This window comes from Sphaerodactylus townsendi, linkage group LG06, assembly GCF_021028975.2.
Source record: "Sphaerodactylus townsendi isolate TG3544 linkage group LG06, MPM_Stown_v2.3, whole genome shotgun sequence".
Taxonomy (NCBI): Eukaryota; Metazoa; Chordata; class Lepidosauria; order Squamata; family Sphaerodactylidae; genus Sphaerodactylus; species Sphaerodactylus townsendi.
Window position 1 is genome coordinate 70111383 of NC_059430.1, and position 72089 is coordinate 70183471.

General features: G+C 41.0%; 1 protein-coding gene across 1 annotated transcript; it reads right to left on the reverse strand.

Moving 5' to 3' along the window:
- Positions 1–5916: 5916 nt before the first annotated feature.
- On the reverse strand, positions 5917–38606 carry PPP1R3A (protein phosphatase 1 regulatory subunit 3A). The gene is made up of 4 exons (XM_048501802.1): positions 37807–38606; positions 12813–12871; positions 12557–12693; positions 5917–9959 (listed from the first exon to the last, which is right to left on the reverse strand). Exons 1-4 carry the CDS (start codon positions 38595–38597, stop codon positions 7113–7115), a joined length of 3834 nt encoding a protein of 1277 aa, XP_048357759.1. The 5' UTR covers positions 38598–38606; the 3' UTR covers positions 5917–7112.
- Between the last annotated feature and the right edge of the window lie 33483 nt (positions 38607–72089).

The window sequence follows — 72089 nt, forward strand, 5'->3', positions numbered from 1 at the left end:
TGTGGAAGTGGGTGTGAACTGTCAGTAAATCACAGAATGCAATACAGTTTGACCCACAGTTGTCTCAGTCTTAGAATCAACATCCACAGTGTAATGCTTGATGAAAGTCAATATAGTTGCATACGTTATTAAAGTACACATGTAATTCAAAAGCTGTAGAAATGGCCAGGGCTCTAGTAGAGAGTGCCCTGATGGTAATTGGGCAAGGAGCCTTAGCCTTGTGGTAAGCCAATTTAATTGCAAATGTCACCCAATTATATAATGTGGTGACAGACACAACAGAGCCCTTCCCAGGTCCTCCAAATACACCAACAATGCAGTGTCCATCCTAAAGAAGTTAGTGCTGTCACAGACACAACGGAGCCTCTGAAACATGCCAGCAATGTACTATCTGTCTGAAAGTCAGTGTAAAAGAGAGAGAGAAAGCTCTGTGCATATCCAGGGAGTACATGGCTGTGTCTTCCTAACATTGAAGGTCCTGAAAAAACACTGGGAGGACTACATCTTGTGAGAAGTGAAACTGGGACACCCCACCTTAAGTAAATGTGCAAGGCTATGTTTTAGGACTACTTGTCTGGGTAAACAGTGTGAGTGGAGGGTTACGGCTTAGTCACTGCCTCTGTATGCAGAGCTAAAGGCCACCAAGAAGACCATTCTGTAAGACAAAAAAAAGGGTTTAATTGAAGTATCACCATCAGGCTCTACTGAGACACAGGTGGTTTAACAGGTGGATACAAATTATTGAGCTCCTTAAGGAACCTCTTCGAGAGAGGCAGAGAAAATAGTGAGCGGGTGCTAACCCCATCATGGAAAAGGCAAATATCGCTGCCAAACATACGTTAAGAGGAGAGTTGGCTAGGCCAGTGCTCTTCAGGGACAGTAAATATGAAAATGAAACTAAAACACTCTAGCCCAAGTTGTCCAAAACAACTTCCCAGGCCTAACCTGGGAAGCTCAGATAACAGGTCTATAAGAACACAACCATTCCACATGGCAGGGAAAAAAGATCTGGAGGGAAAGAGTATGCCCCTCCCACCAAATCGCTTGATCCTAGCCCAGGTTTGTGACTAGGGGAGGGGAGCACTCATCTAATGACTAGAAGCTCTTATAATGCTCACTAAAATTGCTTCATGGCAGGCCTGTGCAAGTTCAGTCCCACATTGGATGGTGCAGAGGTCACAAGGATGAACAGTGTGAAGTGCAAAGTCCAAGGAGCCAAAATTTAGACTATTATAAAGCCTAGAGGTGCTTTCAGCATGTGGTTTTCGAAGAACTGTATGGCGTGTTCCTAGCAGTATTCTCTCCTGATGTTTAGCCTGCATGTATGAAACAGCATCTTCCAAGGAATCCAGATCCTCTGAAGATGCCAGCCACAGATGCAGGCGAAACATGAGGAGAGAATGCTGCTAGAACACGGCCATACAGCCCGGAAACCACACAGCACCCCAGTGATTCCGGCTGTGAAAGCCTTCGACAATATATTGTAAGCCTGTTGATTTAAATGGACTAGGAGGTGTATAACTTTGCTTAGGACTGCACTGCATGAGTCTTTCTATGTTTTGGTCCGCCTGAATGACTATCTATTGATTCTCACAAAGTGAATGATGAATAGTTGCTGCCCTCTTCATATCATACCTTTGGCTGGTTAAAATGAATTGAAACTAATATGGCTGAGAGCATGAAGGAAATGCTGAGAAAACTAATAACATTGCACTGAGCATCATGGAGTGCCATCTTTCTTGTACATAAGTTTTTTTTAGGAATCTCATGTTTGGGCATCTCTCCATTTTAGATATTGATTATATGCTATTATTGTAAAATGAAATAGTAATAGTAATACTCATAATACTCCATCCTTGGGGATGGGGTGGTATAAAAATCTAAACAATAAATAAATACATACATACATACATACATACATACATACATACATGCATACATACATACATACATACAAATAAAGGAGTGATTCCTTGGTTTAGTTTAATATTTGGCATATTGACTCTTCTTTTGCAATCAAGATATGAAAATTAATCTCCTTTCCATTCAAAATTGCCAACACTGATGACATGAAAAGAAACATTAGTGGATGTCTGAAAATGTCATTTATAAAACAAATATACATTATGGTAGCTGGGAGACATGAATGTTTCTCAGAGATCTCTTTAATGGAAATGGGCAAAATTTGCATAAAATGGAGCACAGAAATGATAGCTGTTCACTAGTAAAGATAACACTTGGTAAACATGACTGACCAGATTATGTCTGATGACACACTGTCCCAAAAACTTGGCAATGGAAAGAATAAAAAGTTTCAGGTTTCTTTTTTTTTCTGTGTAAACCTTTCTCACTGTACACACCTACTCTGTTTTTCCTTTTGTTCTCCACACAGAGACAGTATGATGCTCTGTTAATTATTTGTGAAACACTGATGCAACTCTAGTTGTCCTACTTGGAATGGGATACATTTTACAATTCAAAAATGACATCATACCATTTTTCTGTCTGCGAATACCATGGCAGCATGCAATGCAAAACAAACAGTAAGATTGCAAAGCCGTTCCTGTACTGCTGTTTAAATCTGAATGCATGCAAGGTCAGACTACCACCTGCACCACATAATTGGCTACCTCTAAGGAATCAATCAGTTCTTGCTTCTTTGGCTTTGCAGCCCATATGCCTGCTCCAAGCTGTGACATACAGCCACAGGTGGACATTTGACCATATCAGCTAGTCTAAAAGGTCACAGAGTCATTTGCTCGTGTTGTATTTCTTGCACTTTAAGCCTTATGATGTTCAACAATTCCAAACGAATGAACTGTTCTGTCTAAACACGACTTTTCCAGGACAACTTGCACATTATCAAATTAGTGTAACTGTGTACTGCTGTTCTCATAGTTTGCCATGTAGTTCAACATGTGATTTAAGCAAAGGTCAGAGCCACAGGACAGAAATGGCAAGGCAGTTATAAGCTATCACATGAGATGGGGGACTAGCCTTTCCTAAATCTGGCCTTTAGCACATACTCATATGATAGTCAATTGTTGCAGTTGCTTCTTGATCCCTCTGGGAAAAGACATGTACTCACCCTTGCTGTCAGCATTTTATACTGCATCTCATTGTTAAGTTGATGGTGCATGCCAATCACAACAGCATCAACATCAGACCACCCATATGCAAGATAAAAGCTGTTTCTGCCTACTCGAGAGGTTTTCCAAAAATACAGAAAATAGGATTTTGTAATTTAATCCCAAAGGGAGGAAATCCAGAACTGAGTGATGTACTGAACATGCACCAGAAAACCAAGAATGTTAGGAATAATAGAAAGTCAGTGAAAGAGAAAACTGGTTTGCTCAGGCCTCTGAGAGCATTCAACAAGTAAACTTTGGATTGGGTGAGGATTGCCAAATCATGTATTACAAACATGCCACACAGTTTCTCATGGTGAATAAACAACTTGATTGTCCAGTGCTTGATGTTGTTTTCAGTGTTCAGTATGCTGAACATATCCTTATACCCCAACTTTGTCTTTGCTTGGGTAAAATGCAGAGGTGGAGTACTCATGGGGACATGTGGGGTCATACCAGCTGGTCACATGGGCCTCTCACACCCCTCCCCTCGAGCCTACGCCACCAGACTGCTCCTTCAGCCGATGGAGTTTCCGCTGGCTAAAAGAGCAGCCTGGTGGGGCCGGGCCAAGGGGTGGCCCACGGCAGGCTCCCGTCGGCTAAGGTAAGTGGGGTGCAAGGAAGGCACGAGGGTGGGGGCAGGGGGTGGCTGGAGCAGGTGTTGCAACCTTTCTCTTTCAGTACTCAAGTAACAGAATGCAGAAAGACTGCTTCAGATCTGATAAATGATCTCATCAAACTTAATTTCACTGAAACATAACCTTTCTCAAATATACCCTTTATTTGCTGTTCACTCTAACTGTATTTTGTTGGCAAATATTCCAGAAGAGAATTTGAGACAAAGACACATAAATATTTATTTATTTACATTTAAAATGTGCTACCCATCCTTTAGGCTCCAGGATGAGCATCATTTGAAATGGTTAAATATGCTTACACAATAATCAAAGATACTATTAAAAAAAATCTCACACTGACCACAAGAAAGACTGGTGTCTTCTGGAAAGAATAAAGAGAACACAGTTATCTGAACTGAGTTATTAATCCAGGTCTGGCAATGGCAGAAAGGCGGGGGAGGGGCATATGGTGGGAGTGAACTGTATTGCAAGCAAGGTGATATCACTTACAGGAACAACTACAAAGTTTTCCATGATTCCTAGAACTACCACCATTGCTTCTGAGTTTTCCCCAGAAATAACATCATTTCTGAGAGATTTTTTTCCTTTACTTGGATGGTAGTGAGCAATGAGAGCTCAACTAGCTGCTTGGCAGCCCTATATCTGAATGTTGTATGTTGAATTTGCATTTGTTTTGTGAGACCATGACATGTAAATATATTTATATCCTTTTCAAAAAAAATAATACATACCTTATAACGAACCTAATTTTTATTTTTGTGGCTATTGAAATGACATATTTTTGTAACTTACGTTCTTTTTTGTAGGGTTTGCCTTTTCTTGCCCCCCCCACAGAATGTTTTAACATACTTGTTTCAATGTCTCACTTTCCTTAACTGTTGGTCCCAAAGCATTTTACTGACTTTAAAAGTCCAACATTCAGATAAATGTCCAAGGATCAAAAATGCTATCCTATTTTTGACTTGCATTTTGGATCCAAGATTAATAGGATCAATATATTGAGTGGTTAAGTACTTCAGCTCCATCCAAATTGGGGGGGGGGGGGCTGAAAGGGCCCTTGGAAAAGGTGGATGGGGTAGACATGCCAGTGGCTCCCAGTGGAGGGGGTAGAAGTGCCAGGGCCACTTATCCCACAGTCCCACAGCCACAAAGCCCAGAAGTCCGGGCTGCAGTGGGGCTGCGTTGACATCCTGCTAGGACACCAGTGGAGGGGGGGCAAGCTGGGACATTCTAGGGGAAAATGGAACTTACTTAAGAGCCAGTTCAGTTTCAATAAATTTGGGTTTTATCGACACAATGATCCTTAGGATATTATATCAGCTGTTTGAAGTCAATAAAACCTGAATCTACTGATCTTCCCCCAAGAAAGAAAGTCATTCTTCCAAGATGGTACAGCTTAAAGTAAGCATTCCTGAAGTCAACCAAAGCAACAGATTTTCCAGTCTGCCTCCTTAACAACTATTCAAGACTAAGGCAGATTCCGCATGGGCCAAAAACAGTGGTGCGAAAATGGTGTAAAATGGTTTAAAATGGTGTAAAAGATTTTATATAGTTTTCACTCAATTTTCACATCACTGTTTCTAACCCATGCAGAATCCGCCTTAGTATCGTTTTCATTAAACAGTGAATTCATGGTGCAAACATTAAACTATCATCAGTGCAATAAGACATATGATTTGTTTGCTGACTAATCCAAGATTTTAGAACATTGCCCTTGTAGGACAGCAAAAGGAAGGCAGGAGGATGAAGAAGATGGAGTCCCATTGCTAGGCTTCTCATATTCCAGGAGATTTCATGAATTATATTTCTGATACAAAATTATCTCTGGCATAATTCTGGTACAAATTATCAGCCAAAGCCTTATGTGTTATCAGGACTTCAGACTGGAGCAGTTGGATGTGTGCTAGTGAAAGGACTTGGAAGAAATTTGCTTTGAAGCTGGTGGGAACAAGAGCTATTGTTTTCAGGAGTCTGTCCAGTTCTGCCAAATTCTATATCAGAATTATACAAACAATAGACTTCCCCTCTGTTCATATCATCTGATCTGAAAAGCCACCATTGATGAATTTGAAGCTAAATATTCAGAATAAATCAAAATTATTAAGACTTTCCCCTCTTTTTTTGGTTTCCAAGTATTCTACACACAGTCAAACCATTTAAATTTTGTTTATTACGATCACATAATGCTCATTGGGATTCTCTATCTTAAGCAATATGGTCAAAACAACATCATTCAGAAAGTCCAATTGGAATAATGCTACATTAAGTGAAATTCTCCCATTAGGTTACACAGCCTTCATTTACAATATATATATATATATACACATAAAACACTAATCTGAAGAAAGTAAGGCTCTAGCTTGTGTCCTTCAGTCTGTAACAGTCCATATCAGCTCTATGGTACGAGTTAAAGCCTGCCTTTTTAAAGCACAAACATCATAATCACCCTAGAGTCTAAATCTGACTCTCTGCAGACATAGTCTTCATATTTCTCATTACAGAGAAGCCCCCGCCATTTAACATATGAAATAAATTTTAGCAAAAAGTGCTGGTTAATAATACTAGTAGATCACTGGATGTACAGCTCACAATCTTTGGGCTCTTGGTGTCTCCCATATATCTCAGTAGTGCATGCACAAGGGAACATCCAAGGAGGTTGTGTCCATAGTCAATATTAATAGTAAAAGCATTTCCAGAGGGCATAATTTGGAGTGGAAGGAAGCTCCTGGTGCATTAATCCAATGCATCAGATCTCAACAAACCAATGTTGGTTCTGATTTCTATTTGTTCACTCGACAAAACAGGAACACCATGGGATGAACTCAAATGGAGGAAGGGTGTGCAAACATAAGGGGTTTGGGAGGGATCTGCTTCTCTTTTTTCCATTGTAAAGACTATGGCAATACAGGAAATCCTGTGCAGAACATGCCTTATTACTGAGTTAGTCATAATGCCATTCCTTCTTTATTTACTTGCTATATAAAACGTTTACCAAAAAAACCCCGCTCTGGTAGGAGGGGGGAAGAAGTTTTACCACAAAACAAATGAATGCAATAAAATCTGAAGAGGCTGAAGCTTCGCAACTCCATCACCAAAGGAACAGCAGCTGTATTTAATTTTAACTTGATGTGCTTCAGAACTCATATTCATATCAGTATTTAATGATCCAAATATAATGGTCCTATGCAGAATAATTACTTATTATGAAGAAGCAAACTTCATGTGTATTCCTTCTAAGCTATGCTTCAGGACGCAGGCAGGAATCTTGCATTGGTTCTAAGAGTGGATGTTGCTGTCTTTTGGGATGAGATTAAATGTTAAGTACTTCACAAAGACAGCAGGACCTTTACTCCTTTTTGACAGATTCCTTACTTCTTCTGCCCTCACAATATAGCCAATACAATGAAAACAGGTACATTGCAAAGCAAACAATTAAATCATAGTGGTACAGAGTTACACAAAACACAAGAAACAAGAGGAAATAAAGTATTTTGTATCCAATTTGCTTTAAAATTAGGCATTCAGCAGCTAGACTACAAGCTTCATTTTGCTGGCCAGGAATTTCAGTATGGTCAAACACTGGCTGGTTGTCACAACCTTCATTATTCAAGTTCAGTACTTTCTCTTCATTTATACCTTCAGATTCAGAATTTGTCTCTTCCTTTTCTTCAGTGGGCTCACTGATTAAAATGGTTGGCCCTAAAAACTTTCCTAACTTGTGCTCTGGTTTATGAACAAATTCACCTACATTCCATGCTCCTTCCTCACCTGAAAGTAACAGTGCTGAACTCTGAGGAAGATCTCCAAGTTCAATCTCTGAAGAAACATTTGAACTAAAGTCAGTTACTACATTTGTTGGACTGAAGACGCATCCTAACCTGGCCGAAACATTGATTGAAGATTCTATGTATGGATGGGGTGCATTGCCTCTTTCAACAGTATTAATTTCCATAGACTCTTCAGAAACTGGAGTGGATGCATTCTCATGAGAGCTGGCCACAGCATTCATATCAGAAAAAGAAATGTTGTGTTCAGTTTTAGTACCTATATCAGGAAATGTTCCCCAAACACTTTCCTCTTCAGCCTGTTCATTGTGCAGGCCTGGCTGAGGATATAGTGAAGTATTAAGAGATGGTTCAGAAGATAATTCTTGCTTTCTGATTGGTTTTCCTTCTGCAGCATAAGTCCATAATATTTCACCAAATGGCAAATCATTTCCACTGTTATTTTCTTCTCTAGCAAGCTTTTTGCTTGCATTGGGTACTGACACAATTTCTTCTTGTGCTGTTTCATGTGTGTGTGCATTATAAATATCTGAAACTGATTCCTTTTCAAATTTGGTGTCATATAATACACCCACTGTATTGCATTGACAAAGAGGATAATGGGAACCATCATTTCTCCCTTCATGTATATCAAACACTGTTTCCTTTTCCTCTGTGGGCCTGTCACTTAATGCAGTCTCTTGAGGTAGCTTAACAATTACTGCTTTTTCACCAGCAGACATTTTTTCTGGAGTACTTTCTGATGTCATTTTAATTACATAAGCTGCTGTACCTGCCTCGGCTTCCCCTGTACTATCATACTCAGCTACAGAAGACCCTTCATAAATCACTGGGTCTTGGCAGGTAAACAATTCATCTGTGGGAGTTACATTCAAACATCTTGTGTTATCTCTAATTCCCCACATGGCTTCACCACCTGTTTGTTCTTTCATTTGCACTCTTTTATTGGCTTCACTTTCCCTTTCTGCAAATTGACTTTCTAAGACACTCCAGCAATTCCCCTGCCCAGCCCTATTGCCCTGATCATCAGTTATAACCCTGTCGGGTTCATTTTGGCAGGGCTCTGCCTCCAAAATACTTATGTTTTCTGGGTCATAGTTTTGACAGTGCTTTCCTTTTTCTACATTCCCCCCAGCATCAAACACATCCTCTTGATTTATTGATGCAGAGTGAATAGAGATTTCTTTATCTGTTGTTGTTACAAAATTGGGGTTACTTGGGCAAAACTGAATTATATTCGTGTCTTTTGATAGTTGGTTGTTCATTCTGTTAAAATCTTTACTTACAATTGAACTTCCTTGTCCTTTTTTTGTTCTAACTGAGCTTTCATTACCGTTTAACCATGAAAACCCTGTTGATTCATAAACTGCCTCAGCATGTACTTCACTGAGCTCACTAGAAGGCTTCACCACTTCTCCTTGGCTTAGCTCATCTGCTAAGCCAAGTTCATAACTATCTGTGGTGGACAACCATGACTGATTTTGTATTTCAGCATGATATTTTGTATCAGCAGGGTTTGTTGTTAAAGGGTACATTTGTTCCTCTTCTGAAAGATGTTCTAAAATGCTCAATTTGATTTCTTTTCCCATATCAATATTATACTCTGTCTTATATTTTTCTTCTACATCATCATCTTTGCTATGTGCATTTTCTAAAGAAGTTATTGCTATGTCAACATCAGCAAGGGTGTTGTCATATGTTCTTCTTAAATGTGGTTGAGTTCTGTTTTCAAAGGTTTCCTTTGTAGGTTCCTTTATGACAATGTTTTTAAAAGATGACTCAGAGGTTTGGGGAGAAGTTTTTTGCACAAGTTGCTCATGAACTGGCTTCATGTTGTCACCCTGTCCCCCCAATACATTTTCCTTTAACTGGATTTGTTCACTCTGATTTAAGGGAATCATTTCTAATCTTCCTTCCCAGACTTCTTGGTGCTGATCATAATTATCCTCACTGATGAACAACCTCTCTATTGTTTTACTTCCTGGGGCGCTAACAGTTTCATCTTTGGGAACATCTGTATGATTCATTACTTGTTTGCTTGCAATAACATCTGTACTGTAGGCAGCCTCTTTTTCCTTTGTTCCAGGCCAAAACTCCTGTGATAAAGGGGTTTCACTTGTAATGGAACTTTCCAAAAACTGTGCACTATTGTTCACTGACTCTACTGTAGATTTTTCAGGGAGTAACTGGCTATACTCATATCCTGTGGAAAACTGAATATTTTTCAATTCTCGCTCTTGTAGAACATGTTCTGTCAAACAACTGATAGGCATGGGTTGCCTAACCAAGCCAGAGCTGACTTTCTCTCCCAAATCTTGTTGATCATTTGGAAATTTTACTGGTTCAGATATGTATGCATTGTTTTCATCCCTGGAAGAACCTCTGGTTCTTGTGAAGTGATGTCTAAGCTGAAACAACAGAATAAAAAAGAATGGTCAGATTTTTTGTGTTTATGTAGAAAGTATTCATTTCTGCCTGTATGTATATCTGTTTATCCAGCCAGCCAGCCATCTGTTTGAAAGTGGTGGTAATTACAAAAAAATGTTTTCAGACAAAAAGTCTTGAGGGAAAATATGTTCTAAATCAATTACAAAACTTACACTGCATGTATTTTAAAAATAAAGGGTTCTAGATAGTTGAGTCTAAAGAGCAAGGAAGAAAATGCAATATTACCTGGATCTCTATTTCACAGTCCCCCACCCCACCCCCACTCTCTTTTTCTCCATTCATGAGCTCAGTAAGCTGCAAACCCTTTTATACAAATGAATTCTAAAGAGAATATATTCTCCACAGGGGAAGCTCAACTAATTCACAGACATGTTTTATTTTAAAGTGAGTGCATTGACACAGTATATCAAAGCTGGAGAACGTTCGGCATTGTCCAGTAAAATAAAGACTCTTTTGCACACTGACAAATATGACGAGGATTATCTCTGCTTCGTCCCTCTCAGGACCCTTTTACCAGTTTCAGACCTGAATGTTTTAAAGTCCCCGAGAAAGGGCAAAACAAGTTAGCAAAGCGAAGGCCAGAAACGAAGAAGTTTCTTTCCTGTCCTCCAAGTCTCACATTATATTATTCAACTGAGTTTGCTTGTCAGGGCATTCTTGCCTTGCTTCCCAATCATCTGACTGATGGTTCCATACCAATCAATTAGAGGATAGTTTCTTGAGCACCCCTTATTACATTTGCACTTGCAGCAGATACCCCCATTACAGTATCTCTTATTAATATGTTTTCTGCAAAGCCTCTGCAAACTATTAATAGTAAAACGTCAGTCAAAGAAAAGGGAAGGAACTAATGTTTCTGCAAATTCTGTTTTAATGACCCTCTGCCAACTGGCGCTCAAATGTATCTGAGCTCCTCAATGATGCCAACTGTCAGGATTTAATAGTGAAATGCCTGGTTTTTTCCCCCTCTCTCTCCCTCCTTGTAACTGACATTTGCATGATCTCAATAATTATATGCAAATCTTACGATTTCCCCTTCTTCTCATATAAGGCTCATGTTACTTGTCAACTGCCGAGCTGTCTTGTGAGCCATTGCCTATGGGTTTCAAAGATTTGGTTGCATTTCCATTTATTATAGACTTCCATTGTTTAATTCATTACACAGCACATAAGGTAAATTAAAATCAGAATGACGCACACATATATTCCTCATTTAGGATGCGGATGATCACTATGATTTTTTAAAAGCTATTCATTGTGTGATACTATTGAGTGTACTGCATTTTTAAATATATATAGCTTTTATCATTCTCTCTTTTTTCAAAAAAAATATGGAGATGTTGATTTTCTGGCAGTGAAGGATTCCATGCTGGGTGACAACTTTGAACTTTCCTAAAGTTAGAGTTAGGGAGGCTTCATGATTATGAGTAAAGCACCTATTCTATTCCCCACATAATCCAAATGGGCTGTGTGGTGCTCTTATTATCTTGTGTTTTAGCTTTCATGTAATCACAAGCAAACACTATTATTCTTCATAATTATTTATCCTATACATACAACTAATACCAGCTTCAAAGCAACTGCTATGTGTCAGTGACTGCCTTTCCTTCCTAAAATGCAAGTTGAAACCAACCTTATTTTGCAAAAGTTGAATAGATTAAATCTACACTGTGGAAATTGCCAGTGGAAATTGCCTGTTTTGCAATTAGCAGTTATTAGTCATGTCCATGTTGCCAAGGAGAGGGGGGGGGGGATTATAAGACTGTACCTACCAGTATTCTCTCTCTCTCGATCCATAATTTGTTGATCGGGGAAGAAAAGGAAAACTCAAAAAAACCAAAGTGTAGAATAGAGAAATAGTAATTACATAGTGTAGCATAGTGAACCTCATAAGCAGCTACTTCACACCAGACACTATCCCACTATGCCAGTAAAGCCCGATCTGGCCCCTTCTGTACATGTAGAATAACACACTTTCAATCCACTTTCAATGCACTTTGTAGCTGGATTTTACTGTGCCAAATAGCAAAATTCACTTGCAAACAATTGTGAAAGTGGACTGAAAGTGCATTAATTTGCATGTGTGGAAGGAACCTATGTGTAGATGCCTTACTGAACAGAAAATGTGCGTATTGAAGATATACAAATCATAGAAAGTGAGGTCTCTGAAATATTCTTCTTCTAGTCACTACAACCTGTGATAAAAAGATGTTATTAATTTAAGACCACTTAAATGTAATGAAATAGAGCATATCAATACACATAGGTGTCAAACTTGCAGCCCTCCAGAAGTTATGGACTACAGTTCCCATCATCCCCTGCTGGCAGGGGGTGGTGGGAACTGTAGTCCATAACTTCTGGAGGGCCGCGAGTTTGACACCCGTGCCTTATGCTGTCACTCAGGTTACAGATGCAATGGTTGCTCTGACATTGTCATATCAACAACAGATTATTTATTATACCTATAAAAAACTTTAGAGTTTGGGGAGTATTTCACTCTTTTTGAGGAACAAATAGACATTGTCCAACAATATACATATAACAGGCTAACACTCACCAGCAATTCTAATTCTTTTTCATTATCTTCGTTATCTTCTTCATTGTCTTCCACATTTTTACCTTTTACATTTTCTTTGCTTTGTTTAATTTCATTGTCATCGACATCCAAACAACGAATTTTGGGGATGTTTGACTCTGAAGGGGTTAACAAAAAATTCACTTGAATAATATCCATAGAGTGCTTTGTTACATACTCTCTCTTTTTTTAATTAACATGTGCAGTAAAGAAGAACTAATTGAGTGGGGTTTTATACCTGAAGCCCTGGAATTATTCCATATGTCTTCATCAGCCGTTGCCAATATTTCTTCTTTACTGTTAAACGAAAAAGGAAACTTGGTGATACTTTCCAAAATCATAGTTGGAAATCCTTTCAGCTAAACCTAATAACATGGAAGTTAATGATGCAAATAACTGATGAGAAATTTTGCATAAATATAACATTAAACATCAGTTTTGTCATGTGGATGAGCATCTTAAAGTGTCACCCTAAGAAGATGCTGACAGTTTTCAAGTGTAACCTAACCTTCTCCATATCCTCAACCAGTAAATACCTTGATTAGGTTTGAAGGCAGAGAACCAAAATATCGGGGCAATCAATTAGCTATCCCATCTCTTGTGTTGTGTATTAGGCCTAGGATATCCTGAGACTATTTGTGTCTTCATCACATGATTTTGATTCACTTGATCCCATCTTGTAGGCACCTTCACATGTACCGGTGGAGCAACTACATTCCCTCTGTTCTCTTATTGGCATTCATGTCCTGAGATTGGAGAGTTAATTGATGAAAGATATTCTATTTCTCAAATGTTTGTTTTCATGGCTTGGGATGGCCCACTACATTTTGAGAACATTAATTTGAAATTACATTGAATTTTTCCTTCCTTTTCAAAGATGCACAAAGTAATATTAGACTATGCAGAGAATGTTTGATATGTTGACTCTAGGAAGCAAAAGACAGCTATCTGAATGAGTCAGATAATGTGTTTGGAAGCTAGCAAAGCTGGCAGTTTACAAACAGCCTATAACTTTTTCTAGGTTGTAACAAGGGTTTTGTGAAACTTGAAAGCTATGCCATTTGAAAGCTATCCCATTTGAGAAAATCCTTTTCAAATGAATTCAAATGGTCTTACACCCTTTAATGTGCATCCTTCCTCATTCTGGGCCTCCTTGTGATGATATATAAATAAATAAATAGTGGGATGGTATTCTTTTAGTACCAAGTGCTTACTTTGCTTGAGATAGTTGGATGTAACCTAAACAGGGGGATTTCATGCATTATTCCTACTGTAAGATTCACTACTAACATCATCACATGACAATGGGAATCAGCAACATACATGACATTGAAAATCAGCAACGTACAGTCTGACTTAGGAGAGGTCCTGACAGAGTCAAGCCCCTCAGCAGTGACTGGTTTTGAAAACATTCCTGTTTAGAGCAGGAACAAGGACTAGAACTAAATGATATTCAGTTCCATTGCATCCCTACTGTTTACCAAATCTATTCTTCTCCCAACTATTGGTACAGTCCAGTGGGAATGGGACTAGTGAAAAGCCCATATCAGTGAACTAGAACTACATTTATTTCAACATTTCATGTGCAGGAAACTTATAAGGATGCTTATATGACACCCTACATAATTGAATGCATTCTAGTTCCTTCCTTGTGTTTGTCCTCTTTCAGAGAAATATGTATATGTCACCATTACAAAAGATTCTGATTATAATTATAATTATTATAATTATAATAAATTATAAATCTTTCCTCTTCCATTTTATTCAAACATCTTTCAGGCTGATATAATACTCCAAAAATATTCAGCAGCAAGGTGCTAAATTTATACTTGGCTACAACAATCTACATATGATCTGTCACCACCTTTTTATTTACAATCTAACTTCCACTTCTTTCCTCAGCCCACTAATATCTTATTTGCAGTGAAATCATCATTTCAACAAAAATCTTCACTGTTTAGAGAGTGTCTGCTTATAGAAAAATAAATACTATTCTAGCCTCAAGCTGGAAAACTGCCATTTTACATTCTTGCTAAACTTTACAATGATTGATGCTTGGGCATTCAAGAGGGGTGCTTCACAGTACAAAGGTTCAGTGAGGTTTTGTTGAAGCAACTTCCATTACTTAGTACAGGGCATTGCCCCAGGTTTTGTGCAGCCTCACCCACCTTTACCTAGCCTGCTGTACCTAGAATTTTACATACTATCTTCTGCTGGATTCATTAGGCCTCATTCAACATCTCATAAGCATAGAGTTTCACAGGATACATCAACTGCCTGTAGATCTCACTTGCATATTTTCTCTAGATGACATGTCATATTACAAGATTAGAGAAAACTTAATGCAAAGTTGTAAGAATGCACAATGCTTATTGGTAAAAGCATGAGTAAATAAATGATAGGTCGGAGATATGGTTACTAAGAATTGGTGGAATCATAATATTGTATTCATGCTTCATGAATTTCATTGATCTTATTGTTATGTTACATAGTGAAAAAGGCTCGTATGGGGAGGCAGGCAGATTGGATAAAGTATTTAAATGCTCATATTTATTTTCAAGGTGCTTCTAGTCTCTAGAAATATGGTGTTAAAATTTCAGAATACAGCTCTATACTGATGCAGTTGTTTGAGCCTGGTCCTGTAGTTCTGGAAAGACCACAGAACAAAAATAAGCAGAAAAGTCTTCCTAAATCATGAAGACACTGACTGTACTGTCTCACCCCTTGTCTGTTAGTGATCCTGTAAATATGGCAGTTTAACACTAAGCAAGAGCTCATGGCTTTACTACAGGATGCAAGTATCAGATCACCAGTTATCTCTTCCCCTGAAGGTCAGGATCCTGTTTTCAGCATTTACTAGCAAACATTGCCTTTAATCTTCACACTATTCATTAAAACCAAGTCAAACGGCTTCCATAGTAAGTGATCTCTATTTAAACGATAATTTAATCAAAGCAGACCTTAAACAATGATCATCTGCTACAGATGCAATATATGATGATAATCTGCAGTCATGCAATACACAGGCTATGTAATGATAGCTCTTATTTTCAGCGTCTGCTGGTGAAAGACTAGTGTATACTTCTAAATTACCTTGAATTTTATATTGGGCATAACTTGTGTTTTATTCTAAAAGCTGTATACATTGGAAATTGATCCAGTAGAAGATAAGGGTGTGGATCAAATCGCTATCCTATCACGTTACTGAGCAAAGATTATTTATTTGGCTGTAAGCAAAGAGATTTATAGAACAAGATTTAGTAACAGAGGTATACAGAAGTTTTCTGACAAACCAGAAGATTACTTGTTACGGAACATCACATTCCAGAGACTGCTCAAAAAATTAAAGCTCACCGTAGAAGAAGAACTAACTTCTTCCACACAGATAGTCTACGCAGCGCATGTGAGAAACCCTCATATGGCCTTAAACTGTGCATGGACCAGATTAGATGAATGATATGGAGCATCTTCAGAAACAGAGTCTTCACTTTTACAAAGACTTAACACTTTTCCCAATCTCACAATGAGAGGTTGAAAGAAATTGTGGGATCTTGCAGATCTACTTCAGAGTTGGAGTCAGCGAAAGAGAACCCAGAGTTGCCAGGACTGGCATGCCTAGATCAACATTTGACTCAGAGAGAGGTCATCAACAAGTTGCCCTTTCCACTGAAAAAGTATTGGGATAAAGAAGTCTTTACTTACAAGAAGAGTCATCAACAGAGGTACTCACATCTTGTAAAATTCATAACAAGGATGGCTAAAGAAAGAAATGATCCTCAAATAGGATTTCCCTTTTTATATCAAAATGACAGAGAAGAGAAGAATCTGCTTAAAGAACCTAAAGGTAAACCACAAGTTATGGTCAAAAAGACAGAAACTAACGTAAACTCAGTTAAACAACCCACCAGGAAGCCATCAGACGTGATATTCCCAGTATACCAGAAGCTGCATGACCGTAATAACTGCAAAGAATTCAGAAAAAGACCTTATGAAGAACGTCTATTCTATGTAAAGGAGCAGAATCTCTGCTTCAAATGCTGTTCCTTCAAAAATCTCAAGGCTAAAGATTGCAGAACAAAGGTAAAGTGTCAAGAATGTTCCAGTGAGAAACATTGTTCAGCATTACACCGTACTGCACCAACACAGTCACCAAAGAAAGAGCCTTAAGAGGCAGAAAAAACTTCTGCAGAACCATCACAACACAAAGGTACTAAAGTTGCTACAGCAACATGCACCGCCCTGTATGATGGAGCAAAGAAGATTCGCATTTGCCATCCAATTTGCCTTGCAGATATTTATCCAGAAGACTCATCAAATCAAGCCAAACATATGTATGTGGCATTAGATTCACAAAGCAACACTTTGTTATACACCCCAGAGTTTTTTGAGATGTTTGAGATACAGTCAGAAGAAATAGAATATGTCATGACCACATGTAATGGAGACCAGGTCATGACAGGAAGGACAGCCTCGGGATTCGTTCTGCAAACCATTGATGGCACAAAGCAGTTTAAATTACCTATACTTATTGAGTGTCAACACATCCCCAAGGATGAGTGACAAATATCTACAAGAAGCATTGCACCGCAACATGAGCCTCTAAAGCCCATAGCAGAGGAGATACCAGACCTTTACCTTTACAGCCCTGGCCCGTGCCTGGTGGAACAGCCTCCTTCCATCTGTCCGGGCCCTGCGGGACCTTGGTGAGTTCTGCAGGGCCTGTAAGACTGAGCTGTTCCGCTGGGCTTTTGGGGGGGGGGGGTCAGCTGCTGAGGGTGCCCCTTGCCTCCTACCCCCTTCCCCTTGTTTTCTGTTTGTTTTTTAATTATGTGGCCCATTTTAGTGGGGGCTTTTTGGGTTCCCCTGGGAGGGTTTGGTTTTAGTTCTTGGATGCTGGTTGTATTGCTGGTTGTATTGCTGTTTATTGGTTTAATAATGAGAAAGGGTTAATAATATATTTGTACTGGTTTTAGCCTTCCCCTGTCCATATATGTGTATTCTGTACACCGCCCTGAGCCCTCCAGAAGAGGGCGGTATATATATCCAAAATAAATAAGTAAATAAAAATACCAGAGCTTAATGTGAATGCCAAGATTCTTCTACTCATTGGTTCAGATTGCCCAGATTTGTTTGCAGTCAAAGAGCAAGTGAAAGGACCACCCTTTGCCCAGAAGTTGGAACTAGGATGGACTATCCTAGGCCCAGTCTGTTTGAATACCTTCACATGCACATACCTTTTGCATGAGCTTCATGCCAAATGGATGTCCCACTCAGATGTCAAACTGTCCAAATCATACCCAGATATGGTACCAGAAAACAGAAAATTCAGTATCTCCAGTGTTCAGAACAACAGCCCATGATATAACCATTTGGAACATGGTAAATTGTATCCTGTAAACCAGGCCTGCCCTGACCTGGATAGCCCAGGCTAACCCCACCTCATCAGATTTCAGAAGTTGAGCAGGGTCAACCCCCATTAGTACTTGGATGGGAGACCACCAACAAAGTCTAGGGTTACTGCACAGAGACAGGCAATGGCAAAGCACTTCTGAACATCTCTTGAAAACCCAATGGCATTGCAATAAGTTGGCTGTGACTTGATGGCACATTCCAACAACACACTAGGCCTCTGTTGCAGAGTTCTTGCTCACCACTATAGTATGTAGGGTTGTCAACCTTCAGGTGGTGACTGAGGATCTCCTGGGATTATAACTAGTCTCCAGGTGACAGAGATCGGTTCACCTGGAGAAAATGTTTGTTTTGGAAGGTGGACTAAATGGCATTGTAACCTACTGAAGTCCCTTCCCAAATCCTGCCTTCCTCAGGCTCCACCCCCACCCCCCACCCCAAATCTCCAGGTATTCCTAATCTGGAGCTAGCAACCCTTGTAGGATGTCGTTGATCACCTGCTGCATCCAAGGCTGTACCATATACTTGTTTACAGACTTAGAGTCAGCATACCAAAGTCACAGAAATCAAAGTTCCTTCATGTTAGAAAGAAAGATGCGGGTTAGCATATAATTTCACCTGACGCATATTTCACCTGGGAAGTGATTTCATTGTATTAAGTGATAACACTTTGGCTTGAAGGATGAAATGATTCAGGATCACATGTAGCTCATGGAGACAACAAAGTTTTCTAAAATTTCCACCACAAAGTCAAGTTATCAGCAAGTCTGTATTGCTTTTGCTACGCAGCTGAGCTTGGCACAGGTTTGTCAGCAGTCTGAGAAGCCTGTTTTAAAAGGCGACAATGTGAGATGTGACCCCTTCCTTTCAATGTTAACAATGGCAAGCAATCCACAATAATTGCCTCTCCAATACACTATGCTAAGCTATGGAACACATAAGATTGATCCCAATAGCAAGGTCTGCAGCCCTCATGGTTGAAGTGATTGTACTATCTCTACAGTTTTTTCTTCCCTCTTCCCAATCCCTCTGTTTGCTCAGTTTCAACTCTCTCTTTTCTTTAATTCGCTGCTTCTCTTTGCAGCCTTTCAGATTTCTTTGTTTTGTTTTTGGTACATGGGATGGAAGTAGGTTCTTATGGGGAAAGCTTCTCATACAAAGTTTCTCTTTCTCCAACCCCATCTGCTAGCCTTTTGCCACACAATGGAGTAGGTTCCCCCAGGTCTCAAAATGGGATGCAAAGGGGGTTGCACCATCTTGTTCCTCACTATTTCCTGGATCTGTGCTCCCCCAGGCCTTGGAGCAAGACTCTGTCATTTTTCCCAAACCTGTTGTGAAGTTGGCTTTATAAGGGTTGGATTTGGCCCCACCTTTTCCCCAGCCTCTCAATATAAACTGTAATAGAAAAGGGAAGGAAAAAAACAATAAAAAACTCAGACACAGATGCCAGGAGTAGGTTGATATGTGCCAGAAACACATGGAGATCAGTAATGAGACAAAGCTCAAATGAAATGCAATGAAGGTGTTGGATTGGATACTCTCTTATAATATTGATTTATTTAAACTGTGGTAGCTCCATCATTAACCCTTGGTCATACAATAGGTAAGACATACAGAACACAATGACATGCAGCACAGTCCTGATGAATGAGTCTCATCATGTTCAATGGAGCTTACTCCCAGGTGTGTATGCATAAGATTGCAGCTTCAGGGACCAATCAGACCTATGGGATAAACCACTGACAAGTCCACTACAGGATTTTCTGTAAATACTGTGAAATGTTTGCATGTTCATGCAAAAAAGGTGGGAGATTAGTCAGTAGAACTAAATGTGGCTCTAAGCAAAGAGATTTATAGAATAAGATGCTTAAGCAACATCATAGTTGTGGCTGAAATTTCAGAATGGGAGATTAAAATTCAGGCTATATTCATTCAACACGTTCATGATCACTACCAATTGTCTTCATACCACTGGAATGGCAAGAATTGAGGACAATCAAAGCTGTTTTCAGATATCAGCTTCTCTAGCTACTGAAATGTCAACACAGGATGCTAACCAACCAGTTCCTCAGTAAGATCTTTCAAGCATAATACTCAGCTGTACCACTATTGATCTTGTCAAGTACCACTACTGATCTTGTCAATAGCTTTCAGAAGTAACACGGTGATTGGTCATTCCCCACCTATTAATTAATGACAGGCCAAACCACTGTGAGTTTAACCACTGCCCACTGAATAGAATAAGAACCATATCTGTGACAGAGCATTGCTACTATGATCTTGGAAAGCTCCTTTTAATTTCTACAGGGCAACAGAACTTCTCAGTGGATTGCACCTTTAGATTGAATAAAATCTATTCTGTTTGGGATGAAGTCCAGATAAATAGTTTAGCATGGCAAGAGGAGGTGGATTCTGTGGAGTATTGTACCATAACACTACACAGCTGCTCCTTTCTGTAACGTCAGAAATTGGTTGTGTAGGGCATCCTCATTGTAAATATTTAAATATTCGTCCCATTGCTACTATCAGGGGAAACATGTGTCCAAATTACTCAAATGGCATTCAACCATCTGGACAGTCTGAAACTTGACCTAAATTCAAAACCAGTTGTCTGAAGTCAAACTTTAACATGAAGTTCATTGGATTAAGTGACAAGATGTATCCATTAATCTCTCTCTTTCACTATCATAGCATATGTTCCAGATTTGTAAAGCCTTTACCTCTCTCTGTATATGGAAGGCAGCAGTAGTAAATGAAAGCTAATTCTCACTATACATTCAATTCACATAAGCAGTCTGCTCTGGGCACATGCTTATCTTCCTTATTCAGAAGCAATAAACCTCTGAATACCAGTGATAAAAAAGCAACATATGGTGAGGCCTTGACTTCTATGCTCTGTTCGTTGGCCCTCTAGAACAAGTTGTTGGCCACTGTGTAAAATACGATGCTGGACTAGATGGACCACTGGTATGATCCAGCAGGACTCATCATGTTCTTCTGTCAAGGAAAAGCTAGATGCCATCAGAACAGAATGTAACAACTTGAACAAAAGCCTTCGACAATACATTGAACAAATGAAGTTGCCATATTCAATTGTCAGAAAATTGGTCTATCAAAGTATCACTATAGCCTATTTGAAATGGCAGTGACTGACCAGGCAACGATTGATCTACTACCTAATCTATTTAACTGGAAAGGTAGAGATTGAAACTGGGAGCTCTACCTCTGAGCTTGTAGTATATGGGAAGTGCCAAAACATGACTTTAAAAATACTGAATATTATATTGTTCACATTAGAAGACAATTTACATGAGGAAAATAAGTGACAAGCTGTATCTTGTAATTTGGGAATAAGCCTTGAAAATCACTCAAGTGAATAGAGCTTCATCAGAGAGAAAGAAAAGGAAACATACATTACAAACCGACATCCATTTTGCACCAGATTAACTGTTATGACTTCTGCCGAAGAATCCTGGGAACTGAGATTTGATCACTATGCAAAGACTTCTCTATTAGAAAACCATAGAACATTCCACATCAGCCGCTGGTTAGAAAAAATATCTCTCAAAGGCATTTTTTCCCACCCAAACACAGGATTTGCATTCACCAATACTACTGCTGCTGCTGGGCATGAAAATGTGAATCACTCCCTGGACTGATAAGCCCCACCCGCAATACAATACTATCAACCACATTTTTGCATAACAAGTTCCACCCAAACACTTGCTGATTGTTCTCCACCCTGGGACATGGACAATATATACCCCAAACATTTCTTTCTCTCTGGACACAGTGTGCAACAGACTTCCCTCTGTGATACACCTCTGAAGATGCCAGCCACAGATGCAGGTGAAATGTTAGGAACAAGATCCACCAGTCAGTGCTATCAGTCACAGACCAGGAAAGAGATTTGGGCGTATTAGTTGATAGTTCCATGGGAATGTCAACTCAATGCATGGCAGCTGTGAAAAAGGCAAACTCTATGCTGGGGATAATTAGGAAAGGAATTGATAAAAAAAACTGCAAAGATTGTCATGCCCTTATATAAAGCAGTAGTGCGACCGCACTTGGAGTACTGTGTTCAGTTCTGGTCGCCACATCTGAAAAAGGATATCGAAGAGAGAGAAAAAGTGCAGAGAAGGGCAACGAGGATGATTGAGGGATTGGAGCACCTTCCCTATGAGGAGAGGCTGCAGCGTTTGGGACTCTTTAGTTTGGAGAGGAGACGGCTGAGGGGGGATATGATTGAAGTCTATAAAATTATGTATGGGATAGAAAATGTTGACAGAGAGAAATTTTTCTCTCTTTCTCACAATACTTGAACCAGGGGGCATTCATTGAAAATGCTGGGGGGAAGAATTAGGACTAATAAAAGGAAACACTTCTTCACACAACGTGTGATTGGTGTTTGGAATATGCTGCCACAGGAGGTGGTGATGGCCACTAACCTGGATAGCTTTAAAAGGGGCTTGGACAGATTTATGAAGAAGTCGATTGATGGCTACCAATCTTGATCCTCTTTGATCTGAGATTGCAAATGTCTTAATAGACCAGGTGTTCAGGAGCACAGCTGCAGGAGGCCATTGCTTTCACATCCTGCATGTGAGCTTCCAAAGGCACCTGGTGGGCCACTGCAAGTAGCAGAGAGCTGGACTAGATGGACTCTGGTCTGATCCAGCTGGCTGTTCTTAAGTTCTTATGTTCTTATGACTACAGCCACACAGCCCGGAAAACTCACCAGAACCAGTTGAATCTGGCCATGAAAGCCTTCGACAATACATTATTTTTCCTGCCCAACTTAAATGAATTACGGAATATAATAAATAATACTGAAATAGGCAGTTGATCATAAGAACAGATAGCCCTATTTGCTGGACTGGAAATTGTGTGTTCCATACTAATGGATAGTTCTGTACCACAGGTCCTTTTCTATTTTCCTTGCTACCCTCTTCTGATGTTGTATTGCATATATGACTGTGTCCCTTTCTCATATGCTATATGTATGTCTTAATGTACAACTTCATTTGTAAATTCCAGTCACACTTGTCACATCCAGAGATGAATCCTTAGAAACATCTACATGTTCTGTTATGGTTTTTACACGTGCCACTTAAGCCTTGAAAATATTCTGCACAACAATTTCCTGACTTGAAACTAAGGCAATGGGAAGCCTGAAATATTTCCTCTGTATGTGTGTGTGTGTGTGAATATGAAGCTGCTTTGCATTGTCATACCACCTTGCCCAGTCCTATCTGCTATGATTAGCAGCTGTCCAACAAAGACATCCCAGACATTCTACATGAGATATTGTACTAAACATTAAACTGGACACTTTCTGCATGCTTAGCAAGTACACTGCTGAGTTTTAATGTGAGTTTCAACATCATGTAAGTAAGTTTCAACAGCATTCAAGGCACTAATGCAACTCTTGGCTCTGGAACTTTTAGCAAAACAGAATCATACACATACAGAAAGGGAAGATAACCTTAAGTGAAGATGAAACTAGTGAAGATCACTCAGCAGCCAGCCCTTGAATATGTAAATACACAAGAACATTTGCATTACTTAACCTGACTTATCTTCCAGAGATCCATTATTGGTTGCAGGTACTATGCCTCCTGTCCCATACCTCTATCAGCCATATACCTACAATTTCCCCCTACCTACTGCAACCAGAAGGAATCAAATTTTGCCACACAGCAGGCAAGCAAGAACAATGTATGAAAGGAGTCGCCTACCTTTTTATACATAGACTCAAGTTATTCTGATTGCAAGTTCTCCTCTGGGGTTTACCCCACAGAGAAGAGTAACTTTCCTCAGACTCTTACAGGTTACTGTGTCTCAAATTAGGGGTCAGGCATACTCTCAGTGCTGGTCTATGACCCCTCCTTTATTGTGTGTGTGTGTGTGGGGGGGGTAGTTCCAAAGTCATCCAGTATTCATTCCTCTTGAGGCTGATAATGTTACCCAAGAATTAGGACACAAACAGAAAATTGTTGAGGTTTCAAAATTACATCAGTCTAGAAAATTTAGCCTAAAAAGTTTGTTATAGATCAAATACCAAATTAACAAATGCAAAAAATCTTCACAAGGATACCAAAAGATAACTATAATTCTACTTAAGTCTAAGATTTAAAGTATTATGTGTGTAAACCACCATCAAGTTGCATCCAACTAAGGGCAACCACACCAAGGAGCTTTCAAAGCAAGTAAAAAGCAAAAGTGGTTTGCCACTGCTTTCCTCTGCAGAGTCTTCCTTGGTGGTATCTCATCCAAGTTAAGTATTGACCCTGCTTACTTTCTAAGATCTGATGAAATCAAGCTATACCATGCTACCTTATCTTCCCAAAATTTAGAATATTACTAATTCATAAGTATATGCAGATCTGGACTAAAGTCACAGGGGTCAGTAATTATTTATATGGGTGATTTGAACCTCTGAATCTGTCTTATGGTGCATTAGAACATTAGTCAATTTAAGCAGAGTCGCACCATTCTCAGCTCAGTGACTTAACCCAAGCTCCTTCAGCTAGAGATATCAGAGACAGAACCCATAGATGTTAAACATGAGTTCTACCATCAAGTCATGACCTCCTAATGCTCATTGGGACCTCCCCCCCCAAGAAAATTCTTTATTTGTTCAAACTTTGGGAGGTGTAATTTTACTTTGGTAGGCTCAAGAAACACGGATCAAGAAACACAGGTGTAGGACACTATATAACCTGTTTTGGGGGAAGTTTGCACAGGTCCTGCTCCCAAAATGAGTCTGCCCCATTTTATTTCTCCCAACCCAGCTTTTTTGAAAATCGCTAAGGAAGTGATCCTTTTGAAAAATGTCAGGTTGGAGCCGCTCACGAGCAAACGCCCAGGCAAGGGGTGCTTTATTTCCCTCCCATTCCATCCTTCACGTTGAGGGAGAAGCCGTTCGCAATTGCCCCTTTTCCTTTTTTAACTTTTGCAGCTTGCAGCTGCATAGCTGCACAGGTGCAGCTGGTCATATTGTGGGACATTGGTATGGCGGTGGGGGTTCATTTCAGATTGCTTGCATAGCTATGTGTTGCATGACAATAAAAAAAGAGAAGCATCTCTGTGAAAAGATGCAACAGCAACCCGGACTGTTTCCGTGGCCTCCAACTGTTCCTGCACAGAACGCAAGTTAATGGGAAAACAGGAAAGCGGAGTCCTTTTTCATGACTGCAATCTGTTATACATTTGCTGTGCGGAAGGGGCCTAAACTTACTGAGTGACCTTGGACCAGTCACAGTTCTTTCAGAACTCTTGCAGCCCACACAGAGGCATGCAATGACAAACCACCTCTAAACATCTCTTGCCTTGAAAAACCCCATGAGGTCATCATAAGTCAACTGTGACTTGATAGTGCACGCATGTGCATATACCCACACAACAGCCCACTGACTTGAATGGATCTAGAAGGCAATGTTAATCAATAGGACCCTGTTAATCAATCGGACCCTTAATCTGAGTCCTGCCCATCAAGAAATTAGCTCTGATGCTGGCTACACCAAATCTGAATGTTAATTAGGAAAAGTAAATAGGAAAGGAGAGGAAGTACCTGTTTGCTAGACAGTAATAGATTGCCACTTTATTCATTGATTGACAAATCAGGCTGATGAGATTTCTTAGGACTTTAAGAGACCATGGGTGCCTTGAAGCATAAAGATATCAGTACTATGATGAGCTTATATATATATATTTGTTTAAATTTTTGTTATTGGTTTCCATTTTCTACCTTTCACAGTTGGTTTTATAAATGCATTTATATTATTGACAACTATTCTACTTTTAATATACAATTTATATTGTATGCATACACAGAAAGGACAATTTAAACATATATACTTAATATGTCAGGGTTATTTAGTAATGTAAGAATAACACAGAAAATGTGTAAATTTTACTGAAAATATTTGGAGTAAAAATTGGAAAATTTCACAAAAATAAAGATTTATAGGTTTTACTGATGCAAGGAAGAGGCTCACACCATCAAAATGGGACTTTTGGACTGATCTAACAAGGCTAGGAAGACTATAGAGAACAGATGATGATTCCACCTAGTCATCCATAACTGGCATTACAAACAATTTTCAAGAGAGCCTGAAGGAAATGTTAAATTGAGAACACTCTCTAGGCTGAATAAAACTTCTGAAAAATTACTAATTTCACTTCATATCTAGTTATACCATTGGAGCTCAGAGCATAACCCATATGATTCTCAGCTGTTATACTCTTACAGGGCTACACCCTTTTGATTCCATAGAAGCCAATGAGTTTGGAAAGACGTAACTCTGTGTAGGACTGCATTGTGAGGTCAGGCAATTATTCACCGAGTTCAGCTAAAGTTAGTCATGACTAAATTATATTGAAAGCAAAGAGATTTCAGTTTATTGTGAAGCAAATTCAATCCATTATGACAAGTTTTCAATGGACTACATCAAGAGTTAACTTGGTGGAAGCCCAGAAAGCAAACTACAGCAGATCTTTTCAGAATGTATCTAATTTCCTTCCAAACTGAATTCTGTTCTTTCATTGGGTAACTTGATGTAATAAAAAAAGAGTCTTGTGAAGATAAAAGGTGTTATGCTATTGCTCATCGTTGCTGGTTTTGCTCAAGAATCTCCATTTCAAGTTCACTTTCCCCCTATGTAAATTGAACATTTGCTTCCACACCATGTTCTGTTCCCTCATGTCAAGAATATTTCTCAACATTCATCTGCATAAATTACATATAAATGATGTGTATATAACTTACGAATAGCATAAAAGAGATGTAAAAATGAAATGAAATGGCATTGTGATGGTGTAAAAAATAAATGCACTGACAACACTAGCAATGAGAATGGTGAGATAAAACTGCACACACAAAACCACAAAGGAGAGGAAAACGGCCAATTCGTACACTCTTTGCGAAAACCCAGGAGGCATCAGCTTTGTGTCTGCAGGAAGCATCCATTTGGAAACAATTGACTGGTATTTTGTGGAAGCCCCTCCAAAAAACATTTTGTCATTGGCCATTTAGTTCTATCTAATGGCAGTCATTTCTCTGTGAATCCCACTACCAGTTTGGGCAGCCCAATCCTTTGCTGGGGGCGGGGGGGTAGATGCACAGCAGCCAGGCATGGCTTAACTCACTGCCGAGGTTTGCAACACGGCACCCAACAAGAAACAAGCTACCTCCTCTCAGCAAAGAAAATCCTTTATGCAGCCCACTGGGCTGCACCACCTTTTTTGCTGGCAAAAATCCACACCAATCAAAGGGGATGTTCCCAGGCAAAAGGGCTCAGGAAGCTTGCTAAAGTCAGCTCCACCACTGGGAATACCTCCATTGGCATCGGCACAGGCTCCCATGCCAGAGAAGTGCTGGCACCACTTATGTTGGTGTTAGGTGGCATTTATGCCGGTGCTGGGATCATACCACATCCAGTGCCCTTTCATCCCCCATCCCACCCCCTCAGGATTGCACTGCTAATGTTCCCAACATACATACTTGTTCAACAAGGTTGGATCTCTGGCTTATAGTTTCTGACATCAGCACAGAAACTAGTGCATGTTAGATCATTTTTATCAAAAGGCAAACTACAAAGACCCTAATACATCCCTTTCCACATAGTTTTTTGTGTAGTTCAAGAAGTACCATATAAACTTGCATATAAGCTGAATTTTTCAGCCTTTTTTAGGCTGAAAAATGCCCCCCTCGGCTTATACGCAGGTCACCCCCTCCCCCCTCACACAGAGCCAAAGGGCTTACCTATGAGGGCCGAGGCCTCGTCCCCCTCACTAACTCATGCTTTCTTTCTTGCAGGCTCAAAGTTTAAGGCGTTGTTTCAGTGAAGCTGCCAGGAAGCTGCCTCTCGAGGCAGCCTGTCTATGGTTTTCTTTAAGAAAACCATAGACAGGCTGTCTGGAGAGGCAGCTTCCCTGCAGACTTAGAGCTTAGAAAGCTGGAGCTTTCCTGAAACAACACTTTGAGCCTGCAAGAAAGAAAGCGTGAGTGAGGGGGAGGAGGCATTCTCGGCTTCCCTTTCTCCTGCTTTCAGCCACTTTCCCTCTCCCCAGACCCCTGCGTGCCACCTTGCCCCTCCTTAAAAAGCCTCCCAAAGGCTTCTGGGGCGCTCCTTTCCTCCAGCTGTGGCTCCTTTGCCGGCTCAGCACCCTGCCTCCTGATGGATCTTTCCCACCCTTGGCTTATACGCGAGTCAATAAAATTTCCCAGTTTTTTGAGGTAGAATTGGGTGCCTCGGCTTATATGTGGGTCAGCTTATACGCGAGTATATACAGTACTTTCTTTCACCCCCATCCTTTGGCAGGTGAGTTGTCTGCTGTGGAGCAGTGATGCTCACAAATGTACACATGGAAAAGATGCAGGGGCCTTCCCAGTAGAAATAATGTTATGTTTGTTACTGTGTACAGTAATGATAGATTTCTGCACTATGCAAATAGAAAAAAAACTGTGTGGCACAATGAAAAATCTTGCTTAAAATTAAGCCGTTCTGAGCCCTTCGGGGATAGGGCGGGGTACAAATATAATTGAAATGAAATGAAAATAACACTGTTTCTAAACCATATCCATAAAGGTCTGAAGAGATTTTTAGTGGACAGTGGGCCTTTATGTTTTGAATATATTTATGGAATCAGAGTACACACAGTGGAAGTTATCATTTATAAGATCCAAATTTACTCACTAGGGGAAGCAAAGCTAAGCAGTACTCAGCAGTAAGTCCCATTTTATTCAATGTGACTTACTCCCAGTGAAATGTTTTTAGAATTGTGATCTATGTATTCTTGATTAAGTCAACAATTTTATTTGCCAATTTAATATGAAGAAAAAGAAGTTTTTATACCCCGCTTTTCTCTGCCTTAAAGAAGTCTGAAAGTGACTTGCAATTCCCTTTCCTTTCCCCTCCTCACAACAGACACCTTGTGAGGTAGGTGGGGCTGAGAGAGTTCAAAAAGAACTGTGAGTAGTCCAAGTTACCCAGTGAGCTTCATGTGTAGGAGGAGGGAAATCAAACTGAAGTTTTTTGTGATGTTATTTACTTCCATGTCATGAAAAGCTTCAGCTGCCCATTTCCAAATACTGAGCCTCTCTTTAAAAGATGGGGCATTTTCTCCCGACCTATTGATAATCCTAGGGGGAACAAGGGTGAAAATTTTAGGCCCCTTCTGCACATGCAGAATAATGCACTTTCAATCCATTTTCACAATTGTTTGCCAGTGGATTTTGCTATTTCACACAGTAAAATCCAGCTGCAAAGTGCATTGAAAGTAGATTGAAAGTGCATTATTCTGCATGTGCGGAAGGGATCTTAGAATTGCACTGTTTATCACATGGGAAAAGATGTTGCTAAATAAATGTTTGTGTGGTTAAACATAGTGCAGATTTCTTCAAATGTTTTATCATCTTAAATTCTCAATTACTTTCATCTGAGCTCACCAACATCCAGCTGGAGTTGGGATCTCCAAACTGATCTCCAGAGCACAGGAAATGACAGCTTCAGAGGGTGGACTCTAAATAATCACATCCTAAATAATCACATCCCACCAAGCTCCCTTCCATCTCCAAACTCCATTCTCCTCGGGTACTACTTTTACATTGGTTTGATATTTCTAGGAACATTGTGAGCTTTTCTTATTCAATGACAATGAGAAACCTTAAACACACAAACTACATTAAGGAACCATGTCCTGCTGAACCATATGGTCTGCCAAAATCCCAGTACCAGGTGGGGCCTAGAGATCTCATGAAATTACAACTGATGTCCAGACTACCAGGGTTAGTTCCTCTGCAGGAAATGGCTGCTTTGGAGGTAAATTCTTTATGGAATTATACCTTGCTGAGATCCCTGCCTCTCAATCCCACCCCTGACCTCCACCCCCAAAATCTCCAGTAATTTCCCAATCAGGAGTTGGAAATCCTACTACAAGCAAGGTTTGACTTTTGCTTCCTCACCTGGGCATGGAATGGAGGAAATGATGCATTACACTGAGTGACCCAGCCCACCTAGGTTGGACATATTGGCAAGCCAGATCCACCCTTATATAAGTACTTACACATTATCATATTTTTTTAAATTGTATTATTTTCTAAAATATTTACAATTTTAGACCTAGCTGATTACATATTTAATAGACTAAAAACAGGCTGTTATCTTTCTACAGCTTCCCACCTTTGATGGAAATGCTGTGATGTCAACAAGACAGTCATGAGTAGCTGGTAGCAATTGATCAATAGTACTGCGCGCGCACACAGAGTGAAAAGTCTGCTTGCATAAGATTTTTAAAAAGACATTAAATTGATGGATAGCAGGTGTGCAAACAGGGAAAAGATGGCTTGTTGACCACAAAATGGATAGGTGAATATTGCCTTGATTAGTCAAATCTATGGCTGCAGACCTAAAGATAATTTTCTGGGAATAATGTGGGACTTATTTCTGAGCAGGTCTGCTTATGATTGCTCTCCAATAAGTTATTGTTCTATTTTAGCCCTACAGAAGAAAAAAGACAACAAAAACAAAAATATGAATTTTAAATCCTTTTTTGTTGGTAAAACTATGCAAACATTCAAGATTTCTCAGCTTCCACAGGGTGCTGGGAATCTCAGAAGCAGTAGACTTTTAGCAGTGGCTTTTTCATGGCGGGACTTCTACAAAGAATAGAAGAGATGATATGATATGATATGATATAACTGCACAAGGAGTGCTGCTGTCTCAGTTGTCAAATGCAAGGTCCGCCCTCACAGAAGCAAGAAACAGCTGCTCTGCTGGTAAAGACCACCATCCACATCATCACTTCCTAAGAATAGAAGAAGGCTTTAGTCAAATCCACAGGCTAACTGAAGAGTGCTCCTGCCTTTCAGGGACTGCATCAGCAAATTTGAACTACGCAAACAGCATCTTTTTTCACCATGCTTGCCTTTTATCGAGACATCATTCTTTGCTGGAGAACAATAATGAATCAGTGAAAGCAATGAACTTCCCCAGAGAGCAGAGAGGCAGCCATGTGCTTTATCAGCATCATGAATTGCCTCTGATCCATGAGAATCTGCTAAAAAATCGGAAGGTTTAGCCACAGTTTGCTTAAATCTTATTTATTGATTTACTTCTTTATTTACTGATTTTTTAATTATTTATTTACTGATTTATATCTTAGATTTATTATCCCACTAACTCTGACACAGGAAGCTCAGAGCAGCTTCCAACATCTTTTCAACAAAAACTATACATAATCCATCATGGCACCTTAAAAACCCAACCAAGGGCAAAACTATTTAAAACTTTAATCATTACCCCATGTCACACAACCAAACCAGAAAACAGAAGGGGAGGGAAGGGAAGGGAGGCCAGCCACTGTGAACTGACTTCTCATACATTGTACCCCTCCCACTAAGGGATCTTTCCTGACAAAGTAGAACAGAGAAAACCTCCCCCATTCAACATACAATTAAAGACACATTTCTGGCTCTAATGTGGTTCAGCATCTGTCTTGCATGCAGAAATTCAATTCAATTCCTGGCATGTCCACTAAGAATCAGATAGTAAGTGATATGGTAGACTTCTCCCTGAGACGTTAGAGACCTGCTGTCAGTCACAGCAGACACTGCTGTCTTGATAAACCAATAGTTTGACTCAGTGTAAGATAGCTTCATGGTTTCAAATAAATCTGCTTCAACTGGCATAGAATGGTGCAAGCTTTCATGGTTCAGAAAACTCTTTTGATGAATAATCCTAGTAAGCATGAGATCTTAGATATTCTCAGGTTAGAAGACATTCAAATAGAAGAATGAAGACAGGCTAGCATTATACAACATGTGAAAAACCTCAGGCTGATCAAAGTTAATTTTGACTTTAAGCAGTAAGTAGTTTTTACTACAGGAATTCCCTTCTGTTTAGTATATATCTAACAATGCTAAAAGTGTTCAGTGTTTCCCAGGAAACTGTTCTGAACAGATTTCCAGTTAACCCAAGCTCATAGTTTTGCAGTGAAAATGTATCAAGTCATGGGAAGCTACTGTATATTGTGGATTCAATGTGGTGAGTCACAGTTTGTGCAGGTCACACTGATGCAAGTATGCTTGCAAAACTGATAGATCAGGATCCCTTTAATGATGTTGCCAAACCACGGCATATGCAGAAAGGTAGTTTTAGAAATATATTTACATTTTTAATATCGGGGTCTGTCCAGACAAACAGTCTATGTTTTTTCAGAAACATTTTTTCTAAAAATGGGGACTTCATTTTAAGCAGCCTAAACAAAGATCTGCTTTATATTTCATAGTATGGTATAGGTTCAGATACATCCTAAACCTGGCAATTGATGGGTGTGAAACTTAACTTTAGCAACTCTAAATCAAGTTTAACCCCCCCCCCCGAATAGTATTAATACCTACATACCAGAATCTCCAGTGACATTTACACTGATTCACAAGTACCATCTCCAAGTATAAAAACTTAAAATACATAGACAATTCATTCAGTTTTGTCTCTTAATGCAGCCAAAAGTTATTTATTTCATGAATGTTCTGCACTAATAATGTTACCATAATGAAACACAGTAAGAGCCAGTGTGGTTAAGAGTGGTGGACTTTTATCTGGAGAACCAGGTTTGATTCCCCACTCCTCCACATGTGGCAGACTCTAATCTGGTGAACCAGGTTTGTTTTTCCCCGCTCTTCCACAAGAAGCCTGCTGGATGACCTTGGGCTAGTCACAGTTCTCTCAAAACTTTCTTAGTCCCACATACCTCACAAGGTGTCTGATGTGGGGAGAGGAAGGAAAGGTGATTGTAATATGCTTTGAGACTCCTTAAAGGTAGAGAAAGGGGTGTAAAAACCAACACTTAATTTAATTTCCTAAATGTATTTACAGATTTTTCTGTGTTGCAAGTATCCTTAAGAGCAAGCACAGAGCCCAATCCAGAGACATATAGATATATTAACTTACTTTCTTTCTTTCTTTCTTTCTTTCTTTCTTTCTTTCTTTCTTTCTTTCTTTATTTATTTATTTATTTATTTATTTATTTATTTATTTATTTAATTGTTCCACTTATATACCGCCCTCCCCCGGAGGGCTCAGGGCGGTTTACAACAATAACAATAAACAAGTGGATAGATAAAATACCATACAAAGTTAAAATACAGCGCTCAATTACCATAACCAATTGAAATGCAGATGGCGTCCAACTATTAAAACTCCTCTAAGAGGGGAACAGCGGGCCTTAGTTGTTTCCGGGCACGTATATCAGCAGCTGGTCTCCCCAAAGGCCCGGCGGAATAGCTCAGTCTTGCAGGCCCTGCGGAACTCATTAAGGTCCCGCAGGGCCCGGACAGCTGGAGGGAGAGCATTCCACCAGGCAGGGGCCAGGGCCATAAAAGCCCTGGCCCTAGTGGAGGCCAGCCGCATCATGGAGGGGGTGGGGATCACCAGCAGATTGGGCTCTGCTGAGCGCAGAGACTGACATGGGACATATGGGGCCAGACAGTCTTGTAGGTACAAGGGTCCCAGATCGCATAAGACCTTAAAGGTTAACACCAATATCTTGAAGATGAATTGGAACTCAACAGGGAGCCAGCGCAAGTGATGCAGCATGGGCATGATGTGATCTCTGATGGCACCTCCCGTGAGCAGACGAGCCGCCGCATGCTGGATCAATTTCAATTTCCGGATCAGCCGCAAGGGAAGGCCCGCATAGAGTGAGTTGCAATAGTTTAATCTGGAGGTGACCGTTGCATGGATCACAGTGGCCAGATCTGCCTGGGAGAGGAAGGGGGCCAGTCGCCGGGCCTGACGGAGATGGAAAAACGCAACCCGGGTTACGTGGGCCACCTGGGTCTCCATTGAAAGAGACAAATCCAGGTGGACCCCCAGGCTGCGAACTGAGGGGGTCGGTGCCAATGAGACCCCCTCCCACACCAGCGGCTGAAAATCCCCCACCCCCCACGGCCTAGCCAAAGGATCTCCGTCTTTGTTGGATTCAGTTTTAGCCTGCTCTGCTTCAACCAACCAGCAACCTTCTTTAAACAATGCTGTAGAGCTGCAGGGGCGGTGACCGCTCCCCCCTTCATCGACAGAATGAGCTGGGTGTCATCGACATATTGATGACATACCAGCCCAAAGCTCCGTACCAGCTGAGCAAGGGGTTGCATATAAATGTTAAATAACAGTGGGGACAACAGCACTCCCTGAGGCACACCACAGTAAAGTGGGCACCTCCGGGAGGCTTGGTCCCCGCACCACACTTGCTGACTCCGGTCCCGGAGGAACAAGGCAATCCATTGGAGGACAGTGCCCCACACCCCAGAAGCGGCCAGGCAGTGGGTCAAAAGGTCATGGTCGACCACATCAAACACTGCGGTAAGATCCAATAATACCAGCAGTGCCGATCTGCCTCGGTTGAGCTGCATACGGAATGTATCTGTGACGGCGACGAGGACAGTCTCCGTCCCATGCCCAGCACGGAAGCCGGACTGGAAGCCGATGCATCCTCCAGAAAACCCTGAAGCTACTCCAACACCACTCTCTCAATTACCTTCCCCAGAAATGAAAGATTCGAAACGGGGCGGTAATTGGCCGGATCACTAGGATCTAACAACGGTCTTTTTAAGAGTGGGCAGACCACTGCCTCCTTCAACCCACCTGGAAAAACTCCTTGCTCAAGGGAGCTATTGATGATATTCAACAGGTGGGGTCGCCGAGCCTCCCTCTCGGCCGCGCTTTAATGAGCCAGAGCCAGGAGCCGCGGATCAGAAAGGACAGGTTGTAGGTCTAGCAGCAGCCAGGACTCTGTAGGCAAGCGGCTTCAGAGAGCAGGGAAAACTGGGCCCAGACAAGGGACCCAGAAGACAACAAAGGGAGCCTCCAGTTACGCCAGGTGTCTCCAAAGTGGCAGGAGGTCCTGTAGGCGGCCTGAGCGACTTTATCTGCAAAATAGCTCATAAATGCCTCACAGCTAATAGCCAATTGATCATTTTTGAACCCTCAGATAATGAGGTAAGAGACCGAATAATACGAAACAGTTGGCTGGGCGAGAGCTAGCAGATGTGAGAGAGGAGAAGAATATTCTCTTCACCTCCTTCATCGCCATCTCATAGGCCTTCATAAACATCCTATAAGATATTCGCACAGCCTTGTCACGAGACTTTCTCCACACTCGCTCTAGCCGTCTAAGCTCCTGTTTCAAACAGCGTAGCTCCTTGGTATACCACGGAGCCAGCCGAGATCGGGGTCAGGGAGCAACAACCTCGATGGCGTTGGAAAGGCGGGCATTCCACTCCGCTACCAGTCCATCGAGGGTGCCAGTGGGTTCAGAGTCCCGCAGAGCATTCAGGAATCCAGCAGGATCCATAAGTCTCCATGGGCGAGCATAAATCCACTCATCGCCTAGACGGGGGTGTTGTGGCATGCTCATCCGAACCTTCAGGGCATAGTGGTCAGACCATGGCACTCTATCAATAGAGGATATGACCACATCAACACCTGACCCAAAGATCAAGTCCAGTGTGTGACCAGCCTCGTGAATGGGGCCAGAATTTACCAAGGAGAGGCCCAGCGTCGCCATGGATGACACCAGGTCCGCGGCTACCATACATGAGGCGTCATCGACATGGACGTTGAAGTCCCCCAAAACAATAAGTCTGGGGAACCACAGCGTCCAGTTTGCCACCACCTCCAGCAGCTGCGGCAGGCTGTCCCCTGGGATGCTAGGCGACCGGTACACCAGGAGGATAGCCAACCTCTCCAATGCCAACCACTTAGGTCGACTCGGCTTGCCACTAACTAACCTTAACCTATCTAAACCCACTAACACTTTAACAATAAGCAAGCCACTACAATTTCACAAGCCACCCACTAACTAATCTCAACTATAGCTACTACTAAATACCCTACCGTTAAGTCTACTTATAGTCAGGTTAATTAACCGCAACAGGAGGGAGGAAAGCAGTGAGCTCCACAGTGGGATGTAGCAAAGCCTCCCGGTATTTTCAGCAACGCTTCTGTTATGCAGGGGCCTTCCAAAATATTAAGAAAGCGCGCCCCAGGCTTCAGCCAGTAGCGCCATTGCAGCGGGGGAGGAAGGAGTGAAAAGCCTCCCCTGCTGGCCGGCTGGCCGATACAGTCACGTGGTCGGGTACCGGCACGTGACTGGGGCCAGGCAGCCTTTAAGAGGCTGCGTCGGCAGGGACCGTCCTCCTTCGAGGCCGGCAGCATCAAAGGGGTGACGTTTGCGATGCGCTCTCCTTTGCCGGCCTCGTTAGGAGCCTCTGTTTGGGCATGGTTTTGCGCCTTTAATTAGGCTGCAGGGAAGCTGGAACCAGGATCGCAGAATCAGGCGATCGTTCCAGCTGCCAGGCGGGCATTCCATCCGGCGCTTGGGGGATCGTCGGGCCGCTCGTCCAGGACAGAGCGCCTTGTAACCTCCCTTAATCTCATTGCCAGGGAGGATTTGGCCGGCGGCTCGCCAGGATTTGGGCGATCACCCCAGCCGGCAGTTGGGCGCTCGTTTGAGGGTTCATTTGGGCGGTTGCTTGGGACCTCCCTTCGGTTGCTTCAAGCAGGGCCAGTGGTGAATAAGGGGAACATCGGACTGGGGGCTTCTGCCGCCGGCTATCCTCTCCAGGTCTTGGGAACACTGATCCGTCCATAAAAGGGAACCGTTAGGTCCCACCGCTTGCACAGTCTTCAGACTACTAGCCAGCTGGAGTTCAACGGGAACATCAGCTCCCAGGGACCCCCTAATTAACGTTGTTATACGCAGTCTTATAAGTCTCTCCCACCATTTCCAAGTGGTAAAATTGGTGTCACAGAACTTGCTGGCCGGCCATTCTTATAAGTAATATGGCTAGTCCATCATTTTTCTCTCCTGTCTCAGGGTCAAATGAGATGAATTTATGGAAGGACCTGTTAATATACTTTCCCAGTATTTGAAAAACTGGAAATGTTTCTGTAGAAATTTAAACTGGAGTTTTTGATTTGGTGGGTGGAAACCTAACCTTTCTTCAACCAAATGCTTTCACCAATCAAAGCCATCCCATGCTATTATTAAAAGGCTGGATACAAGCTCCTCCTCTTAGTTTATCTGCAATCTGGAAGACGGAGGTGGTGGGATCAGGGGTCACTGTCCACAGGCAAAACTTGCCTTACCATGGGCACAATGTGCATTGTGGCCCTGGACAACTGTTATTTCCATTCCTTTTAATGCTGGGAAGAATTTGTGGATTTTCCAGCATTGCATCTAGTTTGACTTTCAAAGTAACATTCAGGCAAGTTAATTGCTTCCCAGGACTTTTTTTGTGACAAATATAAATTATTTTAAAGAGTTATGTGACATTTTGAAAATTACATAATGCTTTTGATCTATCTTATTTGAACTTCATAACAATTTGGGATTATAGTAAACTTCTACAATGGAACAATATCTTATTGATATCAAACACATCCTATTTTTTAAACAGCCCTTAATTAGCTGATTCACCTGATTGGCTGCCATGTCATGTTGATAACATTCAGCTTGGTAATATTCTACCCCAGACTAATTACGTTTCCTCAAACTGAATTTCTCTGAAAATATACTGTAATTATAATGTGTACATTTTATTTAAACCAGTTGTACAAACTGGCAAGTCCTACTAATGACAATAGCACAGGTGAGAGCACAGTAGGCAGAATAGAACAACTGTAACCAATATTGAAATTTATTTAAACATATCTGCTTCTGCAGTGAAGTAGTTACAAATTTCTCTTAAGGACTAAATAAAGGAGCTTTAAAATCATTGAAAAACTAAGCAAAGACAAGAAAAGATGCAGCCTCACCTGTTCAATGTGGACTTTAAGCAGCTTTTGATTTGTTTATCTGTATCTTCCTGGGGTTTAGTATCCTCCACCGGTGCAGTTTCTTTTTTATGACAGATCAAAATGTAATTATGGTGGTTGTAGTTTGCCCAAAATATTCCTACAGATGTCTCATAACGTATACAAAAATCAATTTTAGCCCCATCCCTTTGATAAGGAGGAACCAATGAAATCTTGAACAAGAACTGGTCAGTTTCACCATCACAAGAATTAGGCACATATTCTGCTAAAATGTCATAATAAGTTAGCCAGTTGTCCAAAGACATCCTAACGTAGACCAGCTTTTCAAAGGAGATGTTTAGAACACGAATAATGCCCTTCATACATGTTATTCCTGGTTGAAACTCTATGGACTCTAGCCATACTTTCTGTGCACGCACTTTTTGCAAAAGCTCTTCTTGTGTGGTGGGTAGTGTAAACAGTGGAGTTAAATAGAATTCCTCCACAGGCACAACTTCATCTTCTAAATCGTCATTTGGTAATGTAGTTGGGACTTCCCAGGTATCAAACTCCTTAACAGATACAAGGTCAAAACCAAATGCATCAGCAAATGAAACTTTTCTTGCAATAGTAGATGGAGCTTCTGGGTCTGTTTCTTCAGAAGAATCTGAATTCCGTCTTCTGGGGCTGGGTGAGAAACGAGCCTCAAGTGTACTTTTAACATCTTCATCTTCGGAGAGAGAATCATTTAAAGGAGGAACTTCTAATAAGTTCTCCTTGCTAATAAGACCAGGTTCTTCAAAAGACTCCATTGGGTTCTCTGATATAAACCAAAAGAGACTCGTCTGACTAGTGGCAGCTGATATTTGAGACCCTGTGACTTGAAACAAGGATTAATATTACAGTTGACATGGCAAAAAGGACTATGGTCTATTAATAGAAGCAATGGCTTGTTAAATATGTTAGTCTGTTTTCCAAAGGACTCCAATCTGATAGCATTACTGTGAAAATATCCAGAATGGAACTAATATAAAACTCTGAACCTTGGTAATCATTAGGGAGAATGATACTGTAGACATTCATTATATGACAAGCCTGCATTTGGTAAATAGAAAACACATTACAGATGTAGAACCATAGATTCTTACGCAGGGTTATTATCTTGCTAGTGATTTATATACTGCATAGGCTTGAGCATATGAAAAAAAATTCAGTAAAATTTGGGTTTATTTGGCTTTAAAATTATCGAAACCCCCAAATATCTGATGTGGAAAACCTGAAAATATTCTTATCCTTTTTTATTAAGCCATCTTTGACAGGAAGAATTGATGAAATCACAACCTGTGCTCTCAGATCCTTCTCCTTTTTTACTCAGAGCCTCATAGTCTCTTTTAATATGATCTGGGCTGTCCCAGGCAGTATCTTTTGTTTCTTCAAGGATAAGCAAGAAGAACTAATAATCTGTGAGCTTGATGAGACTTCCTAGCCTTTCTGACAGATCCTGCATGTGTGCCTCAGGTAGACAACATATTTCCTGGGATGACAAGTCCACTCCACTGGGCATGTGTAAACATACGAAAGCTCCTTCACATGAAACAATACTTTGCATGACTTCTGTTTGCCCCATGTGCCACCTAACCAAACACATATATACCATAATATAACTATTAATATTAAACACAAAATTATAACCAGTCTAATCATCAGATTATATCTGAGCATGTGAGGCTGTTTCTCTCCTCCATTAATGAATCTTAACCAGTCCTTTTGTACCTGAGCTGAGGAGAATGGCTTTGTAGCTGAAATGAGGAGAATGAGATACAGCAGTTAGGCAAGAAAGTGAGATTGCCAAGGTGCCTGTAGGAGAGCAAGCCGGCTGTGGTAGAGTTGACAACCTCCAGGTGGAGATTGGAGAGCTCCCCAAATTACAATTGTTCTCCAAATAACAGAGATCAGTTCCCCTGGATAAAACAGCTGCTTTGGAGGGTGGATTGTATAGAATTAAACAGAATAGAGGTACCTCTCCTCCTCAAACCCCACTCCTCCAAGGTTCTACCATCACATCTCCAGGAATTTCCCTAAGGCAGAGTTGATAACCCTGTGATACAGGGAAGTGATAAAATTATGACCTACCCACTGTGGATAACTTGCCCTTTTTCTAGTTTCTACTGTGGTGATTGGTTTATTTTCTCTCCTCCACAAACAGCTTGTCTCCGTCTAGTAGCTGCCTGGGTGATAGGATAAGAGGCCAGAGGCTGTTTGGAAGGGAGGGGAATTGTTAGAGACATTTGGCTTTTCATTTCCATTTCTAGAATAACCGAGTCTCACAGATTACTGCTCCTCTAGTCACTCTGGCAGCAGTTTTTTCAAGATTTGAATCACCAGCCAACCATGCCATATAAGCCAATGGCCTTACCCTCTTTTCTGGAACGTAAAGCAAGTACCTTATGGGGCACAGTGTTCTGAAGAGCCACAGGGGGTATATTGAAGAGCCACATGTGGCTTCCAAATTACTATCACTGGCATTAGGTTTGAGCAAATTAAAAATTTGGTAAAATTTGTGTTCAAGTTTTTCTGACTTTAAAATTATTTTTAAAAACCCTGAAAAAAACAAATGTCTGATTCAGGAAACCTGAGAATATTCAGATTCCACCACCACCACCCCCTCAAAAATTGGATCCTTTTAACCCCTGGCAGTTTTTGCACTGCACAATTATATCGGGTTACAATCAGTATCTTACAAGCTGGGTATATTTTATCCCGGTTTCTCCCTTCACATAGCTGCCCATTTCTGTGAAGGAATCAAGTGAAGATTGAGAGGAAATAATCCAGGGTTGGGTTTTTTTGCATGAGCCCAGGTCTTTTGTATTTACACTGCAAGTGTATCCACACATGCGCAAACATCCCCGGTGTCCCGCATTTTGATTGGCTGTTGTTTTTAGGTAGCAGCTTAAATGAACACGGCAAGCGTCAGCAAAAAACAATGGGGCACAGCATCACATCGCATTCCCACTCACATTCTCATATTTTTGTGGAAAATGAGAGATTCCCTCTTCCCCCATGATATGCCCACTAATATTTGGGCAATTCATAATCCACCAGCAAGGTAGCCACTCGTCACTTCCGTGGTGCAGCTCGATCCCAGTTTGACGGGATGTCCTGCCCTGGCTCAGACCAGATTATTGGGTAGCACCCAAAGGAATAACAAGTCGCACCCTGAACTGCTGTTTGCCGTGATGGCCCAAACTGCAGCCCGCGGACAGCCCAAGCTCCAGCCAAGACTTTCTGAGGAGCGGTCTCGGATAACAAAGGGGCCACCGACTCAGCCTCAGCATCGGTGGACCTCAAGGTCCTTTCCAACTCTTCAGTATCATAATCCAACAAAGAACATTCAGTGTGAGTCATCTCTGATGGTGGGAGCTGCCACATGGTCAGGGGGCACCCAGACAGTCCTTGATAAAAGGTGGTGAGCACAGGCAACAATTTTGCAACTTCATCAGGCGATGGCCACATGAAGTAAGAGATGAAAAGTGAGAGCAGTCTTAATGTCAAGGTCCCCTTGACCAGACAATAAAACACTTGTAGAGTACAAAGGTTTCTTTATTGCAGGCATAAGTCAGATCAAGTACAGTATCAAAGACTGCTCTGCAGTCTTTTGTATAATTTGTATAATTTGTATAAACCAGTCAATTGTATAATTTTTAGAGAAGGGAAAGAGCAAACAAAAACAAGCAGTTTTTTCCCCTTAAGGTAATTTTTACATATCAGGTCAAAAAACTAGGTCTGTATGCAGGCTTAGCCTGGACCTCTCCCATTTGTTGCCCTGGAAACCAACCCACATTATATGCAGAGCATACTGTCAGGGCAGGAAGAAGACTACAGCCAGCCCTGCTTCTATAATGCAGGATGGGAGGGCTTTAAGCAGCCCTTCAGACCCTACCAGAAAGTCCAGAAGAGACACCCAGCAAAGGGTAAGTAAGGTGGAAAGGGGAATTCTCTGGTTTGAAAAAAAAAATTCAAGCCCATTTAAAGGGACTCCAAGGGTCTAGCCAGTGTGGAAGAGTTCCTTTAAACTCTGAGTGGATAAAACATGATAACCTGAATAGCAATTCGGATTATCATGTTTTTAAAGTATTAGGCTCAGTGGACCGGGGGGGTGGGGCAGTTGCACAGCTTGTATTTGGAGCTGAATCAACCCCCCAAAAACCAAACAGGGCTTTTGGGTTTCCGCCCCCCCCCCCCCCAGATTGGCTTTACCAAATCACCAAGACTAATACTGCATGAGATTTCTGTGTCAAGATGCAATGAACATAAAATAAGCTATATGGGTCTGTTTTGGTTTAGTGGTCTGTTTTGCATACAGAAGTTCCCATTTTCAATCTCCACTTCTCATGATTTAACAGACCTCTACCTGAGATCCTGGTGAGCTTCTGCCAGTCAAACAATCCTGGCATTGATATGCTAGTGGTCCAAATGTAGATTGATGTGTTCATGCAGCTATTTGATATGACTTTGTATTTAGAACAGAGACCCAATATCCATGGTTTAACCATATTAAATTATATTTTACAAATAATTGTGATACACATATTAACGGAACACCAGTGGTCAATGCAAAAAGGATGTCTTGGACCAAGAGGAATAAAAGGGTACAGAGAAAAAAGAGCGTGCGCGCGAGAGAGAATTTTTACATATCTGTATGATGAAATACAACAATGATATGCCCCAGCTGTGGCAGATCTGTCCTATTCTGCAGTCTGTCAGTTACAGTTAATCCTATTATAAATTGTAAATTATAAGATATCAGGTTGTTCCAAGCATTGCACAAGTCATGTTCAGACCAATTCCTACAACATCCTTTCACCACCTGTTTCTATTGGTGGCCAACAGATTGTGCACCAGTGTGACAGAATAGCTTTCAGTTCAGAGCCGTTTTAACACAGTGGCCTGGGGCCCCCACAAGCATAGGGGCCCCATTCTAACCTGTGCAATCTAGATTATAACAATGTGAAAAATGGGAACAAAAGCAGTGTGCATCTTAACTAGGTGCATCTTAACTAATTTGTCATCAGACAAAAAGGTACTTCTAAGTAAAAGTGAAAAGTTCAAGGTGGAAACATTCTTTCCTGTTCTGGACTCTCTAATCTCTGACAAAATGTGCAGAAGCTTATTCATTGACTGGAAATCTGTTTTCCTTCTTCAGTGAATTGAAAACAATTGGTTCTGATGAACTAAACAAAAAGTGTGAACATCTGGCTAATGCGTATCACAAAGACCTTGGTTATAGTGACCTTTTTAATGAATATGAGCATCTCAAGCACTATATGGTTCCTGATGAAAATTGTCAGACTTTCCCTTCATTGCACAGAAAAATAATTTTGGACAACTTGAAATATGTGTTGAAATTACATTCAGAGTACTCATGTGTATGAGAGTGATCAACTGTGCAGGAAAAACATTCATTTTCAAGACTAAACATTTTAAAAAATATAGCCACTAAATATATGTTTAATTTTAGTGACCATTTTCATTTTTAATCTTGAGAGTGGTTGTGTAGGTAGGGAGCCCCAGTGCACTGCTTTGCCTGGGGGCCAATAATGCTGTTAAGATGGCCCTGTTTCAGTTATGCTATTGATAGACCCAAACCTTTCCATGTACAGATTGCTGTGGAGTTGGATTCGCAATGCTTACATACTGCCCCTTACAATGCTTACATACTGTGAGAGACTGCCTGCTCAACAGCCCTTGTGCCCAGTTCTGTGCACATATTCGACGACACAATCATTCACAAAACACTAGTAAGTTGGATTCACTGGAAGATTCCACATGTACCAGAGCTCTGCACAAGCAAAAAAATGTACTAAGAAAGATCACGCTTGCAGCTTGGGCTTAGTTAAGCTTCTTATAACCCAACTTGTATATCATAAGAACATAAGAACAAGCCTGCTGGATCAGACCAGAGTCCATCTAGTCCAGCACTCTGCTACTCGCAGTGGCCCACCAGGTGCCTTCGGGAGCTCATGTGCAGGATGGGAAAGCAATGGCCTTCTGCTGCTGCTGCTCCTGAGCACCTGGTCTGCAAAGGCATTTGTAATCTGAGATCAAGGAGGATCAAGATTGGTAGCCATAGATCGACTTCTCCTGAATAAATCTGTCCAAGCCCTTTTTAAAGTGGCCATCACCACCTCCTGTGGCAGCACATTCCAAACACCAATCACACGTTGTGTGAAGAAGTGTTTCCTTCTATTGGTCCTAATTCTTCCCCCCAGCATTTTCAATGAATGCCCCCTGGTTCAAGTATTGTGAGAAAGAGAGAAACATTTCTCTCTGTCAACGTTTTCTACCCCATGCATAATTTTATAGACTTCAATCATATCCCCCCTCCGACGTCTCCTCTCCAAATTAAAGAGTCCCAAACGCTGCAGCCTCTCCTCATAAGAAAGGTGCTCCAATCCATGGTGGCTTTCTTTTGGACTGGGCGCTGCCTTTCCTAACCTGCGGAACACATCCCAGCTGAGCTTTTATTACTGTGTTTTTAAATAACCTCCAAGCATCTTGGACAGTTTTGACTCTCTTGATTTTCTCTTTCAGCTTCCTGCGCACTATCCCCCTCATCTTTGAGAAATTTCCCTTTCTGAAGGTGAATGTAACTACATTAGTAGTTGTCACTTGTTCACATGCAGAATTACTGAATCTGACAGCATTGTGGTGCAGCTGTTCCCTACTCGAGCTCAAGCAACACTTGCTGACACTTCCTGCACCAGGTCCTGGGTCCCACATAGAATTAGATCTAGGATCATCCTCTGGTTCCCTCTACAACCATCTGCTCCTAAGCCACAGTCATTTAGCATATCCAGGAATGTTCTCTCCACTTACTATGACCCACCTGAACATGCATTTTTTTCCAGTTTATGTGGGGATAGTTAAAATCGCCCATTACCACTACATTTTGCTTTTGTTGGCCTCTCTAATTTCTTTTTTTCCATCTCAAGGAATCCTCTTGTGCACTTTGGTCAAGTAGGGCGATAATATATTCCTAATGTTAAACTATCCTTCACCCCTGGTATTGATATCCACAGTGCTTCTGTAGGGGAATCAGCTTCCCCTGCATTGTCTATTTTATGTGACACTATGCTGTCTTTGATGTAGAGGGCCACCCCACTCCCAATACGCCCTGTCCTATCCTTCCTGTAGAGCCTGTAACCTGGGATTACAGCATCCCACTGGTTCTCCTCATTCCACCATGTCTCTGTGATGCCCACTATATCAATGTCCTCCTTCAACACTCTGTACTCCAGCTCCCCCATTTTAGGTCGAAGGCTTCTACGAATAGCATAAAGACACCTGTATACTCTGTCTCTATCCCAAACCTGGGATTTATGTGTTTTGCCGTCTAGCCTTTTGTAGACACCATCACTTATCACATTGCTATGTGCCTCACTTGTATGTGGTTGATTTAGAAAAACCTCCCTCTCTGTCTGCATCCCCATGGGCACTGTATTCCAAACCGAAGTCACCTCAGCTCCTGTTGGCTTTCCCCCAGGAATCAATTTAAAATCTGTTCTGCCACTTTTTTAATGTTGAGTGCCAGCAGCCTGGTTCCTCTTTGGTTAAGATGAAGCCCATCCCTTTTGTACAGGCCTGCCTTGTCTTAAAAGGTTCCCCAGTTCCTGAAAAATCTGAAATCCTCTGCCTTACACCACCTTCTCATCCATGCATTGAAACGCTGTATCTCCGCTTGCCTAGCTCGCCCTGCACATGGAACAGGTAGCATTTCTGAGAATGCCACCTTGGGGGTCCTGGACTTCAACCTGTTACCTAGCAGCCTAAATTTAGCTTCCAGAACCTCCCGGCTACATTTCCCAATGTCGTTGGTGCCAATGTGGACCACAACTGCTGATTACACCCCAACACTGTCTTACAGCCTATCTAGACAATGCATGACATCCGCACCTTCACACCAGGCAGGCAAGTCACCATGCGGTCATCACGCCTCTCACAAACCCAACTCTCTACATTCCTAATGATTGAATCGCCTACTACAAGGAGCCCCCCCCATTTCCCTGAGCGGTATCCTCAGTGTGAGAGGATATCTGATCACCAGCTAAGTAAGGGGTCCCATCTGAGGGAGCATCTTCCACCACCTCAGACTGGCACCCTCTGTCCCCCAGACTCTCTTTCTCCGTGACATCTGAAGAGATGTCACCCTGGGAGTGGAACCTGGCTGTTAGATCCCTGAAAGCCTTGTCTGTCACCCTCTCCGCCTCTCTCAGCTTCTCCAGGTCTGCCACCTTGGTTTCAAGAGAATGCACATGTTTCCTGAGTGCCAGGAGCTCATTGCAGCAAGGGCACACCCACGACTTCTGTCCTAGTGGCAGATAGTCGTACATGTGACACTCAGTGCAAAACACTGGAAAGCCCCCACCCCCCTGATGGCTCCCTGCCTTCATATCTAATTCTGCCATCATATCTAATTCAAGACATTGTTCAAGGAACGACTCACTATTGTACAGTATATTTCGTGCCACCGCTTGCACAAGTGGACTGGCATTCAGTCAAGTGAGGCTGTGTTTACATTCAGACCTTGCTGGATTCAAGTCAATGAATTACAGGTACTTACAGGTATTTACAGTACAGCCTAAGCAGAGTTACGTCCTTTGCAAAGTGGCATCCAGGGATTGCCCTGGGCATCACTCTCCCCCCTTGCCCAGTCTACCAGTATTTCACATGCCATCTCTCAGCACCTGTTTCCAAAATCTGTCTGCTGCAGGTGATGAAAAAAATAAAAGAAAAATCAACATAAAGAGGCTGGCATCACTAATCAGTATCATGAGGTAGGCTATAAATATGTTTTGACTGCATTCGTGTTGGTACCATTGAAATAGCATTTTATAACAATTTTCCTTCAACAAACCCTGATCAAAACTGTAACAATACTATTCCACATTCAGGCCAATGATTTTTATAGAATAGTAGTCCCAGTGTCCCTCTTCCATTTTCAAATATAACTACAACAACCAAAGATATAATTTCTTCACTAAACCTTTAAACATTTCACATTCTGTCTGAGGTATGTTTACAGTCTTTATAGCATTCCTTATCTGAAAATAGTGAAGGCGGTTTTTAATAAGAACTTCCTGAAAAGGCATAGCTTGTACAATTTTATCCTTCAGTATCATTATAATAATCCCCAAACAGACATGTCTTAATAAAAGCAAAGTAAGTCATCATTAGTGATTTAGAACATAACATTTAAAAGGATGGCCTTCCTTTTAAGACTTGAACTCAGAGAGGTTTTAACCATATACAACTCTCATACACATGAAGCTACCTTACACAGAGTCCAACCATTCGTTATTATTGTCTACTCTAACTGGTGGTAGCTCTCCAGAGTCTCAGCTAAGGTCTTTCACATCTATTATCTGGCCTTTCAAATGGAAATGCCAGGATTGAACATTGGGATCTTCTACATGCAAAGCAGGTTTTCTACCATGACCCTTCCACACAGTGAGAAGTGAAGCACTGTTAAAGATATAGGTTACACACCACCTTTACTCCTTTGGTTGTACAATAAAAAATTCATATGTTTTACCACTTTTAAAACTGGATTAAATCCTATTCAACAAAGACAATGAATTGTCTTCAAGCATTCTGTATTCTATACCTTCAATCAAAACAATGCGCCTTCAAAAACAGGAAAAGTAATCTGTTCTTTTCTTTGCTACCACAGGAACAACAACAGATTGGTTCTGGGGAGCCAAATGTCATGGGCAATGCTACAAGTTGTGTAGCATGTTTACTAAGAAGGAAGTCCTATGGTTCAATTCTATGGGACGAACTCCCAAATGTATGTTTGTTGGGTTGCAGACTTAGATCTTTTGCCCACATTCCACTCCTGCTATATAAGAAAACAGCAACCAACCAAAGAATAATTATCAGATCAAAAGGTTTCCCAATTCTGCACAGCAAAAATATATATTTCGTGCCACCGCTTATAAACATTATAAAAAAATATTCATTTTGGGATTTTTGTATTCCCACAGCATGGGAGAACACAAGTGTTGTCAGCCAAAACAGATCTTTTCTCCTGCCTGCTGCATGGAGCTCTTCTCAGTGTCACAATGATGCCCACCATTTTGTGTACTGCAGCAGATTTTCCGTGAAGATTCCTCACAGTGGTTTCCTCTGCTTTCAGCTCACCTGTCTATTTCCCTGTAAAAGTAGATGAATAAAGTTTGTTTAGCATAGCAATCCCATGCACATGTCATTTTTATTTTTTCCTTTTTGTTTTCAGAGGGCTTTCTGCAAAGCTATGACAACACAAATATGCACATACTGTAGCTTCTCTAGTTGTGTCACCATAGCTTTGCAGACAGCCCCCTCAAAACAAAAAAAGGAAAAATGGCACGTACACAGGATTGCTAAGCTAAACAAACTTTTTTCATCTACTTTTTACAGTGAAAAAGCAAAGAAATGAGCTCAAACAGAAGAAACCTCTGTGGCCATTTTACCTGACAAGGTGTCTGTGATCTAGCCTCCCTACACCCTTGCTTCCTCCCTCACCCTTGAGGCCACAATTACAGATTCACTTGGTATGTCATTTTAAGTGAAATTCTGTGGAAGCTGTTCTACAGAAGTTTAACTTCAGTCAGGTCAAGATAATGCCTATCATGAAGCAAGGTTTGATGATAATAGTGTTAGCTGTTGCTACTGAAATACAGTCATGATGAAAGCATCTGTTTCACTTCATTATAATATTCTGGAGATGACTGCATTGGAGCCTGCAAATTTCCTTTGATTCTGTACTTTCCATAAAGAAAACATGTAATTTATCAAATAAACCTATTGCACTAGGTTTAGCACACAGAAACCAAAGTCCTGATTTTCATTTGTTCTTCATATCAGTGAAGAATCTAATCTTTTTCACAATATTATCTTATTATAACCTTTTGTTCATTAGTCATTAGCTTTCAATGGAGAACACTGATGGTTGTTACCAAAGATTATACTGAAATAAAAGGTTAATGCCATAGTCTGCTTATCTTCATTCTTTACTTGGTATAGTCATTTCCATTTTATTCTATTCAGCAAGGATTTGTACCTTCCTTTTTTGTAAATACTGGTAGCTGATTTTGAAAATAAAATACAGATTCAAAGCATTTACAGCAACACCCTTACTCAGGTTTCATTCACCTCAATGACTTCACCTGTGTTAACCAGTATTGAACGAATACTCCCAGAAGTATATCAAAAATACTATTGAGTTCTATTAATAAACCTGAAGTTTCATACTGGTATATTGATCAGTATCCCTATGAAATTCAAAACACCTATGAAGCAAATAAGGAAAAGTAAGTACCATCCAACAGAATTTCCCCCACTCCAAAACTCTGAAGAATACACTGACAGCTGTTTGAAGGTACTCTAGAAAAGCCACTGCTATTTTACATAGCCTTGACCACAAAAGCAATTCTTTCTTCCCCTGCCAAGAAGCTAAAGTTAGTGAATATACACAAATATACTGAAGCACTTATAAAAAGCATTTCCTTTTTATAAGAGGAAACATCAAGGTTGGAAGAACGGCACCAAGCATCATCTTTCTCTAAATGATTGCTTTATCAAAGTGCAGAGATGTGAAGATGGCAAAGGAAATTATTGGAGTATCCACCCAACAAATATAAATGAGATCACACAAAGACACCAAAAGTAGTGCAAGCTGTATCTCAGCATGATTTCACCATGGCAAAACTACAATTGTTTAACACTCAATTCTCTTATTAAATGAATTCTTACTTTTCAGATCAGTTACAAAAAGTGCTTTTGTTCATGGTCCCTATTTTGCAAATGACTACCAGTAAACCTGATAGTGGGAAAATTCTGGTTTTCCTTGCAGAATCTTCTGTTCTGATACTATCTGAAAAAGCAAAGTGGAACCCCCTGGACTGGTTTTATGGCTTACACTCATCTTCAACTGCCTAGCAGAATGTTTTTCTGAATCATCAGCAGTCTATCCCTGCTTCCCTTTGTTTCTCCTCTTTCAACCAGCAGGACAGAGAAATAGTTAGCTGTATCTAGGAGAACCTGAAAGGATGCTACTTACACCCAGACTGGATCAACTCAGTTGGACATTGCATTCCTGCAGATCAATACAGATAGTAATGGTGAATACATGATAGAAGTAGGTACTATTTCAGACAATTACATACTGTTGGGACTTAGTTGGAAGTGAGCCTCATTGATTTTAGTGAAAATGACTTTCAAGTTATAGGTTGTTTAGGTCAGTCTTGAAAATGTGCTGTCAACCAGTAAAGTGATAACTTTATGGTTGCTTTTCAGAGTCTTTGGATTATAAGCAACACCAATAGATATTATTCTCATATTCCAAATGACTTTCAGACAATACATTTTATATTTCTACCTGTTAGTGCATATTTTATCTAGGTGACTGTCAGGAATTGTTTAACAAACTTACAAGCATTATCTTTAACAGTAATTACAAAAAACAACTCTTGAAAAAGCTTTAATGTTAATGCTGCAGAGCCTGTATTACATATGAATAAATCAGGTGTCAGTACAAAAAAAAATCATTATTAATGCTGGTATAATCTAGATGGATGACATGACGGTCAACATTCTCCATAATCTTCTTTTCAATGTAAAATATATTGCATTGTTTGCATTTATTAACGAAAAATAATAGATTGATCCCTTCTCTGTTGTTTCAACGGGGGATAAACACAAGCTTTGACTATCATAAAGTGTAATTCATGCACTCCCCAAAGCTTCAGTTCTAAGCAAATTACACTTTTATTAATAACATGGACTTTGCCACACTGAACCACTGGAAAAGTACCCTCCTTTTCATCACTGCTATTTCTACAAATATTTGTAATTACAGTCCTAAACACACATACTAGCAAGTAAGTCCCATTAGGTTTTCTTTTCAATTAACATACATTGGACCACACAAAGAAACTTAGGTGCATATTCACAATTGCTATTGGGATTTATCTAATTTTACCTAACATTTTTAAATTGCTAATATTTCAGAAATGTGAGCATTTAGAGACTCCAGGTAATAGGCATTTATATATTTATAGTAGTGCTTTATGCATCACAGGGAGATGCCAGGTAATAAGCATTTATGTATGTATAATAGTGCTTTATGCAACAGAGGGAGAGGCCAAACAATGATGGGCCATGTGGAGGGACTATGGCTCAGTGGCAGACCATCTGCTTTGTACTCAAAAGGCCCTAGGATCAGTCACTAGAATCAGATAGTAGGTAACATGAAAGGCTTTTACCTGAGACCCTGGACAGCCACTACCAATCAGAATAGACAATCCTTATCTTGCTAGGTAGAGGTGTGAAGGCAGCTTCATGTGTTTATGTGTTCCCCTTCCATCAACCTATTTGGTACCAACCATTGTAGATTTGTCTCCAACTAGAACTGGCTCCTGCAGTTGCTATTCCATCAGGTCACCCTGAAAGAGTTTTAAAATCATCTAAGGATTATGGCCAACTTTCTTTGATTTCCTCTTTCTCTTTTTTCTTTGTTTCCCTGTGTATTACATTATGGCCCTTTCCGCATGGGCCATGCGGACGCCCCTGCACCGGCAGGAATTCTGCCGGTGCAGGGGTGGAGGCCGTTCGCACAGAAGCGTGCGAGCGGCCCCCGCAGAGGCAGGCGCAGGAGAGGCGGCTCTGCACGGAACCGCCTCTTCCCCATCCCTCTCCCACTCACCTCGTCGCCTCCGTCGCCCTGCTGGCCTCCGTAGACCTGCCCACGCTGCCCTCCGACCTCCAGGGGTCGGAGGACAGCGAGGGAGGGTCTTAGGAGGCCAGCAGGGCGATGGAGGCGACAAGGTGAGTGGGAGAGGGACAGGGAAAACAGCGCATTCCCGGCAGTGCCGTTCGCACCGCGCCGCCGGGAATGTGCTGTTGTTCCAAAAACCTCCCTCCAGGAGGGAGGTTTTTGGATGCAGCCTGATGCCGCCCTGGGGGAGGGGGAGGGGAGCCAGGTCAGCGCTGCTGCGTTTTGGCAGCGCCGCCTGTGCAAACGGCTCCCTGGGGACGGCGTTTTTGCCGTCCCCAGGGCGCCGTTTATGGCCCGTGCAGAAAGGGCCTATATTACAGGTGGTGCTTTTGAACTGTAACCCACTTCAGTTATATGGCAGAAAGGTGGTTAAATAAACAAAATAACTGCTTTTTAAAGGTTCTTCATGGATAAACATTCAGTCAATCAGACCCCCTACTAGTTCAAGGCACATGCTAACCTCTGAGGTATTTTGCATTTGTATCCTCCTGCATGAAAAAAGATCAATGGTTCAGCTGATATTTAGGTTTCAAATTTTGAATTGTATCCTGAACATGGGTACAAAATGTCACTACAGTTGCTCCATGGTTAACAGAGTCCCACTGTACAAACAAACAGATTCAACAAGCAAAATGCCAAATGCAAGAGATAAATTCAAAGTCTCACTGCATTTGTCTTATGAGACCTGCTGAAATCCTGTATTATTTTCCTACCACCGAAATATGATGGAAACATGAAAATCTAAAAGAAACAAAAGAGTGTTATGATCAAAGTCTGTCTCTTTTCTTGTGGCTCATACACAGGACAGGAGGTCATTCTTTTCCCCCCCTCCTGCAGAGCTACTTTTACACTGCACAGATGAAATGCCAACTGTCTCACATAAATAGCTAGTACTGAGGTCATGGTGTCTCCTATAAATAAACTCGGCCAGTGGCTCGGTTCTTCTTACACTGGCAGCCTAATCCTAAACATGTTATTTGGAAATAAAGGCTGACCTGTATGCTCAGGAAAAGAATGTGATTCAGAAGGTCTGTAAATGTAACACTTACAACATAGGTGAGGGAACTGCAAGAGGTTTTGGATGAATGGGATCAAAATTTCCCCCATAAATAGTGATCAAACTTTTTTTTCCAATGCCCCAAACTCTGAGGCTGTGTAAATCAGGCATCTCAGCCAGGCAAGATGATGAAGCTGTTACTGTGTTGCTCTAGGATTAGAGAAACTCAGGCCTCTTCCACACATGCAAAATAATGTGTTTTCAAACCACTTTCACAACTGTTTGCAAGTGGATTTTGCTATTCCGCACAGCTTCAAAGAGCACTGAAAGCAGTTTGAAAGTGCATTATTTTGCATGTGCGGAATGAGCCTCAGGCTCAAATACTTGTCCATAAGGTTCATTGGATCATGCTGGTTCAGTAATTGTCTCCACTAAACTTGCCTCATAGGATTGTTATGAACTGGAAATGGAAAAGGTACAACCTGTATATAATACCCTGAGGTCCTTGAACGAATGGTTCTTAGGGTGAAATATTCTAATTACCCTTACCATTTACAGCAGTGGGTCTCAACTTTCCTAATGCCGTGACCCTTTAATACAGTTCCTCATGTTGTGGTGACCCCCAACCCTAACATTTATCCATTTTACAGATGGAGAACACTGATGCAGAGAGTCTTAGGCGACCCCTGTGAAAGGGTCTTTCGACCCCTAAAGGGGTCCCGACCCACAGGTTGAGAACCATTGATTTACAGGAAAGTTTTAACTGTTCAGGGAACTAGTCATATGGGGGAGTCACTCCAACATGCAGTTCTGCGCTTGCATTTTTAAGTGATACCTCCCCCAGAGGGATTTACCAAACTAAATCAAAGTTCAATTGGTTTTATTTTCCATATGATTTGTTTTGAGTCAAAGCAAAGTATGCATACATTTATTCTAGCATTTGAAATCATATTCCCAATAATTGCACAATTGGTGCAACCAAAAACAGGTTGGATCCAGATCAAATTGGCAATTCCTACCAACTCCCCCTGTTGACCCCCTTCATGTCATTTCTTAGGCTTTTCTATACCAGAAGCAGCATTTTGTAGACATTGGTGGGCTGCAATGGGGATGCGGGCAAGAAATTTCTATTCAACTGATGAAAAATTTCGTCTAGATCTAACCCATATACACCTATTTTAGAAGCACAGTTGGATCCCAGCCCTGAAGACACCCACACGCAACCAGAACTCTATGTGCACCCAGATCTTATTCATAAGCAGCTTTCCCACTCACTTCATTGGAGGCAAAAAGCTGTATATTCTTTTGTTTCCCCAGTCCCAGTGAACCATAGGGGGAAATCCTTGCTGGCATTCAGGTAGGGAACATGGGAGAGACAACACTCTGTTGCTACATACGAAGCAAGAAAGGAAAGGGTAATTAAATCTTCATGCTTAAATTAAATAAAGATCAGCAAAAAATATTCTGTCAAGATACCAGAAATTAAGAAAATGATTGGAATCTTCCTGGCATCTTCTGATGCACCAGAAAAAGGTGGAATGTGGTAGAGATAACTAGCCTGGTGGCATTCATAATTCCCAAACCATCAGATGAATAAATTCATAAGCTTTCTAGGCTTTCTCAGGAAGTCTTGGTAGGTTTCTGTTTGGATGTTTTGGAGCATAGCAAACAGGTTGTTATTGATCACCTTGAGGGGTTATGATCAGTGGTGGGATCCAAAAATTTTAATAACAGGTTCCAATGGTGGTGGGATTCAAACAGTGGCGCCGCCGCACACACGCACCTCCAGTCCCTATTGGGCAGGGAGGTTGCTTTAGTAACCCCTTCTCGGCACTCAGAAAAAATTAGTAACCACTTCTCTAGAAGTGAGAACTGGTTGGATCCCACCTCTGGTTATGAATGTCTGTCTATTACCAAAGCCACTTCCTCATGGAATGGAGCCCTTATTCATGTCCCCACTAATCTCAGACAACCAGGCAGTAGATTTGGTGTGAATGGAAGAGATGATACCTGGCTGAATCAGACCAGGATTTCCATCCAGTTCAGCAACCTGTTTCACACAGTCATCAACCAAGTGCCTCAGAGTACTTCTGCTTCATAAGATGTCTCCTTTGCCTTATAATGACTGATACCTTGTCCAGCTACTGCAAACAAACTGCATGCAGGCACCAACATGATGCAATGGCAGTTCTAAGCCTCTACTACATGTGAGTTAGCTGACTTCATCATGTAAACAAATGCTAAGCTGGTTGTTCTTGTACATGGCTTGATGATTTCTTTGTCACAGTTAGTAGCATCACTTCGGTAACCATTTAATTTGTTTATTAAATCTGACATCTTCTTTTGCAAGAAAGTTTGCACAACTTCACATTTGGTAATGATTTTTGAATAAGGCTCTCCAGAACAAACATATTAAACAGACACCAGGCAGAAATGATAGATGTAAGAGAGTGGCTTTGTAACTATCAACAAGATTCAGAAATTATGGTGTACTTTTGGCTCCCATTGTGAGGTTAATGATTTGGCCTTATCTTTAGTAATAATATAGCAAAAGTATGGCACTTGCATAAAAAATCAATAACCCTGACATTAATGGCTACTGTGCTACATTCTTCACTTGATCATAATACTGTAATATCCTGTGTGCCTGGTAACTGAGCAGTATCCTCTTGAAGAGTAATTTGATGCAGGTCTTTTGGCAAAAATAAGGAACTGGAATTAACAGTAACTCTAATTATTCCAAAAGAACTGAGATAAAATACTGGGAACAATATGGAAGCATTAATAAATACTATCACATCTGTCACTGTGGCATACTGGGGAAAGCATTGCACAAGGCATCTTAAACACTGATTCACTTCAATTCTGAAGTGCAACCAAATAAATTATATGACACGCATCACAAATCACAATCAATCAAAATCAAAACGTTTTTATGCTTGAAAACCTTACTAGAATTCACTCAGCTGTGCTTCACTTGAAGTTCTTTTTTTTAAATTGAGATACAACGGTGCATTCCAAAATGTAGTAAGAAATGGCAGATGTTCTACTGGCTGATAATCACTCCATCCATAAATTAGAATCAAATCATAGCTGTTTAACAATTAAAGTAGTCATAGTAATTTTAAGTATGGATAGAACAAGAATATTAGCATCAAGTTTCTGAAATTGAACAAAACTGAAATTAACCTCCACCATTAAGCAAGAAATAAATCCATCTTACTACTGGATTTTCTTTGAGCTGCTAAGATAATGATTGCCATCACACTTGCCTAAGCCTACAAGTCAAATATAGATAGAACAATGATGGATTTTACCTGCCCAAAAGTGACAATGCACTTCTGAATATTATTAGAATACATGGCTAATATAGCATCTGATTTTTAGGTGATAGTAACAGGAAACAGTTTTATAACTAGGGCCCCTTCCGCACAGGCAAAATAATGCCTGTGGATTTTGCCATTCCGCACAGCTTCAAAGAGCACTGAAAACAGTTTGAAAGTGCATTATTCTGCATGTGCGGAATGAGCCTAGATGACAAATGCCATGATTAATACCAAAAATTAATGGTTCTAATGAAGACATTTTGCCATGACTGAAAAGCAAAACTAATTCTCAACAAATACTATGCTGCAATTAATGGCAAAATATGATTCAAAGATGCTTTCCTTTCTTACTGCAATTGAACATTCAGGTTGGGAATGTTTCATTCATCATATTTCAAAAAGGCCCAAAAATAATTGCATGCATTTTAGAACAACTAATTTTATAGTAAAGTTCTAAATTGAAAGTTTTAAAATTCACTTAATTTTTCAGGAGTTTCTTTACATAGCTAAATAGTATGAAATTCAAACTAATCAATTCAAATATTGTATTGCAATATAAAACATTTCTGAGCATGCCATAAATCTTCATTTTGTCATTTCATTTGTTTCCTACTGTCTACACACAGGCCCTTTCTGCACGGGCCATAAACGGCGCCCTGGGGATGGCAAAAACCCCGTCCCCAGGGAGCCGTTCGCACAGGCGGCGCTGCCAAAACGCAGCAGCGCTGACCTGGCTCCCCTCCCCCTCCCCCAGGGCGGAGTCAGGCCGCGTCCAAAAACCTCCCTCCTGGAGGGAGGTTTTTGGTAAACAGTGCATTCCCGGCGGCGTGGTGCAAGCGGCACCGCCAGGAATACGCTGTTTTCCCCATCCCTCTCCCACTCACCTCATCGCCTCCATCGCCCTGCTGGCCTCCTAAGACCCTCCCTCGCTGTCCTCCAACCCCTGGAGGTCGGAGGGCAGCATGGGCGGGTCTTAGGAGGCCAGCAGGGCGACGGAGGCGACGAGGTGAGTGGGAGAGGGACGGGGAAGAGGGGGCTCCGTGTGGAGCTGCCTCTCTTGTGCTGGCCTCTTTGGGGGCCGCTCGCACACTCTTGTGCGAAGGGCCCCCATCCCTCCACCGGCAGAATTCCTGCCGGTGGGGAAGCGCCCTTTCCGCAGTGCGAAAAGGGCCACAGAATAAAAACTAGTCTTTAAGGACATGATCCAGCCACAATTAATCACTGAGCTTTTTTGGATTTTAGAATGAGAGCAAGAGTTAAGTTTGATTTTAACTTACCCATGTAATCAAAAATATACTCAACTTTTATGGATTGTGAGGTAAATATTTACATACTCATTTTGATTCATGGCTTTTGTCCCTGAATATTTATTTTCAGGTGTTTACAATCTCAAATAACCCCATGACAAATTGTCCTCTTTCAGAATAACCCAATATTTTGCTTTCTTATCAACAGAGGAGAAGTCATGGATTACAGGAAAGAGGCCGCTCAGCTACGTTTTTAAAGTTTAACTGCAAAATTATACTTCTTTTAAATACAATGAAAGCTTGTTTCCAAAAGATATCCAATGTTTGCTCAATAGCAATAGATAGATGATATTCAGTGATAGTATATTGTTAGGCTTGAGCATAAAGCGTGATTTGATATAAAATGTACTTAGTACAAAAATGTGTATACTCGTTAATCATTAAAAGTCACTCACTCACTCATTTATATTATATTAGATATTTTGGTAAAGAGATCTCTCATATCTGTTCACCAAAATCTTTTTTAATTTTACCAAAAACCATACAGGAAGAAATTGAGCCAAATATTTACACTTTATTGTCCTATAAATGGAGCCTCTCTGGGAGCAATCCTAAGCAGGTGTGCTTGTAAGTCCTTTTCTCCAGCAAGACTTACTATCAGGAAAGAATTTTTTTTACAATGTAGCCTCAGTTGGGTAAATCTTCTACTAGATGTTCTCCACATATATAAAATCTTAAATTAAAAAATGTAAACACTTTTTCCTGTGATCAAATAATGGCAGCGGCCTTTTCTGCAAGTCTCACCTTACTTAATTTCACCCTTGTGTGAACTGAATTTGAGTCAACCAGCAGGCTTAATGTGGAAGAATGGGGAATTGAACCCAGTTCTCCAGATTAGAGTCTAATGCTCTTAACAACTATGCAATACTGGCTCCTGTTTTCAACTTTACACGTTAATAGATCAGCATTATACAGTCTATGTATATTATATGTATACATATGTAATTGCATTTTCTGCACTGTAAAACATATGTCTAATACTTGTCCCAGATTTATGTAATCCTAGTCCTATTACATTGCTTATTAGATGTCTCACCCTATTGATTGTGTTGATTTCCATTATGTAATCTAACTTGAGCCTGTATGAGAAAGGTGGACTATAAAGTCAATAAACAAACAAATAAATAAATAGATCATTAAAATGGTATGCAAGCAAATCTACAATAGCAGAATGTGGATAACCTAAAGTATTGACAAGAAAGGAAGACCAACATGTAAAAACATTAGAGGACATTTACTCACCCCCTAGCACATGAAAATAGGAATGGATCACAGAAGTGAGTTCCAACCCTGACTTATATATATTCACCAGAATGTATCATGTGCCTGGTTATACACATATGTACACATATACCTAGTTATAGTTCTCTCCATGTGATGAGGAACCCAGATGTTTTCCATAGACATACTTGCATAAGCTTTGTGCATAGACTGCAATGAAAATGCATAAGTCCAGTACGGACTGTTGCAATCACTCTGTCCCACATTCATTCTACCCACACTGGTAATCCAAAGAGAGCTCTTAGTGCTCTTGGCTGGGATGTTCTGTGTTTTCTTTCCAGAAAGAGTCCTTCTAGTGCTTGTAACTTCTCAGAATAGTCCTTATACAACCACAACTGAAACCAGTACAGTAAATCAAATGCTCCATTTGTAGTGGCAAATTCAAAATGCATGTGTCCAAATGTGAGTATATTATGTCCATGCATTTCTGTTGAAAACTCAACAGCTACACAAGTGCATGGCAGCCTTATACTGTAATCCAAAAGCAAGTTGTATCCTTCTAAGCTGACTGATTTTAATAGACTAAAAAGGGTACAACTTTGTTTAGGATGGTACTGTTATTTAGAATGTCTCCCCCTCAGTCCAATATGTTGTTGAATTTCCCCTCAGAATTTCCACAAAATATAATTCATAGTCACACACAATACCAATGTATGGCTGAGGGATGAAATTCAGTGGAAATGATTTACTGTAAAATCCTGTCTCTGTTCCCTTATTTTTTCACTTGGTTGACATTTACTTCTCTCTCAGAGCCTTTCATTATGCTCAAGTTTTTATGCCACTTTAGTTAGAGAAAAAACCCCCTAAAAAGTGGCTCCTGATGGCTCAATTCCCCATGATTGTGTGGTTGGAGTCATCAATTAGGGTTCTTTTCATCTTAGAAGTAAAACTAAACTGCCTTTCACTTTGAAAATGAAAGATACATCTTATTTGAAATGAATGCTAGTTAGTAACTTAAACATCATGAGTACTTGTGATAATTTGGATGAAATATATTGATTTTTCCAGTGATCTTCTTTTAAAAAACACCTTATCTCGGAACAGGCACTCACTGAATAGGGCCATTTCCCAATGAGAAATTAAAGCCAGATACAACCAGGTTTCGAAAGAAACAGCACCTTTTCATTGCGGTTTCTGCCACCCCACTACAGCATGTGTCTAGTGAAGACCTTGATGTCTATCGCCAGAAGTTTCTCGCCAACAACGCGAACACTCTTGCCACCGCATACGCATGATCGAACGTACATAATCTGCTCAGCTGCCTCTGTTCTTTTCCTTTCGGCCCTGATTGGCCCGCTATGCTTGTGTTGGGGCGGGGATTTTTTTTTAAAAAAATTTTTTGCACAGCTACGTCACTACACACATGCGTAGATAGAATTTCCCCACCTTTGGAGGGAGCAGCTTTCTTCTGATTGGCTATTGTGTTGGAGTGGGAACGGTAGCTGTTTTTTGCGCTAAGATACATTTATGCGCGGCTTCAACTTTTTCAGTACTCTTTACCCACACAGCTGCGCTGACACGAAAGTCTAATTTTAGTTTACAGTTGGCACAGAAATCACTTTCCAACCAATCACGTTTCGATGTAGCCGCGACCGGCGCGAAACAAAAAAAGGGCTGCATGTGCATCGTGCACAGCCCACTGCACTCTGATTGGCTGGAAGGCTCCACGTCACTCCTAGATTCTGTCCATCCTCCCCACTGATCCGGCTTCAGCGCATGTTTTTTTAAAAGGTGCCCATCCATGCAGGTTCTTTACAAAAACACGTGATAAGGGCGAAAGGCAGCACGAGAACCGGGATGAATCCATATTTGACAGTTAAGCAGTTAATTGACCGTGGGGAATCGACCTAGATCTGAGGATCTTATAGTGCAATCTTATTCAGTTACTCTATTCTAAGCCTACTGAAATCAACAGGTTTAGACAGAGTCAAATGGGTAGCCATGTTAGTCTGTAGTTATAGAACAAAACGTAAGCACAGTTCGAGCTCAGCATTCTGTTGTTATAATCTTTCTTTGAAATTTCTCTGCAGGAGAACCAGCACTCTGAGGTCAGCATTGGAATGTCCTTCACTCCCCTGATATACAGTGAAACTCTGTGCAGGATTATACTGCCACTTCTTTGAAACATTTAGGTGTTCAGCTGATGGTGGCATAAAAATTATCCTACTGAATTTTTTTCAAGGTAGCACAAACAGGAATCATTATCCATATGTAGAAAAAAATATGTAGAATGAAGCAGTACATGATCTTTCTATTATATCTTAATCTTTCTTCCAGCCCTGGAGTTTTTCTCTGACCATACAGCTTTCTTATGTGTAAAAATCTATAGAAAATAAATAGTACATTCTAAAATTGATAAAAATATGCATATTCTTTTTTTATTCTTTGTTTTTACCGTAAGTTAGGGAGATTAAAAACAATTTTTTCCTCTTCTAATCATACAATAATTATCAACTGAAAATGCATTTCTTTGTTGCTTTGCTGAGAGTTTTATAAGTTTGTAGCGGAAGAAAGCGTAATATCACCGTTAAGCTCAAACTTGGCAATCACTGTAGGGGACAGTTCTGTGCTTTCAGCCCTTAGCCTGATGTCTGTGTCAGAGTACACTCAAAGATCAGGACTTGAGTGAATGTTTTAAGGCCAGATCTTAGGTGCAGGAGATGCAAAAGGAAAACAAATATTAATTGTAACAAGTCCAACGAGTGTTGCCTTCTGATTCTTCAAAATAACAATGTCTGGAAATACAATGAGCTGGGAGTAGGTCCTATTAGTGAGAGTTGCTTAGGATTTCTCCAAAAATTCTTAGAAACTACAGCAAGAATTGCTGCTGAGAAGGTTGGGCTTCAACACTCAGGCTGTTTCCGCAAGGGCGGAATACAGCATCCCAGGGACGCTAAAAACAGTGTCCCTGGGGAGGGGTTCACACTGCCGCCGCCGCCGCATCGCAAGCGGTGCGAAGCCGCTGTTTCCGAACCTCGCTCCCTGAGCAAGGTATTTCGGAAACAGCAGCTTCCAACCGCTGCCATGCGAACAGCAGCAGCTGGAAGGTGCCATTTCCCACCCCTTTCCCAAATCCCTTACCGTCCCTCCGACCTTCCAGCGCGTCGCTCAGGCCAGAGGGCACGACCCCCTGCCCTGTGACTCCAGAGCTGTCGCGCAGGGCAGGGGGGCATGTCCCCTGGCCTGGGCGACATGCCGGAGGTCAGAGGGACAGTAAGGCGTTCGGGCGACGGCAAAGCTTCTGCACAGGCTGTGCCGTCTTCCCCGCCCCTACCAGGACCGTTTGTGCAAACGGTCCCATGGGGGTGCATCGACATCATATACACCGACGCACCCCCCCAAGCGTGGCCGTGTGGGAACGGCCTTAGTAGATCAGATTCACACTACATTTCCCAATGGCAGAGTGGAACTTTCTTGCCTTTCTTTCCCCAGTGCAGCCCACTGACTTCTATGAATTGCTCTTCCTGGGGGATGGGGATCCTGAGTAACAACATGAAGGGGCCCTGCAGATGGAAATTGGAATTGGTAAAAATTGCCAATTTTATCTGGGTCCAACACAGTTTGTCCTTTCCTCATGGTTCTCAGAAGCAGAATAATGTGCTTTTTAACACAAGCAGTTCATTGCTTCCTTGTTGCATTCATCCAAAGATGAATATCATGCAAAATAAAATAACTTAAAACAAATTTGAAAAGGAATGGAAATGTGGTATGAGTCGATGCTTCAGTATATCAGAGGTTATGATTGCCCCACTCTTGATATGCAAGAATGCAAGCTGCTTAATTTATCTTTGACATAAGGATACCCATTTGCCTGGGGATTGTATATCTATATCTCGATGCCTCCAGTTTTGGTGGAATGCCTGCTGCATGCTAGATGCCTTTCTAGAACTGATGCTGAAAAGACTCTGATCTGCTGGATCAAATCAGTGCTGCCCACAAACTGGGACTGATTTTGTCTTTTCTAGAGTAGTATTCTGTGGGAAAACTATGAAGAGACACAGTACTTGAGAGGGCAGAGGGAAGAGGGAGGATTCCAGAGAATCCATTTCAGTCTGTTAAGCATTGCATCATACAGGTGGTTCTGTATTTCCACAGATACAAACCAGTAGGGAGGTCTGAAGGAAGAAGACACTTTAAAGAACAGAAGGGTAAAAATCAAAACAAAACAAAAAAGCAAAGTCTGACTGTGACCTTGCTTCAGTACACTCAGAGATTACTTTAAAGGGGCTGGAAGGGGGAGAGGGTTATTTGGTTTTTTATTGTATTTTGTGTGTTTAGGTTTGTAAGACAGTTTGAGCCACTGGAAAGGCAGGGGATAAACACTGCATAGTTTTATAGACTATGAATCGTATAATCATAGAGTTGGAAGAGACCACAAAGGCCATCAAGTCCAACCCCCTGCCATGCAGAAATATGCAATCAAAGCACCCTTGACAGATGGCCACCCAGTCTCTGTTTAATAACCTTCAAAGGAAAAGGCTCTACCACACTCGGAGACACTGTATTCCACTGTCGAACAGCCTTTCAGGACATTCTTCCTAATGTTTAAGTGGAATCTTTTCCTGCACCTTGAATGCATTACTCCTTGTCTTAGTCTTTGGAGCAGCAAAAAATAAGCTTGTTCCATCTTCAACATGACCTCCCTTCAAATATTTAAAAATGACTATCATGTCACCCCTTAGCCTTCTCTTGCATGTATTATCTTATAAGTACACAAGAAAAAGGATGTCATGCTTTGAAAGAAACACATTTTTGCAAGCACATGAAAATACAATCACTCGGAAGCATTTGCTTGCTCTATACCCCTGCCTTTCTCCACAGTGGAGACCCAAACTGGCTTACCGCCTCTTCTCCATCACATCCACACAGCAGCCCTGTGAGATAGATGAGGGTATATGTGATTGATCCACATTAACTCAGTTAATTTTTCAGGTCAAGGGGGATCTGAACCTGGCTCTTCCAGATCCTAATCTGTGATTGATACAAGTGTGCTCAAATGACAGCAAACCTATATTGGATGCCACGTATTAAGCAATTATTTTAAGATTTCCAGGAAAAGTCATATTTAAACTGCACACATATGAACACTCATTATTAGTTCATAGAGGCCTAATTAAACATTGAGAATGATCTAAACTGGTACCATTAAACCAGTTCAACAGCCTATTCGCCACTAGGTGGCACCAAATAGCTATCATTCATAGAATATGCTTCAAAGGCTTAAAGTATACATAGACAGTGTGCCATTACTGGGGTGGGGGTGGGGGCTTAATTTACATTCTTATTTCACCAGCAGTCAAAGCCTACTTAAAATATATATATATCAAGCTAGCAAGGACTGGTTTAATCATATCATGTGCTGATAGACTGCAAATAGACAGTACATTGTAGACACACATTGTACTCAAAATCCTATGAAAATACTTCAGCATAGTATTTTAAGCCTCCATTTAATTTAAAAAATGCACTATACAGGTAGGTATTTCTTGAAACTACAGTATTCTGATGTCTGAATTTAAAGGGTTATGTAGAACAAATAAAACATGCTGCAAAAGTATGTTAAATTTGGTAATTTAACATCCAGAAAATGGTGTTTATTACTATGCAATTGTATCTTCCACAATTATATAAGTCTTTAGCCAAGTTATGAATAATTATTATATTTCATATTGTTAGAGTAAGTGTATATAGTTTGCAAACACCAAGTAACCTCTTGTTAAAGATGCTTCTTGTCTAAATGGACAACATACCTGAGAGACGAGAAAGCTCTAGGTCAGTGATGGCAAACCTTTTCAAGACTGAGTGCCCAAATTGCAATCCCAAAGCCCCTTATTTATCGCAAAGTGCCAACACGGCAATTTAACCTGAATACTGAGGTTTTAGTTTAGAAAAAACGGTTGGCTCCAAGGCATGCGTTACTCAGGAGTATGCTTGGTGAAGCAACCATGCAATGCATCGAATGGGTGAATCATGACCCTAGGAGGGTTTACTCAGAAGCAAGCCCCATTGTCAGCAACCAAGCTTACTCCACGGTAAAGGATCACGGTTTAGTTCTTCCCATGAAAATCAGTGGGGTTTAACAGCACTTAACAGGGTTACCTACACTGCTTCCCCAAAACTAGGTTTTAGGTTTAATGCTAATAAACTCCATGAAATAATTACACTATTATCACACTGGCGAGGGAAGGGGGAGGGGTGTGGGGGGAGAGGGAAGTAAAACTTTTCCTTTCTGAAACCCAATAAACCCCCCACCACAAAACAGAAGTAAAAAGGCAGTCAAGGAAGGCAGTCCTAAGCAAGAATGCTGTGCGAGGGGTGGGATAACTTCAGGAAAGCTAAATTGGTGGAGCAGCCATATGATCTGCAGTTTTTCCTTCATATGTCATCACAGCATTTGACTTCTCACAAAAATGCAACAGGAACAGAAAAATAAAAGCAGATCTAGCAAAGACCTTGGTGTGCTTTTTTTAAAAAAAATCCTAAATGCATCTCGGTTCCTTGGTTCCTGGGCTTGATCTGCCCAGGCGATCAGCAAAAAAACTTAGGTCTGAGCATTTCCCCGGTGTTTGGAAAGGCACATGTTTTGTTTGTTCAACCCCTTGAGCAGCAGCAGCCAGCCTGCTCCAGCCTCCAACAGGTCCTGTGTGCATACGCTGCTCTGCCCTGCGCTTCTCCAGCACCTCCGTCCCACCCCTCTGCCTCCACCCCACCAGCTCGAGCAGGGGCCAGTCGGCTCTAGCCTCCAGCAAGTCCTGCGTGCTGCTTTGCATCTCTCTAGCATCTCCACCTCCGCCTCCTCTGCTTCTGCCTTCCCCCGGGCAGCAGCCATCAGGACCACAGGCACCAGGCCCACCAGCCAAGTCATCCCTGCTCACCACTGTGCATGCACGTCATGCCCAGCATCCCTGGCCAGCCTAGATATGTGTGTGTGTTTGTGGTGGGTGGGTGGGTGATTTTCCACCCCCCACATGACAAACTCTGTGCGCGCGTGCCCGCAGAGAGGGCTCTGAGTGCCACCTCTGGGACGCATGCCATAGGTTCGCCACCACTGCTCTAGGTGGTAAATAACATTCATTCATTCATTCATTCATTCATTCATTCATTCATTCATTCATTCATTCATTCATTCATTCATTCATTCATTTTATTGAATTTCTATACCGCCCTTCCCCGAAGGGCTCAGGAGATGATATAACATGGATATAACATGGAGATATAAGTTTTAATGCTGTAGTAGTATTGTTATGTACCCCTTCCACCCCACATCTTAAAACACACATCCAAGCTGGGATATTTATGGATAGAATATATATGTGAGATATATTTCTGATATATTAATGCTAACAAATATATATGGTGTGGCGTAGGATAAAATAGGCTAACAGCAAGCCTAAGAAATAGCAAAGAGTCAGTAGAAAATAAATCTACTCATTTGCTCCTTGAGGTCCATGCCCAAGCCAGAGCTACAGTTGATAAAGTTGTAAATGTGAACTATCCCTTGAATTGAGATGCTGTAGCCTTCCTTCCCTTCAGCTGTTCCTAAAACTCCTAAGTGCTCCCATCTCTGATGTAATCTTGCTGTCTCAGCTAAATTACAATAGCCAGAGACTCACTCTGCCAACCACCATTCAAGGCGTTGCTAATGTAATCAAGGAAACAATTGGCTACCAATCCCCTGGGTTAGGACAGTAGATAGAGCTGCTGATTAGCTCAGCCCCGCAACCCGGCACAGCTGCAAGAAATTAAACTTAATGCAAAGGATCTCTTTTCCCACCAAAATAGCTATCCACCCTATAAAAGCCCTGCCCACCTTAAGCTCATTGCTCATTTCTAATCTGAACCTCCCTTGGTCAAGTTGGTGTGAGACATGATATCATCCTTCTACAGGATCTCTGTGCTGGCACAGAGTCCCTGCCTTCTACTTCGTCTGCTGCATTGGAACCATTAGGTAACGTATCACCCTGCTGCCTTCCCAATTCCCTTTCTATCATCCAAACCTATTTTTCTCACCTGTTTATATCTCTAGGAACTTGTGTGTATGTGCCTCCATATCTTCCTGTATGTTTGCTTGAAACCAAATTTATATAAACATTTTAAACTTAATTTGGACTCCTTGTGTTACTCTGCGGAACGCTCCTTGCCAATTTCCCCGTATACATAGTCTCAAAAATCCCCGCCTAGCCTCCTCTCGTATTGCCAAGCTAAGTTGCTCTCCCCAAAGCATTGCCAAGCTGAGTTATTTCCCCATTGTTACTTTACACACACACACACACACACACACACACACACACACACACACACACACACACACACACACACTGTTCACGGAAACAGATTACTGGAGTGGGAAGGCTCATGGGCTGAATGGGAAGGTCTGGAACAAAGCAAGCGCTCTCAAACCCAGAGACATGATGAGCAGAAGATAATGGAAATTGGTGAAAAGGGTTAAAGAAATGGATGGTGGCTTGGGCTTCATAGTTGTCTAACTGTATTTTGAGTTCTGATACATATGTATTGTAACTCACCCGATCTCCAAGATTTAGCAGTATGACAAGAAAATCCATCTCAGTAAATAAAATTCAGATGTTCAATGAATGTATTCAGCTGTTTATGGATCTTACTCACAAAAAATACTCCATCATATTCAACTCAAAGCTCTCTAGTGACTTCATGTCCAACTAGTCTCCTGGAAGTGAATTATCACTTTTGATATCTGGAAAATGTGGAGGGGCTAATTGCGAGGTTTTCTGGATGTTCAAACACACACACACATACAGAGAAAGGAAATACAAGTGGTCTGCTTACATGCCAACTGGGCTTACCCAACAAAAGAAGGTGTACATTTCATTTGCAGAGAGTTATTCCAACAACAGGGGAGAACACATTTATCTTATGGAGAAATCATGTCTTTCTCCTCATCTATGAGAGAAAGAATTATGGCAAGAAGACAAACATATGATGCTACCTTATTCAGAGTCAGCTCATTAGTCTATCACAGGGGTAGGGAACCTGCGGCTCTCCAGATGTTCAGGAACTACAATTCCCATCAGCCCCTACCAGCATGGCCAATTGGCCATGCTGACAGAGGCTGATGGGAATTGTAGTTCCTGAACATCTGGAGAGCCGCAGGTTCCCTACCCCTGGTCTATCAAGATCAGTACTGTCTGTCATAAACCCATCCTGGGTTTATGTGTGCTTTCATGCGTGTGGCATGTTCCTGTGTATGTAACATAGGTTCCTCTTCTCTGTGCCACCACCTCAAGTTATAAATCCAGTCTCCCATGTTACAAGTGACTTAAAGGATATTTGTAAAGGCTGCCTCTGAGATGTGCAAAGGTCAGAGTTCCAAAATTACTCTTGTGTGTACGTGTGTGTGTGAGCAAGTGGTCGAAGGCATATGAGGGGAAATTGACTTTGTTCTTTTAAACAAGGGAAGACTTTACTGCTATATATTAAACTAAAGCACAAGACAGAGAAAATACTATTGTGCCTACTAGTTTACAGATCTAATGGAATAACAGAATAGTATAATCCTAAACTAACAATACAGATTTACCTGGCTGTCTGTGGAAGAAATGCAGATCCTGGCCCTCATTTCATGCAGGGGAATGCAACCTCCAGCATTTGGACAAAGGTGAATGATTGCTTCAACCTTTTTAACTCTTCCTACCTTTGGGGCAGGAAGCCTTTCCCAATCTAGTTTTAGAGAACTTGTCCCATGTAGGGAGGTGAACTATAATCTTCCCATTAACCTAAATGACACATTCCACACATCTCAATACCCAGATCATGTGTTACATCCCTGGCAGGTAGACAAATGGTTATCTGTGGAAATACATCTCTGCTCTCTGGCCTCTTGGTGCTGCTAGAATCCCAGGAACAACCTTATGCGCTTCAGAATATCTTACACCTCCAATCACAACATTGTCTACTCTGACTGGCAATAGTTATCAGGTTGCACTCTTTCATATCAGCTATTGTCCTTTTAATTAGAACAGACCAGGACCTTCTGCATGCAAAGCAGATCCTGTATCACTGAGACACCCCACAAAAACCATTTACACTTTCTCTTCTTTCAGTGTCTCCTTCTGAAGTTCCAGTGGTTCTTGGATATAGCCATGTTCATTTGGGAATGGACAGGTGATTCTCATCATAGTATACTTAGGCATACACACATCTGCATTTATGCTCGTCAAAGATATCTCATCCTGAAAAGTAGTAAAGGAGTGCTGTAACATAAAGCTCTGCTTAAAACAATGCTCAAGCATCCAAATACCTTCTCAGATATGGCCGGTATGCAGCATTTATCAAAATTTGCAACATACTATGTCAGAAACAGCTCCAAAATCAACTCTACAAGAACTCCAGTAGACCAGCCCTTTCTGTTACCAAACTTTACATTTGTGTGGTGGTAAATGCCATCAAGCTGCAGCCAATTTATGGCAATGACATAGGATTTTCAAGGGAAGAAACAAACAGAGGTGGTTTGCCATTGCCTGCCTCTGCATAGCAGCCCTGGATTTCCTAGGTGGTTTCCCATCAAAGTAAATAGGGCTGACCCTTCTTAACATCCAAGATCTGATGAAATTGGGCTAGTAGCCTGAGCTATAAAGTCAGGACAGCTTTGCATTTACTGCAGTTGAAAACCTTGCCCACAATAGTGTTCCTGTCCAGAAGGTTGCTTAGAAAAAAACCTTCCCAGTTTGAAAGTATCTTTTCATACTGCCATGGAACACCAGAAGAATTCTGGTTGTAATGGTAATAGATATATAATAATCAAGTTTTAGAGTTTCCCAAATGTTGTGATGTTATGGGTATTTCTAAAAAGGACCAATAGGGTCAGGTCTCTGATGCTAAAGGTTTGCTATTACACCAAAATGGAAATTAAGTGTGGCCTTCTTTGTATGTGTGTAGGGCCAAGGGGTATGTAGAGGTCAGACAGGTGGGAGAACAAATTATATAGATACCAAACTGTTAAACTAAAAGAGATTGTTTTGGAGGGTGAAAAGGAGACTGGTGTTTCATGAAGGTAGAGAAACCTTAGCTTCAAGTACTTCCCTGTTATTTGTTTACTTAAGACAAACTGACCTCATGTGGCATTTTGAGCATGATACCTATGAGAGGGGAACTCTTCCAAAGGGAACCCTTGCATCTGCCTGACCGAGTTACAGCTTCTATTGGTCTATCAAGAACTGACAACTTAATGTTTGCCAAGTGAGTTCAATAAATTAAATAGGCAACATATACAGTTTGAACTGCAGGCTGCTCCAGAGATGGCATTCCTAAAGATCGCATCATTATTTGGATTGGATCCTAAGTGGATCAACATCAGTACATTTCAGCATATTTTTCTAAGAGCAAAATATAAAATTTTCAAACAAGGTACACTTCATTCAAGCTTTATTTGCCAAGGTCTGCCACCAAGCCTTGTTGACTCTAACTATGGGAGACTGTTTATTTTCAGTGGGGAAAGCAAATAGAAGGCACACCTGTTTCTTACTTACCCCAATGGATGCTTATCAGCAGGAATATAGCATTAAATGTAACTCACAGCTTGATAGTCAATCTGCTGGTGCTCTCCAGTAATAAATGCATGTAGAGTTACAGTTGAGACTGGGACCATAGTAGGGGCAAGCAATGAAATTGCACCTTCCAACACCCATGTTTCAGAGGCATAGACCTAGATTGCCTGGGCAGGTGAATCAGAAGGTTCAGCAGGGAGGGAAAAAACCTGCCAGTTCATTTGGCTGTGAGCTGTCCACCTGGTAGACTGAGAAGGGGGGAGCAGGAGCATATCTACATCCAAACCAATGTAGAAGTGAAAATATCACATGCTGAGAGATTCACATTCCACTTTTGCTAAAGGCATAGCTACAGAGGTAAGCTGAAATATTGGCAACCCTAGACTTTGGAATGTTTTTGAAATATATAGATTATCATGATAACCAGGGAGGATTTGATTAAATCACAATGTAAGTCTCTAATCAGTAAGACCAAATTTAAGTCCTGCTTTTCTCTTTCCTCACACTGAGGTCCCTTCCGCACCCGCAAAATAATGCGTTTCAAACCACTTTCACAACTGTTTGCAAGTGGATTTTGCCATTCCGCACAGCTTCAAAGAGCACTGAAAGCAGTTTGAAAGTGCATTATTCTGCATGTGCGGAATGAGCCTTAGTTCCTTGTACAGATTTATTTTACTCTAAACAATCTTCTATTAATTGAACCTCCTGAAGCTTTCCACCTATGAGGTAAGGAGTTGATTCTATGAACATAGATTTGCAAAGAGACACTGGGATTAAGTTTTTTCCTCAACTTTGTATGTTTATTGTGTAATGTTTTTGTTATGAAGAAGAGGCATGTTATCCCTGCAGACATAAATTCAGTTTTGAGAACTGCAAAACCAAGTATATGTGTAATATCTTCTGGATGGAAAAATTGCCCAAAATAATTTTACAGAAATGTCTGAAAGAGAATGACATTGTGAATGAATTAATGGAATTCATTTACTTAAAAATCATCTTTTGGGAATTCATTTACCAAAAATTTTAAATTTTGCATCAGTATACAACTTTATGCTAAATTATTAAAAACTAATCCTTATTTCATGATGAATTACTTTTGAACTATAATGTATCTTAAATAGAAAGTATTTTAGATAAATTTTCCCCAAAAAAGCATTTTATTTAAAAGTGAATTTAAATTAAAAAATATGATTTAAATTTTTTAAATACTATTTTTTATTTTTTATTGATTTTTACCTAACTGGATGACAAAGAAAGAAAATCTGTAATCTGCTGGAGTTATGGGAGCACAATTTTCTACCCGTTCTTGCTATGCTGCCTGCACTCACCTGGTTCCTCTTGAGTGAATCTTTGTTTCCAATGCAAAATGTAGAGGGATGTTGCACAGTTAATCTATGCTAGGATATTCTGATTGCCTTTATTCTGGCACTACAACCCCCACCCCAGACATACTGAAGCAGTGGCCTATTTTGAGACTCTTGGCTTTATTTGTAGATGAGTAATGCCTGCCACAAACACCACTCCTGATGTTCCATTGGAAATATCAAGAGGGGTGATCAGTTGTCACAATACTCTGGGCAATTATGTTGTGTTTCTCTGCATCATCCTGAACTTGTTGGTCAGTTTCAAATGCCTATCCATATTGTGTGATGAGTTAAGACTGCCCTAGACAAAGTAAAAACAGTGCCAAGGGTGTGGGGGGAAGGGGGGGGTAAAGGGGATAACCTTGACCAGCATGTTGCCATTCACTTTGTTTTAGATCCTGCCACTCCCACAATCACTATATGAAGCCAGTCAATAATTTTGAGATGCCTATCTACATTTTCTGAGAAGTTATGCCTGCCAGACAGACCGGTGTATGTGATTATTGTCATATTAGACACTTCTAATGGGCCACAATAAGTTGGATAAATCATACATAATTTGCCTTGCAAGGTGATATATTCAAGTCCAAAGCATGGTTTTAGAGTGCAAACTTATCTAAAGCAGGAAGAATTTAAATTAAGTACCCAGGGGAAGGGGGGAGAGCTGCACCACCAAAATTCAGCACCAAAA

What these genes read in the sequence shown, in the direction of transcription:
- PPP1R3A (XM_048501802.1), bottom strand. Translation starts at nt 38,597, where the DNA reads ATGGAGTCTTTTGAAGAACCTGGTCTTATTAGCAAGGAGAACTTATTA. An exon ending in TTAAAGTCCACATTGAACAG is followed by an intron (nt 12,872 to 37,806) that starts GTGAGGCTGCAT and finishes TTCGTTTAACAG; the next exon opens with TAAAGAAGAAATATTGGCAA. An exon ending in AAAAAGAATTAGAATTGCTG is followed by an intron (nt 9,960 to 12,556) that starts GTGAGTGTTAGC and finishes CTGTTGTTTCAG; the next exon opens with CTTAGACATCACTTCACAAG.